We start from the raw sequence: 72,089 nt of genomic DNA, 5'->3' as shown, positions 1-72,089 counted from the left end.
CGCTTCATGACCAAGTTAGAAACCTCTAGTAACAGGTCATGACAAATTTTGTTGCATTTGATAATTTCACCATTGCCTATCTAGACACCAAAAGTAGGGATATATTGGACTGTCAACCCAAGTTTCGTGACAATTTCTTCTGCTACAAAATTATGTGTCGAATCACTATCTACCAACATCAACACTTTATGCCCGCAAAAAGTGCCTTGAAGTTTCAAAGTCGAAGTAGATTCTTTGCCCAAAATTGCATGAAAAGAGATGTCCCCCAAATCAGTAGGGGTTATGTCTTCATTCTGATTATCGTCAACACCTCGTACATGGTTTTCCTCTTGCATTAACTCCAATTGTGCAAACGTCCCAGGTTTGCAGCGATGAACAGGGGTAACCTCGTCTCCACAACGGTAGCATAGGCCTTTTTCTCGTCGAATTTATTGTTCAAAATTCAGTGGTCGAGTGTTTGGAAGAGATGACGATTGAAAAGACGTGTAACTAGTTGGCGGGATGATTGAAAATTAAAGGATTTTCGAGCCGTTGGAAAGGAAGTCCCAATTAATAAAGGTCTTGATAAAGAAGGCCAAGAAGGCACCTCACTGGACTGATTTAGTCCTTGTTTTCCTTCATATTCTAAGGCCAAACTTATCGCCTTATACACAAAATGAGATTTGTGAATCCTAACATCCACACGAAGGTCTTCTTTGAGTCCGCTAAGGAAAACTCCAAGCAAACAATGTTCTGGTCAAGTTTGCACACGGGCTGCCCATTTTGCAAATTCCTGCCTATACTCGAACACTGATCTAGTCTGTTGGGTACTACAAAAATGTTCATTTGGATTTTGAAACTCAGCAGGTCCGTAATTTTCCTGCATAACTTCCACCAACTCATCCTAGTAATAAATTGTTCTTTCACTGTTGATCCAAGCAAAAAGATCCAATGCATCTCCTTCCAAATATATTGAAGCCATATCAACCTTGCAATCATTAGGTGTTTGATAATTTTGAAAATACTTCTCTGCTTTCAAAATCCAACCATGAGTATCTCCTCCCTCGTACTTAGGAAATTCCATCTTTGTGTGCGAATGTCGATAAGTTTCTTGATGCCTCCAAGTGCTATCAACCTCACCCTCTTCCAAATAAACTTTAGATTTTCCATGATGATTTTGCATTCTTTGTGCTTTTAATGCAGCCACATCAGCAGCCAAAGCGTCAATGGCTCCCAACTTTTGTGCTATAGTAGTTAATTGCAGGCCAATCTAATAGGGAGTCGACATGATAGGTTCTCTATGGGAATTGTTGGTTCGTGTGTTAACCATAGTAGATCTTACCGCTCTGATACCAATGTTAGAAACCGAGGGTTTTAATGGATAAAAGCAACAAAAATACAAAGAGAGACACAAGTATCTCGTATCTCGTAAAACAGTAAAAAATACAAAGAGAGACAAGTATCTCGTATCTCTTAGAATAACATTTTCTGCATTTAAAATATATATTACCATATGTCTACTTATTTACTACATTTCCTATTATAAAATAGATAATTGATAACTATTTTATAACTATTTAGGATAAGGATAGATAACTTCTAGTAACCATAAGAAACTGCTCATTGGTCCATGGGTGAAACCTCCAATAATTTGAGAATATGCAAATCGGTATCTTCTCCTATCTTTCTTCGCTTCTTCCTCCTTGAATAAGTATAGAAGATGCGTGCCTTATCAGTACCCCTTCCTTGAAAGATGACTTGTCCTTAAGGCAAAAATCTGGAAACTTTGCAGCTAACAAAGATTGTTGGCCATATGACTGAAGACGTAAAATAGAAGCATCACCAACAGTAGAAGAGAGGTCTATGTGTTTATAATATGCCTTCATAAGGTTCAACATAGCATCTCTAGTCAACATATGTTCTTCAAGGTTTGATTGGAAAGATGTTGTTGTGAGTGTTTTCTGAGGAACGCCTTGCAATTTATAAGTTTTCTCATTCAATTGGAAGATTAGGAACAACTCATTCCAATTAGCTTGTATTGTGTTTAGGGATGCTAACTGTTGTATACCCAACACCATGTCTACACCATCAAACAAAAAATGGATGAAATCGTGCTTTATGACCAAGTTAGAAACCTCTAGTGACAGGTCATGACAAACTTTGTTGCATTTGATAATTTCACTATTGCCTATCTAGACACCAAAAGTAGGGATATATTGGACTGCCAACCCAAGTTTCGTGATGATTTCTTCTGCTACAAAATTATGTGTCGAATCACTATCTACCAACATCAACACTTTATGCCCGCAAAAAGTGCCTTGAAGTTTCAAAGTTGAAGTAGATTCTTTGCCCAAAATTGCATGAAAATAGATCTCCCCCAAATCAGTAGGGGTTATGTCTTCATTCTGATTATCGTCAACACCTCGTACATGGTTTTCCTCTTGCATTAACTCCAATTGTGCAAACGTCCCAGGTTTGCAGCGATGACCAGGGGTAAACTTGTCTCCACAACGGTAGCATAGGCCTTTTTCTCGCCGAATTTGTTGCTCAAAATTCAGTGGTCGAGTGTTTGGAAGAGATGACGGTTGAAAAGAACATGTAACTGGTTGGCGGGATGATTGAAAATTAAAGGATTCTCGAGCCGTTGGAAAGGAAATCCCAATTAATAAAGGTCTTGATAAAGAAGGCCAAGCAGGCACCTTACTGGACTGATTTAGTCCTTATTTTCCTTCATATTCTAAGGCCAAACTCATCGCCTTATACACAGATCGAGACTTGTGAATCCTAACATCCACACGAAGGTCTTCTTTGAGTCCGCTAAGGAAAATTCAAGCAAACAATGTTCTGGTCAAGTTTGCACACGGGCTGCCCATTTTGCAAATTCCTGCCTATACTCGAACACTGATCTAGTCTGTTGGGTACTACAAAAATGTTCATTTGGATTTTGAAACTCAGCAGGTCCGTAATTTTCCTGCATAACTTCCACCAACTCAACCCAGTAATAAATTGTTCTTTCACTGTTGATCCAAGCAAAAAGATCCAATGCATCTCCTTCCAAATACATTGAAGCCACATCAACCTTGCAATCATTAGGTGTTTGATAATTTTGAAAATACTTCTCTACTTTCAAAATCCAACCATGAGTATCTCCTCCCTCGTACTTAGGAAATTCCATCTTTGTGTGCGAATGTCGATAAGTTTCTTGATGCCTCCAAGTGCTATCAACCTCACCCTCTTCCAGATAAACTTTAGATTTTTCAAGATGATTTTGCATTCTTTGTGCTTTTAATGTAGCCACATCAACAACCAAAGCGTCAATGACTCCCCAATATTGGTGCTATAGTAGTTAATTGCTGGCCAATCTAATAGGGAGTCGACATGATAGGTTCTCTATGGGAATTGTTGGTTCGTGTGTTAACCATAGCAGATCTTACCGCTCTGATACCAATGATAGAAATCGAGGTTTTTATTGGATAAAAGCAACAAAAAATATAAAGAGAGACACAAGTATATCGTATCTCGTAGAACAGTAAAAAATACAAAGAGAGACAAGTATCTCGTATCTCTTAGAACAACCTTTTCTACATTTAAAAGATATATTACCATATGTCTACTTATTTACTAGATCTCCTATTAAATAATAGATAACGGATGACTACTTTATAAGTATTTAGGATAAGGATAGATAGCGTCTAGTAACCATAAGAAACTGTCAAATAACTCTTAATAATGGTAAGAAACTGCTCATTGCTCCATGGGTGAAACCTCCGGTAATTTCAGAAGATGCAAATCAGTATCTTCTGCTATATTTATTCGCTTCTTCCTCGTTGAATAAGTATGGAAGATACGTGCCTTATTAGAAACTTATGTATTAAATTTTCTCTTAACTTGTGTTTGAATTCATAATCTTAATATTGATATCTCATTTCTATTCATAATGCAATTCAAAAAAAAATGAAGAGTAGTCCCTAATGTTGTGGGCTGAGTTCTTGATGAAGAAGGATGATCACACCATCATAGAAATTCCCACTGATCACACCATCATAGAAATTCCCACTAGGACTACTTCTTCTTATATGGTGGCTTAGGAAAATAATAATCAGGACGAACAAGATCATGATCACCTGATCATGGCAAACATGAAATTGGGAACCCAAATGACGATACCTATTCCCTTGGTCTACCGTTTCTTAAGCTTTTTAATGGAAATAAGTATTTTGAAAGAAACATATGTGCTAAATTTTCTCTAAACTTGTGTTTGAAATCATAATCTTAATCTTGAATTCTCTTTTCTATTCATAATGCAGTTCGGAAAGAAATGAAAAGCAGTCCCTAGTGTTGTGGGTTGAGTTCTTGATGAAGAAGGACGATCACACCATCACATAAATTTCCACTCGGACTACTTCTTCTTCTATGTTGGCTAAGGAAAATAATAATCAGAACGAACAGGATCATGATCTACAACCTGATCATGTAAAACATGGTATTTGGTACCCAAATAACGATACATATTCCTTTGGTCTGCTGTTTCTTAAGCTTTTTAATGGAAAGAGGCATTTTGAAAGAAACATATGTGTTAAATTTTTTCTAAACTTGTGTTTGAAATCATAATCTTAATCTAGATATCTCCTTTCTATTCATAATGCAGTTTAGAACAAAATGAAGAGCATACCCTGGTGTTGGGGGCTGAGTTTTTGATGAAGAAGGATGATCACACCATCAAAGAAATTCCCACTCTGACTATTTATTCTTATATGTTGGCTGAGGAAAATAATAATCAGGACAAACAGGGTCACGATCTGCAACCTGATCATGGCAAACATGGAATTCGAAACCCACATGATGATACCTATTCCTTTGGTCAGTTGTTTCTTAAGCTTTTTAATGGAAAGAGGTATTTTGAAAGAAACATATGTGTTAAATTTTCTCTAAATTTGTGTTTGAAATCATAATTTTAATCTTGATGTCTCGTTTCTATTTATAATGCAATTCAGATAAAATGAAGAGCAGTCCCTAGTGTTGGGGGCTGAGTTCTTGATGAAGAAGGATGATCACACCATCACAAAAATTCCCACTCAAACTAATTTCTCTTATATGTTGGCAGAAAATAATCATCAAGACAAACAGGATTACGATCTGCAACCTAAGCATGTCAAGCATGGAATTGGGATCCCAAAGGGATCATAATGAAGAGGATAGAGGTGATGGCCATTAGGATTATGATAATGAAAAGGATAGGGGTGATGGCAATCAGGATGATTATAATGAAGAGGGCAGAGGTAATGGCCATCATGATGATAATAAGGAAGAGGACACCGGTGATGGCCATCATGATGATAATAAGGAAGAGGACACCGGTGATGGCCATCAGGATGATAATAATGAAGAGGACACCGGTGATGGCCATCATGATGATGATAATGAAGAGGACACCAGTGATGGCCATCAGGATGATTATAATGAAGAGGACACCGGTGATGGACATTATGATGATAATAATGAAGAGGACACCAGTGATGACAATCAAGATGATGATAATTAAGAGGACACCGATGATGGCCATGATGATGATGTTAATGAAGAGGATACCGGTGATGTCTATCAGGATGATTATAATGAAGAGGACACCGGAGATGGACATCAGGATGATGATAATGAAGAGGACACCGAAGATGGACATCAGGATGATGATAATGAAAAGGACACCGGTGATGGGATACTGAAGAGGACACCGATGATTGTGATCAGGATGATGATAATAAAGAGGACACCGGTGATGGCCATCATGATGAAGATACAGAAGAGGACACCAGTGATAGTGATCAGGATGATGTAGAAGATTATCAGGCAGAGAATGAGAGTTAAATTGTTTTCTATTTCTTAAGTTTTTTAATGGAAAGAGGCATATTGAAAGAAACATATATGTGAAATTGTTTGAAATCATAATCTTAATCTTGATGTCTCATTTCTATTCATAATGCAGTTCATAACAAAATGAAAAGCACTCCCTAGTGTTGTGGGTTGAGTTCTTGATGAAAAAAGATGATAACACCATCAAAGAAATTCTCACTCCAACTACTTCTTCTTATATGTTGGCTGAGGAAAATAATAATCAGGATGAATAGGATCACGATCTGCAACCTGATCATGGTAAACATGAAATTGGGAACCCAAATGACGATACTTATTCATTTGGTCTGCTATTTCTTAAGTTTTTTAATGGAAAGAGATATTTTGAAAGAAACATATGCATTAAATTTTCTCTAAACTTGTATTTGAAATCATAATCTTAATCTTGATGTCTCTTTTCTATTCATAATGCAGTTCTCAATAAGGAGCATTCGCTGCTCCAACTCACCAAGACGAACCATTGTTAAAATTCACTTCAACAAATTTGATTATCAAGGGCAAATTATTTTGTCACTTATTACTCACATTTCGTCACAAAAAATCTTGTGTGACGCAAAATAATTTCTCAACCAGTGATCCCTAAACGTGTCAGTAAATGTATATTAAGACGATTTAGTGATTTGTCGCTAAAAATGTTATATTAACTAGAAAAATAAAAAATCATCCCCACATCTGTGACGAATTTATTTGTCATTAAAGTAAATTTTTTTATCATTTATGATATGATTGTCACTAAATTGTTTATTAACACAGACAAAACTACGTAGTTACTAATTATTTAGTTCAATAGGTGGCGAAATCAGCTGTTTCTAAAGTATTTCATAGCTGAACTAATATAATTTCGTCACTAAATAAATATTTTTATATACAAAAAAATATTTCGTCCTTAAATGTACGAATTTAGTGACAAATTTTATTATTAAAAAAAGGTTAACAATTTTGTAGTTAAATCTATCATCTTGTTATTACTTATTGTCACTATAAGTTGTTTTGATTAGTGACAAAAATATTTGTCACTAGATATAGTCAACTTATGAACAAACTAAATTTATTGTGAGAAAAATATTTGTCTTGAAAAGTTTAATTTAGTCGTTTCAAAAAGTTAAATCCTTGGAAGATAATTTTGTCACTAATTACAAATATTGAATAAAAGAACTTGTCCAATAAGAAAGAAAATCTAATTGAAATATAATAAATATTACTGCTAAGTATTGGAAAGGCCTCATTACGACTTTCTCAATCTTGTCCCGTACAACTCATCACCAAACATTCAAAAAAATGGTACGATAACTAACATGGAAATAATGATGTTCTCTAAATTATTGTCCTCGTCACTTCCTTACTTCTATAACACAAATCTTCTCATAGATAATTCCCGGAAACTCGAGCAATTCCACAAAAGAGAATCTGATGACTATCCATTCAGCTATTTGTGAAGGCCTTTTAAACCAGCAAGACTTATCATTGTCACAAATAGTAGAAAATTAAAACAACTTTATAGGAGACATGACATTCCTAAATGGATCCAGTGGTGCCTTTTGCCCATAAAGTCAATAGATGTCATAAGTAAGTACCTTTGAAGAATTTGGTGCTCGAGGGAAATCTCCAACAAACACTTCTGATACTCCAACACTCTTGATTCCCCCCCCCCCCCCCAATAAGGCTGGCTACATGAGATAAAGTAGGAAGTTCATCCTTACATGAGCTGAAGTCATCACCATGATATGGCTTCTCTTGCATTGCAAATTTCCTGAGTAAGTTCAAACTAGTATCTTCCTCTTCTAAGTTATTTAAAGACAAGTTGTCATCAAAATCAGCTGGATCAACTTTCTGCCCTATTTTTGGTGAATGCTCTTGATATGTTCCATTTGAAATCAACATCTTCAGTTGAGAACCAATTTTAAGAAAGATGAAAATGGAACATTTACCAAACTATCAAATAGAGTTCCAGTAGTACATGAATAATCATTCAACACAGGAAATAATAGCAACACTCCACGCAGAAGTTGATCACATATGTAATTGTCAAAATGGTTTACCATCAACACTAAGACCGTTAAATCCCCACAGTTTTCACTAAAATCATGCAATCATTCACCAAGGTAACACCATAATTACTTATTTTTAGCAAAACACAAGTAACATTAAGTAGATCATTGTTATATGATGTCAAATACTGCATCAGTTTAAGATAACAGTTTGTAAACAAGTAGTTCAACTTCAGGATACTCATTCCTGGTCCAGACAAACAAGATTTACCAAATGACTATTAATAAAGTCACTAAGCTCCGCCGAATAGTCAATTCCTAAAAAAATGGAATAAGAGAAAGATATTGCTATAGAACAGTGATTAATGTCTTCAACCTTTAACTACAAAACATGATTCCTGATGAAGTAATCATTCACAAAAATGAGAGAGAGGCAACATGCTAACAAATGATAACTTGAGAAAAAAGGCATCTTGTAGCCATATGCAACACCCTGCATGCATTAGGCAACAAATAGGCCACAAATAGAAAATGACAAAACAAAGAAATTAGAATAGAAGAATAACGGAGTTATAGATGATGAGAAGAGACAAGAACAATGAGCATCATAACTCATAGGCTCACCACTCCACTCCTTTATTTAATTTCCCAACTACATAACAAGTATATTAAATTACTGTGTGATTTTTTTACCGAACTTTGTTACTCCCATCACAATTCAATACGAAGAAGTATGACAAAATGCAGACATGTAAGTTCTTAAGAGTTAAAGCTGCATGCAGACACAAGACACTCCTTTATTTAATTTCTCAACTACATAACAAGTATATTAAATTACTGTGTGATTTTTTTACCGAATTTTGTTACTCCCATCACAATTCAATACGAAGAAGTATGACAAAATGCAGACCTGCAAGTTCTTAAGAGTTAAAGCTGCATGCACACACAAGACTAAGAAGCACCAGAGCCAGACTAGCATTCTAGACTGGCATCAGAAGTAGCATGCCCTCTATGCACAAGGATGAACGAGTCCATAAATCATATTTCCTTTGAATATGATAAATCATATGCAATATGGAGGAAGCTATTAGAATGGCAAGGGTAAAATAGATCATCTCTAAGCTGTCAGCACGAATTGGAATGGGCACAAAAAAGACAGAAGCTCAAGGAAAGCACCAGACAGTATATATGGCCACTCTTGCAGGATGCATGTATCTCATACATGGTTCAGATTCACCAATTTTAAAATTGCACCTCATCAAAGAAACAATTAAATCTATGTAGTATTAACTAAAATTGCAGAGTACCAAAAATTCACATTCCATTCATTTCTGTACCTTTATGTGAAGCTTTATTATCTAATTTGGTTTCCAAGTTACCCACAAGTCATTTCCCTGTCCTCCGTAGAATATTTATCATTTTTCCCTCTTCCCACAAATCTTAATCTATTCAAAGCCAAGTTTCATTCCTCTTTTTCTCAGACTCCACTGTTTAGGCTAGGAAAATAGTATTTCCCTTTGCCTCAGAGTAGATGAGTCATTTATGAGAAGACCATGCAAGGTATAGTCAAGCTACTTCTTTTTTAACTTTACATTTTAAAGATTTTAAATTTTACTTTAATGTGCTATTATTAAGATGCATTATCTGTCAATTCCCAAATTACTATATCCTCAAGCTCTTGTGGTCATTGCACACTTTATATAAACCTACAGAAAATTGTATACATTCTCCTGTAGTGAGCAAGCACTGGAAAGGAGAAAGATATTCTCAATTATTAAGATTGATTCCAATTAATCAGAACCCTGAGGCAGCTCTAGCAACAAAAGATGAAAAGAATTAGTGATTACAGGAAATTTTGAGAATTATCCGAGAATAAAATTCAGTGCATGAGAAATAATGACAGAAAAATCAGAAAAGCAAGTAGTCATAACCAAGGTATTCACCAGAGCAGATGATCTTCTTGACTTAATGAGATGACAATATGTGAACTGCAAAAGTTTCTCTGAAGTGTTTGGAATTGTGTTGGTTGAAGGATTAAAGTGGACTGCTCAAATTGATTGTAGTAGTATCATTTAGAATGTTCTTGTTCGCCATACATTGTTTCTAACTAAGCATTGCAAACTTGGCTGCCTGATTTGAGTTTGGTGTTTGTTGATCATTGTTGTGTGTCATGAGTATTGTATATAGGCTAACTTTCCTTGCTCACATTTCATCTTAATTTTTGTATAGGGGAGGAGGACCTTTGTGTTTCCAATCTTTCATTACCAATTCAGCCTTTCTCTTACTGTAAAAGAAAAAACTCAATGAGCTTTTTTATATGCCATTCTGTAGTGTTTTGGATTTGTTGATGCAAATACAAATTTAACTGTGGAATAGACGGTGTGAATGAAATCTTTCGTTGAGTATATGAAAAGCTTTTAGTCTTTTTTCTTAAGGATTTGCAGCTTGCTTGATTAAACCAGTAGTACTACTGAAATTTAACTACTAGAAAAATTCCCTAATCAAGGATGATACATGGAATATTGTAGTATTACTGATTAATCGTGTCTTTTTTTGTTAAATTTTATCGTTGGTTTCTGTTTTTTTGTTACACTTCTGAGTAGCAGTCTTTCCTAATATATGTTTAATTTATTGTACTTGGTAAATTTAGAGGCTCTAACGCATAAGGGGTCTTCACTTCTTAATCATGCAGGAGCCTGAGCCCATAAACTGGGAATATTCCAGGAAAGGAATTGGTTCTCGCTTAGTAGAAATGAACAAAGAAGCCTTTGAAAATATGTGGAACGACAGGTTTCTTTTTGCATTCTCTTCGGTGAAAGCATCCAGCATTATAAGAGTTCAATCAAGATATTGACCATAAAATTTTTTAGCACATTCTAGTGAAGACAAGCACGGGATTTCTTGCTTCTAATCTTTGTTTCCTTTGTCCTTTTATGGAAAATAATCAAATCATTGTTGCTAAAAGAAAATGTTTTTAACTCATGTAGCATATTTTCCAAATGCTTATCCTAAAATTCTTGTTGAGTGCATGTTCATCACTAGTAACCAGTGTTATTAAAAGCGAAAAGCGAAAAAAAGCTCTAAGGTCCGTGGGGGCTTTAAGCGCAAAGTGCAAATAAAGCGTGGGCTTTAATAAAAAAAGGCGCAAAGGGAGAAAAAAATAAAATGTGTATGTTTAGTCCAAAACTAATAACTATAAACACGAATGACAAATATATGACCAAGGAAATTGATTTTTTTTAATGATAAAGTGAAATATCAATTGTTTAGTGTCACTTCTTCATAAGAGGCTCATTGACAAGGAAAAGTTTGTCTTAGAACTTTGATGACGGCACTGAAGCGCACATAAAGCGAGGCGAAGCGCTCAACACGTTTTGAGCCTCGCTTTAGGGCTTAAGCGCGCCTTTGATAACACTGCTAGTAACTGCTAAGGATGAAGAGTTTCTGGAATGAGCTGTTTGTACAACTTCTTTTGTCAGACAACATATCATTTTCGATTTTCTTTGCTGCTTTGGGTATACTTGTTTGATGTGGTGCATAATTCGGAGAACATTACTATCTAGTATTGGAGTAGTTATTGAATAAGATCTAGGGAAAAGGGTCAAAACTACCCCTCAACTTTAGTTTATTAGTTGACTATACCCCTACCGTTAAATCAAAGTTATTTATACCCTCACCGTTATTAATTTCACCATTTATACCCCTCAATTAACAGAAACCCCCAAATTGATTCAAATTAACCCGATTTAAAAAAAAAAACCCATTCCCCATTTTAAAACCCAATACCCCGACCCCTCTATCTTTTTAACCCGTTCAGTTGTGTGAGTAAGAATGCTCATTGTTGATTTTTTTTATTACTACTGTTCCGGTCAACACTAGTCTAATTCCTCATCCATAAATCAATCTCTCACAAGTCAACACTAAAACCATTTAACTCCCATTTCCACAATGCAAGCCCAAATATACTCCTCCCCTTAAATTTTCTAATAGTTAGACTACAAACAAAAACCCCAATTATCAAAATCAAACTCACCATCTAAAGAACAGAGAAGAAATTAAACTTCATTTTCTTATACTCTTCTAGTAAATCCTCATCTGAACAAGGGTCATCATCTTCAAATTCAGTACTTCTCCCTAAAATTCCAGATTTCATAGTAATCTTCTGTGACCTTTGATCTTGCTCTTTGATCTTTGCTCAGGTGGGTCCATTAGCCTTGATTTTGTTCTAGTAGCAGCTAAAAGATGCGATTTTCTCCTAAACGAAGAGCGGGTACTGAGCACAACCTCATCTTGTAAACCTGGTCCAGTACTCAAATTAGACCAGCGGCGAACTGTGATCTGTTATCGACAGGGTTCTCATTGAAAGAAACTCGAACTTCCCTCGGCGTAAGTACGCCGTGGTTGGGGCTTTCTTCCACCCTAGATAACGGAGATGACTGTGAAAATGGCGATTCCGTTACGAAATCACAATCTTTGTTGTTATCCCTCATGCGTTTCATTGCTACATCGTTAGAGAAATCGTAACTTGAATCTCTTTTTTGTGTGTGAATAAAAAAGTGAGCTTTTGGTAGACAAGAGAGAAAAAGTTGGCAACTTTGAAAATTGGAATGAAACAGAAAGGGAATGGAGCTTCTGTTCCATTAATGGAGGAATCATACCGGTGAATCGAGACCGTATAGTTCCCTGAGTAAAAGGAGAATGGGTTATACCGGTTAAAAGATAGAGGGGTCGGGGTATTGGGTTTAAAATGGGGAATGGGTTTTTTTTTTTAAAATTCGGGTTAATTTGAATTAATTTGGGGGTTTCCGTTAATTGAGGGGTATAAATGGTGAAATTAATAACGGCGAGGGTATAAATAACTTTGATTTAACGGTAGGGGTATAGTCAACTAATAAACTAAAGTTGAGGGGTATTTTTGACCCTTTTCCCTAAGATCTATGCATATTATTTTCTGCTTGCCTAACCCTGCCACGTGTCATGTTAATTTACTGGAGGTTCTAGAGTAAGGAGGACTTTCTTGATTTTTTAATTAAAAGTTTAAACCCTGGTGGCTGGTTAGCAAGTTAGGGAGAATGGGTGTTTGAGTTTCCACAGTCGAGAAGGTTTAGAGCAATGAAGGTTAAGTGAGGTGATTGAACTTGATGGATACAGTTCTGCCATAATTTATCTGAAAATAGAACTTTCCTGGAAACTAACTGATAATTACTAAATGAAAAAATAATTAGCCACACAAGTTTCCTCGTTACATAAGTTAAGCGACATACTCACTACACCAAGTATACTCTTGAGATCTACACATGGCCTACACTCCAGGTTTATTACTTTGGTTTGCTTGGATGTGAAAGATTTTACCTTAATATCTCTGTGTAGTTGTCAAGTCCACCAGATGCACTAAGTTTGGATAGCTTGACATAACTGTGAGACCTGGATTTTGTCCGTCAGCATGAGAGTAATAGACTTAGGGTAATAAGGAGGAATTTTGAGTGGATGATGCTTCAATATCTTTGTAGAATCAAAGCAAGGGACATTGAACACAACCTCAATTTCACATCTATGTTTGGGTTCCACCTTCGAATCTCTTTGGTGAACACTGGGACAGATGGAGTGAAGTTTCTACTTTTACCTTAAGCTCAAACTAGAACCTGAATCAACATGCCTGGCCTTTTATCACAATGTCCAAGAAATACGAAAGTTACATACTACAAAGAAGTGGCTAAAGATGTCCTGAGGGTTCATGTTTGGGAGTATTATTGGTATGAGGTTGGGGTAAACTCTCAACCTCATTCAAACTCTTAACAAAATTTGAATATCCTCAAATCATAAACAAATAAATGGGGAAAGTATATGGAGTCTGCATGAGACATTGATATAGAGGTGAGGGTGTGAGATGATAAACATCATAAGAGATTCACGTATGTCCAAGAAACTCATGAGAGTTCTCCCTTGTTTTATGTTTTTGACCATACACGAGAAAATAAAAATATAACTTGTTAAACTAATTGATATTCAGACTGCATACAAGCATATAGAATGTGATGAATTCACATCATAAGCAAGGCAAAAGGAAAGTACAGTTATGGTTCAATTTGTCTTACATGTCTAAATCATCTTAACTATATTAATACCATCACAAATTATTTCTAGCTTTCTAATGGAGAGTAGAGAGTTAAAAAAAATTAACTTGAAGGTTGAAGCTAATTAAAATTAAGCACACAGGACAAATTGACAGGAATTAAACTACTGAAAATAAAAAAGAACCTGAAAGCATAAATTACCTTTTTTGGGTTGCTCATGGAACTTGAGTTGAAGACCTTGACTGCAACAACCTCCCACCACAAATGAATGAAACTCACCAACACAAGAAAGAAAATGTACTTTTCCTGACAAATAGAAATTCTTCATAAACAAGCAAAGAGCTCACTTTAGTTTTAAAATTCGACAAACGAAACTTAAACAATTCTGAATGCCATTTAAATAATTGCAAAAGCAGAGGAATGGAGAAGTTTACCTTCAAGGGAGGTCTGAGACAAGAACCATCAAGGCTATGCCACAACTTTTGGATCATATGTACTCATAATCTAACTATCAAAGTGCTGGGTACTTTGCAGGATAGGAGTTTTAAGACTACTAGATAATATAGGTGTAATTGAAGATAGATTTGACACTATGATCATGTATATAAAGCTGGGTATTAACAGAGAAACATTTCACATACCAGACCGAATAAGTTTTAAGAATTGTTCCTTCGACTAGGAGGAAAATAAACTCAAGCAGATTTTGAGCATCAAAACCTTAGATTTCATAGAAAGATCTATGTAAGTTCAAACAACTCAATGCATAGTTAAGGAAACTAACAAGTTAGGCGTAGATCAACAATAAGAGATCCAGAGAAATCAGTTTGTTAGATAGGAAGAGAGTTTGAGGGGCTTTTTTCCGTGATCAATGATCTCTTTTGAGAGAGAGGGCTTTTTCCTATCAGTAGTTATTCTTCAGAGAGAAAGAGAGTTCTAGGGCTGTTTTTTCAGTGATCTCTAATGAGCAGAAGACACTAAATTATATAGTGAATAGTATGGTGATCAAAAAGGCAGGAGATATTCAACTTAGTCAATCAAGAAAAGATTTTCCTTAGCTGACATATTCAATATAAAAAATATTACTAAGAAATAAATATTTTCTTGAATGAAAGACGATTGTCCGAACTAGGAAAGAAAACAATCAGCCAAGATATACAAATTCAATAATTTGCTATCTTCCATAAATAAATTAGTACCAAGGGCTTGTCAATCAGTTAGAGAAAACAAAAGGAAAGAAGCATTTTCCTTAAATTGAACCAAGTAAAATCATACTATCTTTTGGCAAAAAATAGGTCACAATTCGAAATTCAAGAGGGCAAGAAAAGAGATTGCTCAAAGATACCATAAACATGGTCCGCGCAAAACTACTTTAGGACTCCAAGAATTGATTTTCAACCACACGATATGGTATTAAGCTTAATAATCAATCGACATCTTTTAGAATCATTGTCTAAGCCGGAAAAGATAACAAAATTAAGGTTTACCCGACTACGATCAATGGAGAATCGAGTGCAACTAATCAATCAGAAACTAGAGGAGATGAACATGCATTGCAAACATCTAAAGCATTAAAATGAAAACAAGTAGTCGGGTATGCATTTAGCGCAAACACACATACAAACAAAATTACATAATATGTTAGGACAGAAATCACCGCTTAGTCATTCTGAGTTTCTCCTTTCGAATTTTGCCTTCGCGAGAAGATTCGTGCTTGAACCTTCAAGCGATTCTGCCGGCTAGAGATATTGGTTAGGGAGCGATTAATCTTCGCCGGTTCACGATGGAGGGAAAGAGATGCCGAGAAGGAGAGAGTAGAAGAGAAGTGATGGGCGGCGGTGGAGCGATGGAGAGGAAGAGGCCGATGGTGGTGCCGGTTTCGGGTCCCTTTGGGAAGAGGAAGAGTGATCGATTCCCTGCCTGTTGTTTGGAAGGATACCTGCTAATTGGATTTGGTGTGGTGTAATTATATTTCTTATTCTGTTTGAAAAAATATGTAATTATTTGGTCAGTAGTTAATTAGTGTAATTGGTAGGAATAATTACACTCTACAATTTATAGGCAAAGACTGTGAATTGTTGATAATTACATAGTGTAATTATCACCTGATTATTTTTTAATTTTTTTTTCTATTTTTATTTTTTTGTTTTAATTTTTTTACTTCTATTATGTTAAGTTCTTTTTTTATTTTTATTATTCTAAAAATTTGTAAAAGTATATTTTTTATTTTATATTATTATATTTCATTTTCTTCTTATTCTCAACCTTATTTTACGTGATTTTATGTAATTTTCTCGTATTATCTATTTCTTTATGCCATACATATTTTCTCATTAACATAATTTTATTAGTATTCTAATTTTTAAATTAAAATAGAATTTATTGCTAAGTAAGGTTATAGACTTACGTTTTCTTTTTTAAGAAAAAATAAAAATAAATCATATTTATTGTTATGTTGAAATTTGTTATAAGAGTATTATGTTAAATTTTTGTTTTGAATTTATAACTTATGTTATATTTTCAGTTTCATTTGTTTTAGTAATATTGAATTTACATTGCACGTCATTTTTTAATTAGACTTGATAGATTATATTTTTGTCAAACATTTAATAATTTATGACATTTTATTTATATATTATTCTTTTATCAAATATGCATTTCACGATATTCGTAGAAACTTCATACTTTTAGTTGTTACGATCAATTCAATTGAAATATATAATTTGAAAAAATATAAATCAATTATTTTTTCATAATATTAGTTACAGAAAATATGTTTATTAATTAATATATTTTCAAAAAAATATATATATCTTAAATATTTAATTTAATGTCATTTATAAAGTTTCTTATTTGTCAAGTATAAATTTTAAATAATTAATTTTTATTTTTAAAATTTATTATAATTTTATAATTGCAATTGTGCATCCAAACAGAGCATGTGTAATTACACTGTGGAATCCAAACAGGACATGTGTAATTACACTGTGGCAACCAAACAGATCAGTGTAATTACTAGACAGTGTAATTACTAGGCTAGTAATTACTACCCTAGTAATTATACCAATTCCAATTACCAAGTGGCTTTCCAAACAGACCCTTTAGGATTTTAGGAGTGAAGGTAATTGAAATGGGAAAGAAAGATGAGACAATTAAATGAAAGGTGCAATTAAGTGTTGCTTTGGTTTTTTGTGACACTTTAATCAAGAAAGGGTCAAATCCATTTTAAAATGTAATTAAGTAAATTTGGGACCAAATTAATATTTTGAAAACTTTCTAATCTTTTATAAAATACAAAAAAACACTTCATTTTTCAACTTTTATAATTCTATCCAAACCATTTAAAAAAAAAGTAAAAGAAATAGAACTTTTTGTTCTTCTCCCAACGTTCTCTCTTCTCTTCTTCTTCTTCCTTAGAAAATCCAAAAATTCTACTATCAAAACAAATATTCTCCCCCATTATCTTATCTTCCTCCTCATCTCCGGCCGTGACTCTCTCCTCTTTCTGAACTGAAGATTGTGTTCGAGTTAAAATGGATAAGTCACTTTTTTGAAATATTTTACAATTTTCGAACAATACTAAAAAAATTTCTTGGGTTAATGAACAATAAATCGTTCTATAGATGTGAAAATTGAATAATGGTGTAATGGTAGCTATTATTTATTATTTTTGAAAGAAAATCAACAAACCCAAAAAACTCTAATTTTGAGGAAATATATATGTATTGTTAACATTCAGTGAAAATTCATTTTTTGTTGTTTTTGTTGTTGTTTTGTTACCATTTTGTTCATATGATTTTAGAGATATAGTCTTGTTCAGTTGTCAACATATATTTCATTTATTGAAACATGTGTCGTATGTTGCTACATTTTAGTGATATCTTGGTATATATTCCAACAGAGTTGACATATGTTGAAACATATCACATATGTGTTAGGGCAACAAAATGGTCATCTGTAGTAACAGAAGATTAATCTGTGGCACATGAAGATTCATTTGTGGCCACAAAAGATTCATTCGTGGCAATAGAAGGTACATATGTGGCAACAGAATATTCATCTGTGTCAACATAAGTATAAATTGCTACCCATTATTATTTATAATCAATTGTAAACTCTCAACCTTTTTTATTTACCTTGTAGATGAAATGATACAAAAAAGCTTCATCCATGACAATAGATCAATCTTTTATTGGTGTTGCTTCCTCTTCTAACATCAAATGCTCTTTTTGTCTATGCGAAGAATATGAGCAGCAACATGATTATTTTATTAATCGTGTTAAAGAACTGGCTGATATTTTTAAGGAAATGACTTATAATATTGTTATCCATACATCCAAGAGGATTTCACAGCCTTTGAAGTGTAAGATATTGAAAAAATCTATTTCTCAATCACTATCTATAATTAGTGAAAGAAAAAAATCAATGACTATTGCTCCAGTATCACACTCAAACCCAAAAGGCAAGGAGAAAGAGAAGGAGAAGGAGAAGGAGAAGGAGAAGGAGAAGGAGAAGAAGGAGGAGGAGGAGGAGAAGGAGAAGGAGAAGGAGCAAGAGAAGGAGGATGAGGAGAAGGAGAAGGAGCAAGAGAAGAAGAAGGAGGAAGTGAAAAAAAAAAGAGAAAAAGAAAGAGAAGAAAGTCGAAGTCGTCAGTTGTGATGTGAAGCAACAATATCCATTTGAAGGTTTTATAATTGACAGCAAGGGTCCAACTGAACTAATGTCATCCTTCTCGCAATGGATAAACGAGAGATTTTACAAGCATCATGCAAAAAAGTAAAGTCGTTCAACTATTATTAGTATTTCTTCTTGTTGTCCATTAAATATTTATTTGTAATAATTACACAATTGCAGAAGAGACAAGGACGATCACTACTTAGCCAATTGCTTGGATCTTGAGTTCAAACAACTTGATTTTGTATTTACATTTCCAAAGAAGAAGGATTAGTTCTATGTAATGTCTCAACCCAATAAGTGTTGGACTGATGAGGTAAATCCATGCCCACTTTTATCTTTTGATTAAGACATGAATACATACAAATAAATTGATATAGAAATACACTTGCTGATGTATCTGTGCAGTATGTGGATGTCATTTTATACTATTTGCGGAAGAAGTCGAAGCAACAGAGTCATTCTAAATATCGATATACCACTACTAATTGTTTTTTCAAAATATACATTGACAATGCCAGTGCTGTTCCTGAATATGAGAATAAAATCGTTGGCACTATCAAAGGGTTTGGTATACCTGTTGGACTGCCTTGGCACCTCACATATGAGGTTTATGTCCCTGTAAATTGTAATGGAGAGTTTCATTAGGTCTTGGTAGTTGTTGTATTGAAGGAACAACGCATAAAGGTGTATGATTAGATGTCCTCATCTAGGACTAACAGAAAATTGTGCACCGAGATTCAAAAGTTGTCTACAATGTTGCCAAAGTACCTTGAATCCAATGAATTTTATGAGAAAAAAGACCGAACCAATTGGTCAGTTCTTGAATCTTACCAGGGCAAGAAAAATCTCACCCATTCGAAGCCATACATGTTACTGATATTGCCCAACAAGCAAGCAATAGTCTGTAAGTAGTATCACATTATTTTTTTAGTCTTATCACTATCGAAATGTGATGTTAATATTAGGTTTATTATATTTTCTAATTGATGATATACCACGTAGTGATTGTGGAGTTTTTGTAATTGCATACGTTGAGTTTTTGAGTGATGGACTACAAATACCATCTGATGGAATTATTTATCAATCCCTTCGCTTGAGATATGCTTCACTCCTATGGAATTATGGAATTTTAAAGGCTTGGAGTGGCTATGTTAGTGACAATGAAGACACACAAAGTCCTAGACCTAAAAAAGTAAAGTTCGATGAAAATGTTGTGGTTACCACCATTTATTAGATTGATGGTTATGTATACCATTGTGAATTACCTTTTTGTGATAAGTTGTATAAAACGATTGGTGAAGTGTTCATTTTTGTTGATAATATTAATATTAATGATTATTATTATTATTATTATTATTATTATTATTTTGTTGAAACAAATGTCAATTATGATGGAAAGGAAGAAATATGGTGTATGTGGCAACATATGTAACCTCTGTTGTAAAAAACACCACAGAATTATCTGCATGTTCCCCAACAAAAAGGATACATGTGGCAACATATGTCATAGAAAGAAGATATGTGGCAACATATGTCACAGAAAGAAGATATGTGGTCACATATGTCACAGAAAGGAGATATGTGGCAACATTATATTGTCATCAATTGTTCATTTTTGCTAATAATATTAATATTAATGATTATTAATATTATTTTTATTTTGTTGGAACAAATGTCAATTATGATGGAAAGGAAGAATGTGGTGTCTGTGGAAACATATATAACCTCTGTTGTAAGAAACACCACAGAATTATCTGCATGTGCCCTAACAGAAAGGGCATATGTGGCAACATATGTCACAAAAAAAAATTTGAAAAGGTTTAAAACAATCGTCCCTTCATTTTTCCCTCTATCCTTTCCTCTATAAAAGGTCGTTTCATATTCCAAATTTAATTTATTTTTACTAATTTCCAGTTTCTTTTCTCTTCTTTCCTTCCTTTCTCTCGTTTTATTATTCCTTCACAGATCAAGGTTGTTGTTACGATATTTTCTATAACATCAGTGATAATCTGTTGCGATCTTCTTCTACAACAAGGCGTCGTTGCCCTCATCATTTCTAGTTTATCGTTGATATCTTCTCAGGCAAAATTTAATTAGGATTTTGAGAAATACTTACTGGTATTAAATCAGGACATTTTTAGTGGTTTTATCACTTATTTGTTTGTAGGATGGTTGGATAGTTATTCCTTTTAAAATATTATCTGATTTCAAAAAGCTTAATTTGTAGTTCGTTGGTTAGGGTTTAAGGAGGGTTTTGTGGTTTGTTGGTTGGTTCATGTGTGGTATTGAATCGCATTTGTTGTGTTTGGTTGTTGTTATTTTTGTTAAGAAATATTTGATTTTTGTGGTTGCAAATACAAATATAATGGCTCCTGTCAAAAGAAAAATTGTATTAACAAAAGAAACAACTTACACAAAGATCCAGAAGAGGCCTAGGACTAAAACTTGTAGGAAGAAGAATGAAAATTCGACTACCACTCTTTTAGAAGAACTTGCATCTAAAGCAGTTTCTTTTTCTCAAGTAGAAGCAGAATTTTCTCAAAAAGAATATGAAAAAAGAGAAAAAGAAAAAAATGAAGTAGATGATGATAGAGAAAGAGCAGAAGAAGTTGAGGAAGAAGATAGAAATAAAAAAGAAGTTGAGGGAAGATGAAGGAAAACAAAAAGAATTTGAGGAAGAAGAAGGAAAAAATAAAGAAGTAGTTGAGGAGGAAGAAGAAAAAATAAATGAAGTTGATGAAGACAAAGGAAAACAAAAAAAAGTTGAGGAAGAAGAACAAGAAAAAAATGAAGTTGAGGATGATGGGATCAAAACTATTAATGCACACACTTTTTTTGTGCATTTGCAGCCTAATGCTACTGGTGATAGCATTATGAGGTCAGCCATGGGAAAACCTTTCGACACCTTCAGGATCACCCTCAAGCAGAATGATTTGGAAGATTTTTTTAGGAATAGTTGTTTTGGTCATTTTCTTGATTTGCCAGAGAATAATAATGCACGTTTTCAAATCACCATGGTCTATGAACTTCTGAAAAGAAGGTTCATTTTTCAGAATCCTGAAAAGAAGGATGAGGTTTTGATTAATTATTGTGGCATGCCACTCTTCTTTGGCAGAAGAGAGTTTTCCATAGTTTCAGGGTTAAAATGCTATCCTCCTTCTGAGCCAGTCCCTGAATTCATAGTTAAAAAAGAACCACGGAGACGAAAGAAAGGAGGAAAAGAAGAAACAAGACAATCAACCGAGGAGCAGGACTTGGTGTCCCTTGTTGGCATAAGCTTCAAAAATCCTGATTTAATATATTTGTTGAATGTCGAGCATACATCAAGGAAGCACAATGAGTCATGTGCTTACTTTGGTTTGTACATAATGTACTTTTGGCCAAAGATCTCAACAACAACATATCCCTTAAATGGGTGAATTTATATTAGGATATTGAGGCTTTCAACAACTATCGTTGGGGTCATGAGAGCTTTGAATTAACTGTCAAATACTTGTTGAAACCTTTAGGACCAAAGACCAACAACTTATTTGGCTTTCCATGGGCTTTCATGGTAAACATAAATGTTCTTAATCTTTTTATATTATATTGAATAATTCAACATTTGATTTGTGACATGTTTTCCTTTTTTATAGGCTTGGGCATTTGAAGTCATTCCTCATTTGACCCATCAAGTAAATGCAGAAGAAGAGATCTCATCTCCAAGGATATTGAGATGGTTGAGATAAAAAACAAAAACTGCCAAATTTTTTCCAGATCTTTATAACCCTCCTCATGATGCAGTAAGTTATTATTATATTACACCCATATATGTTGCAACATATCACTAATCTGTAGCAACATGTGACACAAATGTTGCTACAGATGACTCATATGTTGCTACAGAGGATCCATCTGTCGCAACATATGACACGAATGTTGCTATAGATGACTCGTATATTGCTACAGATGATCCATCTGTTGCAACATGTGACACAAATATTGCTACAGATGCCCATATGTGTCAACATATCACCCATCTATAGCAACATATGACACATCTGACCCAAATATTCCTACGAATGACTCATTTTTATAATTTTAGGTTGTGCATCCATGACTTGTCCCAAAAGAAAAGGAATTGCAAATGTCATATCTAATTACTCTAGGGTTGGTTGAAACCTTATTTGATCCTATTGTGGATATAGTTAAAATGGAATTGGCTGGAGCAAGAACCATCAAAAGAGACAAAGTTGTTAATGAATTAGTTGTTTTTGATGGGGTTGATGGTCGTGGCATTGATGCTGGTGCTGGTGCTGGACAAGACCAAGGGGCTACCTCTTGTAGAAGATGCTCTGGCTTTCTCTGTGAGAAGTGCAAGAAACAAGATGAAGATTTTATCATGTATCTTCAAACATTGAGTCTGTCAATGAATTTAAAAACAAGAGGGGGGTCAAGGTCATTCCATCAAAGAATGTTTGGCATCCATATAACATGGTTCATGGTAAGCTCATCACATAAGGCATTGACACCAATGTCAAACAAAACTCCACACTTTAGCTAGTGTGCAATGTTCATCACAAGAAACTTAATTTGATAACTGGCTAGTCACAACGAGATGCAAAAAGTTCACATATTTCCTGTGCAACTTCATTTGGCTTCATTGTAGCCGAACATTCACTTTTGTTTGATTGAGATCACTATTCAAGTCATCGGTATTGATCATAACTAATACTCAAATTTGCACAAGAAAAACCACATTCAACGCACTTAAGAGGTGGCACAAATTTTTTCAGAAGGATAAAAAATCATCTCTATTCAAAATAAGGAGCCACAAGTTCAAACATCTATAAAACTAGTGTCAAAACACAAAGTGTACCACAAAACCCAATATATATAGAAAATGTAAACAAAACAAAAGGTAGGTATGTAAGTACCTCACTCCACCACAATCAAAAAGTAATTTGTCCTCAAATGCAAGACTATATCCAAAACGTAAATAAAATATGATAGAGAGGGAGGTAAAGGGAAATCCTTTCTACACAGTCACTCCATGTGTCTTGGCATCAGTGCCCGGTGCATCACTCTGATCTTCGGCCTCAGTGCCCAGAGTCACATCAACAGTGTCGGATCAACTAAGAGCTGCCATGGACGTCTCTGTCAGCGATGTCTAGATCACCGAATGTACAATCGTCTCCTCTAGATCTCGCAGGTCTCCATATATGCTCCCCTCCTGCACCTTTATCTGCTTCTCGTCGGTCTTTGCTTTCGACTCATCAGCTGCTATGCCACCCCTATGTAGGTCACCGGTGGTGTCTGGAGGAATCACAGAAGTCTCTGGGGAATCTACACCATCCGCTGCCTCTAATAGTGAAGTGTAGTCTGTAGACTTGAGATAGTCTACATCCTTTCTCAGATCTTCCATTTCGGCTTTCATAGCCGTAACCTTAGAAGACTTCCCCTGTCTATTCTCACAAACCGTGACTCTCGCAGTCAAATAATCAACAGAAGCCCAGAGGGGGTCAGTGCAGCTAAAATAGCAGCCTCAATCATCCATGGCACAACAACCTCCAATATAGTTTCCCTCACATCATCCGAATGGGCTAAGTGTCCCATCCTCAAGATCATAGCTTGAGTAATCTTGGCTGCCTGGGAAGATAAGGAAGTACCAGGACCCTAGGAGGAAGAAGTGGGAGCGGATTTACATGAAGGCCCGGAGGCCGGAGTAGGCAAAAATGCCTCTGTAGGTATCGAGTCAATTTTCACCTCCGGAGATGTATCTACCGGGGCTGCTCTCCTCTTGTCGGCGTTCTATCGTGTGTACTCGGCCTTTATACGCTGGATATTTGCGGAGGAAAAAAAGGGTAACCTCAAAGTCTGTAGTAGCATCTTGACGAACTCCAGTACGCTGGTATAACTCTGTGATCAGCACCGTGAATGGAAGGGAGGTATGCTTTTGTTTGGCCCTCATGGCCATCTCTTGCTGAATAATATACCCCATGTCAATGCTCTTCTTGGACATAATCGACCAAAGGAAGGCTGCCTTAGGATGGCGGAGAATGGACTCATTCTGGGATGGCATAATTGAGCTTCTGATGAATCAAAACCAATATCGTGTTGCTACACTCACGTCCCTCTTCTCGATTGATACTCCTGCATCAATCCACCTAGGGGTGGTGTTAGAGATGAGGGGAGCCAGCCAACCCTTCATGTCATCTAATGATACTGTAGTGGTAGCCAGATTGGGGTAGTCAAAGTCTGACATCCTGTCAAGTACCGCGTTGATGTAATCATGACTATAGTGCACTAATGTCCCCCGTACCATAATAGACCCCATCGGTCTGAACTCACTGGCCTTTTTCTTGCTTTTAGGAACCAGATCACCATATGCAGAGTAAAACTCCTGGACCCATGTAGGGATATATGGGCCTCGGGGTCTGCTAAACTGCTCAAACTGATGGTACTGGAGTTTCTCCCTTACCCTGGAGTGTCTGCCCTCTAGGCCCTCTGTAGATAGTAGCTTCACCTCAAGAATAGTTCGCAACCCATCAACTTTTAGTCTGTTGAGTAGCCTGGGAGTAAGAACTACCGGTGGTACTAGAGCTATAAGAGGTGTCAGAACTGGCACTGTATCTACTGGAGAAGGATTGGTAGATGCTGGGATTCTAGATGAGTCAGGACGAGATCTAGCACGGAGCTTTATCCTCCGGGATTGTAGTGGCTGGTCGTTCTCTAGCTCAGATAGTGCAGCCTGGGAGTCAATCGACTCTCTCACCTTGCCAGAGTTGTGCACCGAAACCTCAACAACTAGCTTCTTGCCTTTACCCTTGCCTTATGTTTGAGGCTATGTTCTTCCCTTTTTAGGAGGGTTGGTTCCCCCTTCGTTTATGACTACTCCATGTGCTCGTTTATGGGACGGCATGTCAAGGTTGGTCCTAGCCATATCTGCAAACACATTGTAGAAAGTTAGAAACAGGTCAGACAAAGATGCAGAAAAATAGTAGTAGATAGACTAACCGAACCAGTCGGCGAGTCGCCGAATCACTTTTGCGAGCCAGATCGAGCTCACCGAAAGGATTGGCTCAAAATTTCTCAGAAAAATTGGCATGTCGGTGATGGAAAGGGTCTTTCGGCTAGCAAGGATTAGCCCGCCAAAAGTTACAGTGCATTTTATGGGTTAGGGGCGCAGAAAGGGCGATGAAGAAGGACTTTCAGCGAGTCGCCAATTGCACTTGGCGAACTCAGGCTTCTCTCCAAAAGTTTCAGAACCTAACTCAAGATTAAGCATGAAATTAAAGGTGATATGGGGACATTTGGAGAATTGCCGTGTGGTTCGACGAGCTCGACCCAACTCGCCAAACGGCCCAACATAGCTACTTTCAACCCCAACTTCCAAATTCGACCCTATAGCCCCCAAAAACAAAAATCAAACCATGCACCCATTCAATTAAACCTAGAGCCATACTACCCATACCCTCGGGATACTAAGACTTCTCCCAATTTGTCCAAATTTGGCCATTTTATGACTTTTCCCTTAAGAATAACGTCAACCACTCCATCATTGGGTAAATTATGTCATTTGACCGAAATGCGGGTTACTTATACTTCACCCAACTAGACCCAACAACATGCAAGCACAATCCCAAAATTTTAATCAATTTTAAGGTACAAAATACTCAAGAATTCAACAGTATAGGCATTACGGGCAAGATATTCAAATTAAAATAGGCATACATGCATACAATTACGATCAGAGAGACCCAACACACATCACTAAGATAAAAATCATTGCATAAGAGTAACAATCTCTAAAAATAAATTTGGGGTTCGAAAAACCAAACTTAGAAGCCAAATAAATACTTTGAAATGCTAGGCGGCAAAGAAGTCCAACTCTGAACACAAACTTGATGACTAAAATGCGATAAAAACATAAAAATTTAGAATACTATAGTGTGGGTGTGATTTTGGTAAGTTGAATAGTGAAAGAGTTTTATCTTTTGAACCTTTGGCCTTAAAACCGTTCAGTTCTAGCCCATTCAGCGACATTAGTCTTGTTCCCTGACCCACTGGGCAACACGCCGAGTGGGCACTTACCTCGCCGTGTTTTACAGGACCTTCAGTTAAGGTGGTGGTCCAAAAGGCGGACAAGATCCAGATCACTGACTTGGTCGACGATTCCCCAATCTGCTCTTGGGCTTGTCGAGTTTTACAGACTGAAACCCTAGAATTCCTTGAGTCCAACGGCGGTCCATGTCAGGTTCGCCGACTTCTTCAATTAGTCACCAATTGGACTGTTAGCTCGCCAACCTGCACTTTTCAAACACATGCCACACTTCAACCTACAAAATCAACACACGATTATTTTCTAAAACAAAAACGAAGTCATAAAACCTTGGGTTGCCTCCCAAGAAGCGCCTTAGTTAACATCGTGGCACGACGCAAGTCCTCACTCAAACTTCATTCTTGGGGTTGACCTTAGTGTCACTAGGAAACCCCTCTTGTTGTCTTGGGTAGATATGAGGCAATACATGACCCATGAGGGTCTCAATTAGCTGGATAGATCTGGAGTGAGAGGCACTCATCTAATTTAGTATTTCGACATTTTCCCTTATCTCATCCAACACTCTATCATGCTCATTGACCTTTTGGAGAATGATTCAGAGCATTTCTTCGACGCATCTACCCTTATTGTCCTTGGGACTCATGTGGGGGTACGTATCTATCTTTCCTTTTGCACATTACCTCTAACTCGATGACTTTATTGGCCAAGACATCCAGCTGAGTCAACAATGTGGCCGATTCTTGGTCGTATTCTGTCTCCTTGTTGGTCTTAATCATGCCATCAATGAGTTGGGCTACTGTTTCATAGGGTTGTTGTATCAAACAACCCGAGAAGAGTTGATCAACTGTGCTTCTATTTTCGGGATCAAGACCTCTGTAGAAGCATCTTTTCTGGAATTCCATGAGTTGGGCAATGTTGCAAGAGAGCCTTAAGCGGTTGCCAGAACTCATAAATTGTCTCACCCTCCAGTTTCTTGAAGGTTAGGATGTCCTCCCTAAGACTCATCAATCTCAAAGGACGCTGATCCATTGGGTCACCATTGCTACCATATATGCTCAATTTCTCTGCTCAACAAGCAACACGAAAACCAAAATTGAAAGTAAGTATATTCAACTATAAGTAACAAGAACAAAATTCAACTTAACTAAAGAATCATAATCAACAGAACTCCCCGGCAGCGACGTCATTTTGATTGATAATGTTTCAAGGACACTTCATCAAATTCTAAGTATCAACAATCGCTAGTCAATATAATAACCAACCTAAATGAGTTGGGGTCGAATTCCACAGGGAGTGGTATGTGTTTAAGATTCAAGAGCAAAGTAAGAATATGTTCAAGTCATTCATAGGAATAGATATTTGTGAATAAAAACATAATTCAAATTAAGGATGACATGAATGTCAAATAACAAGAGGTTTTGGTTTCAACTATCAGCTACAACAACAACAAATAGCACGAATTAAAAAGTAATGAGACGGGTTCTTGGGATGTGATTGGATTATAGGCTAATATAGACAAATTGGTGATTGTAACTGTTAGTATATAGCTGTAAATCAGTGAATAAGCTAGACTTTAGTGGGAATAAACTTTCTCTAGAACAATTTACCCCGAATCAAGTTGGTTTCTCTCGAACACCAACAAGCATGCAAATAAGAACATCCTACCTTTTAGTCCATTCACTCTCTCGAGCTGAATGCGTGGAAAAATGTTAAGGATTCACTCTCTCGAGCTGAACCCATGACAACCCAATATCCACAGACTATCAATTTAGTAATCTTGGTTTTCAAACCTCTCTCGAGCAAGCAAAAAACACGAAGGTAGAGTTGCATTTGCAACTACAACCCTTTACATTAAACCATAATTGCTGATTGAAATCACTTTTAAACAACATTAAAACTAACAATTAGCAATACCCACAAGCTAAATCAACCCATAATCACATAATCACACCCCAAGAATTGGGGTTTTAACTAGACATCATAAAAAGATAGAAATCATTACCCAATTGTGTTTCCATCAACTGGGTAAGATTAATTTCGTCTTTACAAATGTCCAAGTTGAAGAATCTCCAAGAATTCCAATTTCTCAAAAATGGAAAACTTCAATTCGTCAAAGCTTAAGAAAAGTTTTAACTCAATACTCAATTCAAAATTCAAATTCAAAAAATTGAAACTAAGATTATGATAAAAGATCCTCATATTAATTTATGTAAATGTATTTATAGTCTCCAAAAATATGCTGCGAAGGACCATTCGGCGCAGTAAGTTAGGCTTGCCAATCAACTCGGTGATCTGTCCTTTGATCAAGTTCATCGCCTTTCTGCTTTGGCCTTCAGCATCCTCAAGTTCTGTAACTTTGGACAATCTAACACTGCATCGCAGAACCACTCGGTGACACGCCGACTACTCCTTTCTATCGCCAACTTGACTTTCTCGTTCAGGGTTTGCCACTCTGGAACTTTAGGCGAGGTAATGGCCATTCGACGACACGCAAAAGGGACTCGGCGATCACCAGGTCTTTATTTCTTTGCTTTTTTAGCTCGCTTCATTCTTTTTTGCAAGTTTGTGTCCATGCTTTGTTCCTTGATCCAAACACCTGGAAATCAAGGGTTTTACATCAGTTATTGGCACAAAACAAGCATTTGAGGACATAAAATCTATCCAAATAAATCCCTAAATGAGTCCAAATCATGAACTCACAAGTGTCTTCGGTAGTTGATGTTGATATATTGCCAAAAAAGGTAATTCTCCCTCATCAGGTCAGTGAGCCTACAAGTACCTTTGGTCCTTCTACTTCTGCTTCTCCTGGTCCTTTTACTATTGTACCCCCTCTCACTACTGTTGTTGCTGCTACTGCCTCCCAACCTTCTATCACCCAGGCCATGCTATACAAGATGTGCCATCTGGCTCAATCTGCTATTGTGCGTGCCTTCCAGGTTGAGGCAGTTGTGCCTGGGTTAATAGAGCGAGCGATTGCTACTGCTTTGGCCCCGATTAGGGATGAGATGAAAGAGTATCAGGAGTTGATTGATGGCCACATACTTGCACTAGATGCCATTGCTGTGAGGGTAGAGGCTTGTGAGCAGGGTCGGCGTGATTTTACTGCTGTGATGGCCTAGAAGGCCGATGTTGCTGTGTTGAGGATAAATATGGATGAGCTAAAGTCCATATATTTGTCGATGTTGTTCGGAACTGTTGAGATTCTTGAGATCCCGAGTGCAGATGTCCCTGCTAGTTCAAAGATTTCTCAAGTTACTACGATCAGAGATGTTGATAGAGAGGATACAACTAATGAGTCTGAGGTTAAGACTGATGAGGAAGAGTTGGGTGTCCATGATGTGTCTATGTACGATGATCTGGAGGACCTTGAGGGGTCCATGGTTCAGACTGCGATTGAGGCATCACTCAGAGATACTTTGATGGTAGGCTCCAGTGGAGCCATAGATGTTGTTGCACCGGGCACTGATGCCCAGATGACGGAGTCACAAAGATGCCAAATTCACCCCAAGCTTAGCCTAGTAGGAGGATTTTGGACTGCTTTTCTATTTTTATCATGTTTTATTTCTATACCTACCTCTTTTGGGTTGTTTTGTGGATAGTTGTTATTTTTGTTTTGTGAATGTTGGATCTTATCTTGTGTTTTTATATATATTGTTTTGATCCATTATATTTGTCTTTTGTTTGAATTGCAAATGGATTTTAATTGATTTTAAAAATTGCCACCCCTTGATGTGTTTGAATATGGCTGTTCTGTTGCAATTTCGAGTGTTAGTTTTGATCAATACCGATGACTTGAATAGTGATCTCAATTGAACGATATTAGCGTGTGGCTACGATGAGGCATTTTGAGTTGCATAGGTCATATGTGAACTCCTAGCATCTCGTTGTGACTAGCCAGTTTTTGAGTTGATCTCTTGTGATGATCATTGGATGTTAGCTGAAAATTGTAGAATCTTGTTTGATGATTGTGTGGAATGCCATGTGTGGTGAGGTTGTTTTGAAATATGTGCTTGATAATACCTAGAACCTTGCTCTGTTAGTCCAATTGATTGATGTAAGCAAGCAATTGAAATGATCTTAGGCACAATTTGTGAAGAGTGAACCTAAATTTCTACCATACCTCTTTGTGGCCACCTTGTGAGAGTGTGAACATAGCTTGGAACCCTTTGAGCCTATCCTTTTCTTTGGAAGAAACTTGAACAACTATTATCTCTTTGTCCCATCACCTATAACCTTCATGAAGTATTGGTTAGTTTGAATAGCCAACTTAGGCCAAAAGCCTAAGTTGGGGGTGGGTGAAAAAGAAAGAAAATCAAGAAATGTGAAAAATCTACCTTTGAAGGATAATGTTGAAAAAGATGGAACCCCTCAATAGAAAAAAAACTTATAAAAGAGAAAGAAAAAAAAAGGTTGAAACCGAAAAAGATTGAAAAAGAGAAGAGTTTATGAAATAAAGCTTGTGAAAGGAGCAAAAGAAATGGGGTGTCTAATGAGTCATGCTTAAATGAACAATAGGGTGGATTGTGAACAACATAAAGTGTGAAAGAGAAGAAGAAAAAGTGAATTGCAGGCCATACTTCAGGAGGGAACTAACCCCCATTACAAGCTTTGAAAGACCTTTGTGATCTTGAGTTAGCTGAAAATTATGTTGATTGGAAAATAAGGGCAAGTCTATGGGTAAAGTCATGCATGTGTTCATCTTTGGGAGCGTGAGAGTTGTATTTAATTCCAAAATTATAAATTGTTGATGAATCTTGTGTGGAAATGGAGTCATTCTTCATGTAAGGGCATTCAAATGCTTTTGTTGAGCTTGAACTTGCATTTGAAGCAAACATTTTGAGCTTGAGTTCTTTTTGATGATGGTTAGTCAAAGTTTGAAACTTAGAGTGCACAATTGAACATTGTATGTGTAGTTTGACCCTTTTGTGTGCATTCGTTTTGAGTTTTGAGAAGCACTATTTGTAGACATCCTTGTTGATTGATCTTGTGTTTTACTTGAGGACAAACACAAGTTTAAGTTGGAGGTGTTGATGAGTCTGGGATTTCGACTCAGTTAGGGTTTGTTATTCGTAGTATTAGTGTCATCAATTCATATTTTGTGCTCTAAACTGATGTTTTAATGTTAATTTGCAGACATAAAGGTAGAAGAGTAAGGCAAGGACAAAACCAGGGAAAAATGAGAGAAAAAGATGAAAAAGGCTTAAGATAGTAAAAGCTGAGAATCACCAAAGTCATTCAGTGGCTCGCCGAGTGGCATTTCAGCTGTCCTAAAGTTCCAGACTGCCAACCCTGGGTAGAAGCCAAATTGGCGATGGAAATGGACAGTCGGTGGACCACTAAATTGATCGGCGACTTTGATCCTGATCGCTTAAAATCACAGCACTCTGAGGTTAAAGATACAAAGTGAGACAACGAGGAAATGCGTCGCTTGGCGCATCGCCAACTTGGTCGGCAATGCACAACTAAATACGCCGATTGACCCCGAAGAACAAAATTTGAGATCGTATAAACTGAATTTCAAACCGGTGAAATGAAGAACAATCAGATCTTGAGTAAATTTTCCCATTGTTGAACTTTGAAATTTGGTTTTGAACATTACTTTCCTTAGTTTTAGGAGTTTTCTAGTAGATTTTGAGTTGGTTTTTTGATATTGAGCATGTTGGATCATTGTAAAGACTTGGATTACAATACCCAGATTATGGAGAACGTAAGTGGTATTGATTTCTTCCTTTTTATGATTTGTGGCTAAAGCCCACATTCTTGGTGTGTGATCATGTGATTATTTGCTCTAATTAGCTTATGGGTGTTGTTGTTTACTGATTTAAACGCTCATTCGAAGTGGGTTTGATTGATAGTTGTGTATTAACCCATGAATTGTAGTTGCAAATGCAGTTCTAATTTAGTGTTCTATGTTACTTGAGAAAGAGGTTTTAGAATTAAAGTTATCGATTGATTATTGTAGTGATTGGGTTGTTGGGGGTTCAGCTCGAGAGAGTGAATCTCAATTTTATCGTACCTATCTAGCTCGAGAGAGAGTAGATAAATTAAGGTATTAGGCTGCTTATTGATATGAGTAATGCTATCAAAGACACTTAATCCAACTCTAAGAGTCAACGATCGTTAGCTAGTATATAACCCAACCAATTGGGTTGGGATCGTTCCCACAGGGAGTGGTACATGTTTGAGAATCAAGAGCAAAGTACAAATATGTTCAAGTCAATCATAGGTAAAGACATTTACGAATAAAAGCATACTTCAAATTTAGGGTGACACAAGTGTCAAGTAACAAAAAAGGGTTTTCGTTATACCTAACAACTACAACAACAACAAACAACACAAATTAACAAGTAATGAGACGGGTTCTTGGGATGTGATTGTATTATAGGCTAATATAGATATGTGGGTGATTGTAACTATTAGTAATTAGCTGTAAATCGGTGAATAAGCTAGACTTTAGTGGGGATAAACTTTCTCTCGAACAATTTACCCCGAATCAAATTGGTTTATCTCGAACACAAACAAGCAGAAATTAAGAACAACCTACACTTTAGTCCATTCACTCTCTCGAACTTAATTTGTGGAAAAGGGTTTAGGATTCACTCTCTCGAGATGACCCATGACAACCCAATACCCACAAACCATCAAATTAGTAATCTTGGTTTTAAAACCACTCTCTCGAGAAAGCCAAAAACACGAAGGTAGAGTAGCATTTGCAACTACAACCCTTTAAATTGAACCACAATTACTGATTGAAATCACTTTTAAACAACAATTATACTAATAATTAACAATACCAACAAGCTAAATCAACCTATAATCACATAATCACACCCTAAGAATTGGGGTTTTAGTTAGACATCATAAAATGATAGAAATCGTTACCAAATTGTGTTTCCATCAACTGGGTAAGATTAATTTCGTCTTTACAAAGGTCAAAGTTGAAGAATCTCAAAGACCCACTTCCAATTTCTCAAAAATGGAAAACTTCAATTCTTCAAAGATAAGGAAAAGTTTAGTCTCAATACCCAGAGTTCTAACTCAAAAATTCTATATTATGAAACTGATTATGAAAAAATCTTTTAAAACTAAGAATTAAAAAATGTATTTATAGTCGCCAAAAATATGCTACGAAGGACCATTCGGTGCAGTAAGTTGGGATTGTCGATCAACTCGGTGATACGCCCTTTGGTCAGTTCTATTGCCTTTTCGATTTGGCCTTTAGCAACTTCAAGTTTTGTAACTTTGGTTGATCCAATCACTGCATCGCGGAACCGTTCGGCGACACGCCTACTGCTCCTTTTTCTTGCCGACTTGATTTTCTCCTTCAGGGCTTGGCACACTGGAACTTTAGGCGAGGTAATTGCTACTCGGCGATTCGCCCAATGGATTAGCCGATCAACAGGCCTTCATTTCTTCGCTCTTTCAGTTGCCTTGTTCGTTTTTGCTCGTTAGTGTCCATGCTTTGTTCCTCAACCCGAATATCTGGAAATCAAGGATTTTACATCAGAAATTGGCACAAAATTAGCATTTGAGGATACTAAATCTATTTAAATAAAGCCCTAAATAAGTCCAAAATGTGGACTCATCAACACCCCCAACTTAAACTTTTGCTTGTCCTCAAGTAAAAACTCAAGTTCAACAGTTCAAAAAGGATGTCTCAAACAGTGCTATACAAGACTCAATCATGAATGCACACAAAAAGACTCAACTTACTCATGCAAGGATCAATTGTGCACTCAAAGATTCAAGTTGTTACTCACCATTATCAAAGATTATCAAGTTCACAATACTAGCTTTAAATGCAAGTTAAAGCTCAACAAAGGTACTCAAATGCCCTCACACAAAGAGTGATTCCATATTCATACACAATGGTTCAACAATTTATAGATTAGGAATCACAATCGACACTCACACTCACAAAGATGAACACATTCATGACTTCACCCATAGGTTTGCCCGTATTTTCCAATCAACACTCACTATAAGAAAAACTCTTATTTAAGACCAACATTTAGGGATGAGCTACTAATCCCGTCTCTAAAGATATATGTATTGGGACGAGATTATATTTCAATCCTTATTTGCATATTCTATTGTGAAGATACTTAATCCGGTCCATAAATAACATATTAACTGGTCCCAAATTCTAATAAAAAAACTTAGGGCATGACTTTTAGCAAAAATTTAATACTACAGTAGTAAAAAAAACTTTTGTTTTTTTCACCAAAATTTAGGCGCCAGTTTTTTAGCCAAAAAGGAAAAACCCTCCTCTGTTTTCTAAAACCTGATTGTAAAACTTAAAAAGCAAAATAAAACACTTCGTCTGCTGGTCACAACTTCCCTATAGCTAGTCGATTTCTTCATCAACAATCGATCGTTGTTCTTCGCTCAACTACGATGTCCGACAACCAATCTTAACATAAAGTTTTTTCCATCGCAACTTTGTCTTCTTTGTTGTATAGTTCCTGCAATCAACTGCTCGGTGAAATAGATCGTATAGGTTTGCTTCTTCTTCTAACCAAGTTTCTATTATTTTGAATTGCACAAAATGTACATGGAGTTTTTATTGTTTTATTTAAGTTATTCTGCTTCTTGTTCTTCCTATTTTCTAACATTATGTAGGTTAAAAGTTTCTTACTCTGATCTGTTTTCTTATGTACAATCAGTGAAACATTATTGGGTTGAGTTTCTAATAGCAGTGACTCGATTTTGTTAACTGTTGTATGTGCCTGAAGATTCATATTTTGTATAGAGTGCATATTCTATTTGAAAAGTCTAATTATTTCGCTAAGAACATATACTAATTTTCTGTGTTACATGTAACTTTTATTTACATGTAATTTTCTCATTGTCTCTTCTATTTTATATTGTGTTTCTATTAGATTTCTTAAGTATCTGCTGATTACACTTTGTTGTAATTTGCTTTCTTGTTCAAGTTTGATTGTTGTTTTATGGCGAGTATAAGGATTCATGTGGTTTAGCCTAGTTCTATGTATCATTAGTTTAGATTTGTGTTTTTGTCAAGAACTTTCGTCAATCATGTTTCAATTTTTTTTTCTTATTTCATTCAGCTAGTTTAATTAAATGCATAGCTGCTTGTTCACTTTTCTGTTCAAGTTGATTCAGCTTCGTCCTTATTGCTCTAGAATAGCCTGAAAATTTCCTAGTTCAACCTTTTCTTGCAATTTTGATCCTAACTCAGACGTCTACTTGTGAAACTATTGTTCGAATCTCTCTTTAGTACTTGTCTAAGTTCTGTTTCTTTGCTGCCCGTTATAGCCTAGTATCTCGTGATTGGTTTTTAACATGACTTTGTGGTTCATATGCACTTTTTACGTGGTTAATGAAATAATTCATGGTTCTATTTTTTTTTATAAAATCTAATTTTTTTAGCTGATTCAAGGTTCTGTATAAGCTTGCAATTTGACAACATCCTGATTTGCCAAGTTTAGTTCTCCGTGGCTGCACATGTGAGCTTATTGTTGTTATTTCGAAGGTTATATACTACATTTGACGGATTGAGTTGTATGTTTCAAGTTGCAGCACTCTTGATTACATTTTTCTCTACTTTAAGTTAGTTTATCTCTCTTCTCTTGGGGAAACACTAATTTTAGGTTCAAATAGTTGTTTGGATAAGTTGATAATGTTGTCATGAATATTTCAATGAATCTAAGTGTGTGAATGTTGTCTGACGTGACTCTAATTTCTGGCATGTTGTTGTTACTAAATTGCGTCATGAGCTACTGTAAATAGAAATTTGGTCATGATTCATGTTACATGTTGCTATTTTGCGAGAGAAATAAGAACTAGACATGTTACATGTAACTTTTAAAGTAAAATATACTTACATAATTGTAATGTTTATGTTAAGAAGGGGAGGCGAGACTCGCAAACAATTGTATTGTATCTATAAGGTCCATACATTTTCCATATAACTTATGAAGGAAGAGAACTATGGGCGTGTGATATTTGCCGCTTCGTCAAATTTAAAGAGGAAGCATCATAACTACATAAGAGGTACTTTCGTGTTCCAGAAAGTTTTGCATATGAATTTCGTGGGGTTAGACTCCATGTGTGGTTCTAGTGATTATGTGTTCCAAAAAGTATAGAAAACTTTGTAGCTTGTAGCAATGAATATAGGATAACATTCTCTTTTCTGATTGCTCCTTTAGGTTGAAACATATAGTTCTGATAGGAAATTGTGATTTGTAATTTTCTTAGTTCTTTCTTTAGTATTGTTTTAAGATTCAAGTAAATCAACTATATAGTAAAAATCTTTTTCTGCTTTCTGTATTTTATCTTTGAGGAGGAGGTGTGGAATGTCAACCATTTCCAACGAAAAATGACTGAACCTATTGATTTTTAATCTAAAAAAAATGACTGATTTTTACTTTGTGAGTGATTTTTAGCTAGTGACAGAACCTATTGTTTACTCGTAATCTCGAACAAATGACTAAACTTGTGATGCAGAAACAACTTAAGAAGTTGTTGATGTCTCTAGTCCTTCTCTAGTTATTCCTCAATCGTAAGTCGGTGCCCTTCTCTATAGCATCCAACATGTAATTTCTCCCTAATCCATATTTTCTTGCTTCTTTGAAGTAAGAAAGATTCTGCTTGTATTGATAACTTCTCGACTCTCTTAATTCCTTCCTCTCTGTTAGATTTTCAATGTTTGCAAAAAAACACTACATCTTTTATCTCTCTTTGATGAACTAAGTATGTCTATTCTATGTAAAATCTCCATCTTAATTTGTGTGTGTATCTCAGCTGTTTGTATATGTACTCCTTTGACAAAAAATCAGTTTGGGCTCTGCAAGTATGGTAGATCATTCCCCCCCAACTCGCAGCTATCACTTGGTTCTGAAACTTCTTCCGTTTCTTCCTTTTAATTTTCAGAATTACTTCACTTTTAATCTCGAACAAATGACTATTTTTTCCAGGTTCTATAGAGAAGGAAAGAGGACAAGGACTTAAAAAGTCTACCATCTTCACTAGTCAAGGAATGCAAACGATTTATAAGAACTTCGCGGTTGAGAAATGCACCCAAGAAGTTGAAGCAAGTAAGAGTTTTTCAAACATGTATTTTTTACAAATCTGTTATGTTTTTAATTTTTCTGATAAACTCTTATATTACATTTAGTGCGTCCAAGTGCTATAGGAAAGGGTCTAAAGCAAAAATCTGGATCTTTGAGCTCATTATTTTTTTCTTCTTTCAGTTTAGAAGCCAAATATCTCAAGTAAGAAATTGCCATCTCGAAAACATCTCTAGCTAAGAATCCACTTTTTTTTTTTAAAAAATAAATGTAAATATTACCATTAACAGCACAAAAACAATACACTTAAAGAGAACCTAATCTCATGACCATCTTCTAGGAAGAGTGTCATAAGAGTTAAGCCTCCAACAAGTCACTAATTACACAAAGAACTTTTGTATCAAACTACCACATCTATGAGACTTTTTTGACTGTCTCACTACGTCTAATCTTATTACAAAATCCTGTTTAATCTGTGTAATTACTTTGTCTGTATTCATACTGACCCCTCAAAACACCTTCTTGTTTAATGTTATTATCCTTTAAGTGCATGAGTTGATCTTACTTTATGCAAGGATTGTTTCTTGTCACCTTCTAAAGTCTATGATTCTTGATGTACTATAGTCCTCTAGATAGCTTGAGGTGTAGTCTATAGTTCAATCATTCTAGCGATATGTGTCTTCTTTAGACTAATGAAATTTGTATTTTTATATCTTATTTTATGCCGGGATCTGTTTTATATTTTCTGTACAGCTGCATAACGACACAAACTTTTTAAAAAAAAATTATGCATTGCTGCAACATTACTGCCAGCTTCTCTGTTTTAGTGTTTTCTGCACTGCTGCAACAACTGTATCATCTGCATAAAGAATGTGAGCTATTTTCACTTAGTGTTTCCTTCTTTGTCCTGCATAAAAAATGTGATTGCACCTCATGTGGATACATCATTTTATGAGGATTGTAGTTTTCTTTTCTTCCAATATATCAAATACCTTGACATTCTGTTCCTTTATTGTCATTCTTTTGAAGTCTCAACTTCTTAGCTATTCTGATGTTTCGTATGTTATATTAATTTGTAAGATTCCAGCATTTGTCAATTACATCAATAAATTTTTCAACTTCCAACAACATTTTATAAAATATAGAATAATTCTTTTTCTCCATTCACCACACGCTAAAATCAGAAGGGACAAGTCTGAAACAGTCTTTGGTACCCGTGCTTAGTTTCTAACCCATACATTTGTGCTTTTATAGACAGGACAACCCCTAGAGCTGGCTCTTGAATATGTAATTATAATGGTTAGAAAATGGGGGAAAAGGTATAAAAGTCAACTTGGAATTGAAACAAATACAAAGTGATTTAATTGGACGACAACTTGCGTTTTCTAAATCAATGCAATCACATTGTTTTCTTGCGTTTTCTAAATCAATGCAATCACATTGTTTTCTGCCATCTTCCTCTGTTTTATTGTTTTATTATGAGGCCTTACGAACTTCTTCATCGACTTCAGTTATACATGCATCATATATATTTGTATCAACACTCACTAAGTGCTTCAGCAGACCACTATTCAATTGGCAGTTCAAGAAACTTAACACATACAAGAATGATACTCAACACATCCTAGTAGAAAGAAAAATTGACCTCCCACAACTTGAGCAGCATAGGATTGTCCTTTAATGTGTAAGGCCCGACTTGTAGGATCTGATACCTATCCTTTGTAGATTGGAATTTGAATATGAAATATTGTTTTGGGTGCAACATTAAGAACATAATTACAGAACTTTCGTAATTATGTTAGGCTATGTTTTTAATTTTCTACGTAGCTGCATACCGACAAACTTTGTTTTAAAACTTTCTGCATATACTGCTGTCAACTTCTCTGCTTTACCATTTTCTGCCCTGTTGTTGTTCATCCAAAACGTGCCCATTTTCTATTTTATCATTATTGCAAAGTTGTTTTACTAAATGTTATGTAGCTATTGTTTGTCAAAGTAAATATTGGATTCTTGATTAATGTATCGGGAATTTTTTATAATAGTTTTTTCTTATTTCTTGCAGTTTTTTTTAGATGTTTTGGGATATCACTTGACAAAGATTTAGCATTACATTTTCTGCCCAACTTTTGTTCATCCTTCACTGAACATACAAGTTTTGAAGATACACTAAGTCATTAATATTAGTTTTCTATGAATGTTATGCAAAACCTTGAATGTTATCTATGCTTTTTGTTAATTAAACAAATATTGAAACTAACACCATGGGATGTTAACAGATTTATGGTAATCAATTGCAGTCTTTATTTCTATCGTCCTGCCTCCTCTCTCTATATCATCCTTCTTTTTTGTATCCATATTTTTAGTGGTAATTAATTTGATATTTGTTGATGAGTTTCTTTTGATATCAATGTTTGTATGACTAGTGGTGGTCAATTAGAGAACAATATTATTGATTGTCTTTAAAGGTCAATCTATGACCAAAATTGTTGCTTGTCTATAATGAATAATCAAGGACTAGAAATGATGTTCTTCTTTAAAGCTATTTTAGGACCAGGTTATTGTTCGTCTTTAAAACTTCTCTAGGACCAGTTTTTTATGGTCGCTAGAGCTATACTAGGAGAAGATTGTTAATGTTCTCTAATGCTATTCGAGGACGAGGTCACACTCGTCTCTAATGATTTATTGGGACCAGGTTGCGGAAGGTCGCAAATGAGGTTTAACGACCTTAATACATATATATAAATGGCCTATTTGAGACTAGATATCTAGTCTCTAAAAGGATTTCACGACCATAAATTTTTCTCGTCTCAAAAACCATTCAGGGACTAGTTTTTTCAACTCGTCCGTATTGACCAATAGCGACGGCAATTTCTAGGATGGGTGACGACCAGATTTTTCTGGTCTCAATTGCGCATTTGGGACCAGATTTGCACTTTCAGGGACTAGATTTCCCTTCCTTAGAGACTCTTTTTCTTGTAGTGACTTGTTTCAGCTCACTCAAGATCAAAAAGGTCTTTTCAAGGCTTATAACGAGGCTGAGTGTAAAGGTATGATCATTTAGGCTCAGTGACTTCTATCCTCATGAAATGTGGTGTGAACAACACTTTCTTTCCTTCTCTTCATCATTCTTATTTATGCTCATAGGTCACCCCATTATTCACTTTCCATGGACTACCGGACACCCCATTTTCTTTTGCACTTTCACAACATTATTTAATAACGTTTTAGTTGTTTTTCTTTTTCATTCTTTTCTTCTTTTTTCTCTTTTTTTTGTATGGAGGTGTTCCATCTATCTCAAAACCATGGGTCAAAGGGGACTTCTTTGCACTTCTTGATTTACCTTTTCTTTTCACCACACCCCCAACTTAGGCTTTTGGCCTAAGTTGGCTATTCACATAAATCACAAGTCATGAGGATTAAGGGTAATGGATCAAGAAAGGTCTCAAGTTTCTTCCAAGAAAAGGGTAAGGCTCAAAAGGTGTTCAAGCGAAGTTTACACACTCACAAGGTAGGCCTAAAAAAGAGGTATAATGTCAAATGGTTTCACACTCTTCAAAGCTGCCCTAAGATCATTTCAAGAGATTGCGTCACTTAGTCAACCGCACCAACAGGGCAAATTCTAGGTGTCATCATACATGGTTCACAGTAAGCTCATCACACAAGGCATTAACACTAATGTCAAACAAGACTCTACACTTTTGCTAGTGTGCAATGTTCATCGTAAGAAACTCATTCGATAACCGAATAGTCACAACGAGATGCAAAAAGTTCACATATTGCCTATGCAACTTCATTTGGCCTCATCATAGCCGCACATTCATTTTTGTTCGATTATGATCACTATTCAGGTCATCCTTACTGGTCAAGACCGATACTCAAATTTGCAAGAGAACAACCACATTCAAATACAAATAAGAGGTGGCATAGCACAAAAATTTTCGGAAGGGTAAAAATTCATTTAAAATTAAAGCAAGGAGCCACAAGCTCAATCATCCACAAAAACAGTGCTAAACACAATATAAAGCTCAAAAAAACAATATATACAGAAAAATAGTCACACAAGGTAGGCCTCACCCCACCACAAAACAAAAGCTATTTGTCCTCAAATGCAAACAATAAAATATCCAAAAGTCAAATATAGATAAGACAGAGAGGGAGGTAAGTAGGGATCATGTCTAAATAGTCACTCCATTTATCTGGGCATCAGTGCCCGGTGTAGTACTCTAAACCTAGGTCTCAGCACCCGGAGTCCTCTCAGAAGTAGTGGGTCCACTAGGAGCTGCCATGGACGTCTCTATCCGAGATGGCTGGATCACTGACTGTACAATCGTCTCCTCAAGATTTGGAAAATCTCTTTATATGCTCTCCTCCCTCATCTTGATCTGCTCCTCACCAGTCTCTGCCTCCGACTCATCAGTTGTTGTGCCATCCCTATGTACATCTCCGGTTGTAGCCGGAGGAATTTCTGAAGTCTCAGAAGCATCCACATCATCCACAACATCCAGAAGTGAAGTGAAGTCAATATACTTTAGATAATCTACATCCTTCCTCAGATCTGCTACTTCGACTTTCAAAATCGTAACCTCAGAGGTCTCCCCCTGTTTGTTCTCACAAGCCTCAACTCTTGCAGTGAAAGTGTCAATGGAAGTTCGGAAGGGGGTAAGTGCGGTTAAAATTGCAGCCTCAATCATCCATGGCACAACAACCTCCAATCTAGTAGTTCTCACATCAGTCGAATGGGCCAGGTGCCCCATCTTCAGGATCATTGCCTGGGTAATCTTTGCTAGGTGGGAGGAGGTAGAGGCACTCGGGCCCTGGTGAACTGCTCAAACCGGTGAAAGGGGAGGGTTTCCCTTACCCCAGAGTATTTTCCCTCAGGTCATTCTGTAGATAACAACTTCTCCTCGAGGATAGTTCGCAATCCATCACCTTTCAACCTTTTGAGAAGCCTGGGAGAAGGTACTACTAGTTGCACTGAAGCCACAGAAGGTGCCAGAGCTGGCACTGAACCTGCTGGGGTGGAAGCTGAAGGGACTCTAGCTGAGTTAGGGGGAGATCTAGCACAAATCTCAGCCTGCCAGGACTGTAAGGGCTGGTTATCCTTTGTCTCAGAGAATGCTGTATGGGAACCTTCACTATCCGAGTTGTGCTCCGGAGCCTTATATACAACCCTTTTTCTGTTACAACCCGAGCCTATGCCCCGAAAGCAACACGGTGTACTCGACCCCAAAGGGATCTTATACAAGACTCATAGTTCATTTCATTGTATCGATAATAGAATCGTACGAAATTAAAACTTTTTATTAAAAAGCCGTATGATTCAAAACATAATAAACATTTAAAACATTTCAGCAGAAGTCTACTTGTCTCACATGGCCATCTTACTACAAACGTAGAAACCAAGATAAGTAGGGTCACAACCCTTTTACACTTGAAAAATCTAGAAAGGTTCTAACACAAAGAAGTAGAAAAAAACATAAAGCTTCTAAAATGTGTCCCCGAATGATGAGGACATACCATTGTAACTTGGGAGTCTCAATCCAAGTCTTCACTAGAACTAGCAAGTCACCTGCCGAAACCTACACTTGTAGACAATGAGGAAAATATGGAGTTAGTACACACAAATGTACTAAGAATATGACCATGCGAAAAACATGCTAAAACAGACATTTTGGTTTGGAAACCATACATGATACCAATTTCAAGATATTTCATGAACATAAGGATAAGAGGCATCAAATACAAGTATTACCAACATCCAAGACATTATCATCACATTTCCACCAATGGTGAGCTTACCATTCTCCTCATGCTCCTTCTATGTCAAGACACAATACAAGAACATATACATCAAGAAAGGCGTCTCAATCATCCTAGGGTCCCTATATATAATAGCCCTAAGACACACTTAAGTAAGATATGAAGTGGCATCCCATACTACCTCTTCACACCACACCTAACTGTTCCACTACGCCACCATAGATAAGACTCCTTACATTTCAACATATCATGCTAAACAACTCATATTACTAACTCAAGTGAAACATGCTTCATATCTTTTAGTCTACTACGACATGCATCATATCATGGAAAACATGTGTCATTTCAAATAGACATGTGAGACATACATCAATTCATGTAGACATAAAGGCAACTTGCTTCATTTGTTCATTTAGAACACATTCTTTCATTAGGAAATAAAGATTCTCACTATAGCCCTCTTTAAGCCTACTCGTGCAAATGCATGGATAGCATCCCATACTACTACCCACGCGTTGTAGAACTTTTCAAGAAACCATAATGGGTACCTCACCTAATGGGAATAAGCATTTAACCGACGTAGACTATGAGAGCTAAATCATAGAATCCAGTGTCATGTAACCCCACACCGTAAAAAGGTGATCAACTTGCCTGGGGTCGATTGGTGATTAGACTAATGGATCCACTAGCTATCCTATGTGGGCACATAGTTAAGGGTTAAAGTGTTTGCTACATGACACCCCGCCTCAACTAACATATGGGCATCCATAACAAGGGATTGCTATTACATACCCCGCCTCAACTATCGTGATAGTATCCATCCCACCCAATGACCTTTCGGTGCTTAGCCTTGATTCCCATAGAGTAGTTCATGTCATTAGTTCATTAAGGAAGAGAGATTGTTACTAGATAACCCCACCTCAACTAACGCATGGGTATTTATCTCATTCCAACTTGCATAAGTCCTTTGGGGATAGAGATTGTTAATAGATAACCCCCCTTCAACTAACGTATAGGCATCCATCTCCAAGGATTGCTACTAGATACCCCACCTCAACTATCGTATGGGCATCCATCCTCTCCCAACATGAGAATAGCTCATAGATTCAAACATGAGAATAACCTTTCATATAAGAATCCCTTAACATGTTTTAGTGAAGAGTTAAGAATAACCTTTCAAATCAACACATCATAACATTCATGATCATATAACTTCATACATGCTTTCAAGAAAAGGAAACATAAGTCTACCAACTCAAGATACATTAAAAGGGAAGAAAACCTTCCACATGCAAACATCTTCATTCGTAAGTGCATAATTGAGAATGTCCTTTCAATACTAGCACACTTGCATTCTAGGCATAGACCACACACTTATTCTTCATATCATGTTCATACTTACACTTTTCATATCACATTCATGCATCTATTCTTCACAATTAGGTTAATAAGAAGACTTCTATCAATTTAATTACCATTATGTACATAGGGAGTAACCACATCCACCATAAATGGATCACATATCAATAGATCACACTTCTATATAAACATAAGCTAAATCATGAATTTGTCTTACAAGGCCATAATAAGGTTATATAGTTGCTAGGAAAAGAATGTAATAGTGTAGGGTTAATTTTGGGAAAGAGCTAAGGACCCTTAAAGTTTTGACTTAAAAGTTTGGTCCCTTTCCGTCTTAGTTCAACCTTGGAATACTAGTGCTCGCCAAGTGCATTAGGCGATTCTCCAAGTGCACTCTTGTCCGCCCTTTGTTCTAGTAGCTCACTAAATTGGGCTGGTCATAGAGCAATTGGAGGGGAGAAGGGCGACATGCCGACCAGCTTGGCGAGCTTCCATTTAGCCCGCCCTTTGGTCCAGTAGCTAGGCCAAAGAGGCAGTCCACTTGGTGACCGTAGGCCATAAGGGTGACTCTCCCAATCCCTTGGGCAATCAACAACCTGTCGCTAAACATCCCCTCTAGGAACTAGTCCTCTATCACTCAATCATGCTAGCTTGGGCCCTTGCTTGCACCCTAGGCTTCCACCATGTTCCATTTATGTTCTAAAACACTCCACACATCCACCTAAAGTCATGCTAACCCAAACGTCAAGGCTCTAGTTCATCCTATTATTTTTCAAGTTGTTACATTTTCCTTTTCCCTTGCCTCCCTTTAGAAGCTCTTGCCTTCCCTTTTTGGGAGTGTTTGCTCCCCTTTCATTTTTCACAATACCCTGTGCTTTTTTGCGGGGTGGCATGTCGATGTTTCTCCTTTCCATATCTGCAAAACATCCAAAAAAGTTAGAAGTAATACGAGTAATATCATAGAAGAAAAGAGTTGCAGAAAGACTCGCCAAATCAGTCGGCAAGTCACTGAATCAATTTGGCGAAAAAGTTCTCAGACAAATGGCATGTCGATGATGGGAAAGGCCTTTTGGAAAATCACCGACATCATTCGGCGAGCATGACTTAGCCCGCCGAAAGTTACAGTGCATTTAAGGATCACGGGTGCAGACAAAGGGCGATCAAGAAAGACATTCGACGAGTCGCCGAGTGTACTAGGCGAACTCAGGCTTCTCACCGAAAGTTATAGAACCTTTTTCAAGATAAAGAATGAAATTAAAGGTGATCAGGGGAACTTCAGCGAACCACAGAGTGGTTCGGCGAGCTCGACCCAGATCGCCAAACGACCCAACGTGCCTAATTTCAACCCAACTTCTCAAATTCAACTACGCAGCCCCCGAAAACAAAATCAAAACATGCGCTATTATAATTAATATAAGACCCATTACACCCATGCCCCCGAGATACTCAGACTTCTCTCGAATTGGCCAAATTTTGCCATTTGATGACTTTTGCCCTTAAGAATGACGTCAACCGCTCCATCATTGGGTAAAATAAATCATCTGGCAGAAATGCAGGTTACTTAGACTTCATTCGACTAGAAATAACAACATGTAAGCACAACCCCAACAACTCAGGAATTCAACAATACTAGCATAATTAGTTGAAATTAATAAAGGCACACACATACACAATTATTATCAGGGAGGCCCAACACACATCACTAAGATTAAAATCACTTGCAAATGAGTACAAATTGCTAAAAATGAATTCGTGGTTCGGAAAACCAACCTTAGATGCCGAATAATCTAGAGTTGAAAAGCTAGGTGACAAAGATTCCAACTCCGAGCACACAATCAATGACTCAAATATACTAAAAATGCTAAAATATAGACTACTAAAGTGTGGGTGTGAGTTTGGGAACTTCAAAAGTGAGGGGAAGTGAAAGAGTTTGAAAGTTTAAACCATTAGCCTTTAAAACCCGTCCAATTCATGTTTGTCAAATCATTGAGACTATCTCTTCTATTTGTCCATCCTCGTACACCTTGGGATTTATACACTCGTGAGGGGGAATGAATCAGTCTTTCTTTTTGTCCGGTGCTTCTAATTCAATGATATTTTTGGCCACTAGATCCAGCTGAGTCAATAATGTGGCCAAAATCTGGTCCTTCTCAGTATCTTTGTTGGTCTTGTCCATGAGATCAAGGCGCTAGGTTGCTATTGTGTAGGGTAGTCGCGTGAGACCCCTCGGAGACATTTGGTCAACCACTCCTTTATTTCCGAACCAAGATCTCTATAGAAGCAGTCCAGTAGCATGTTATTTGAGATTCCATGAGTTGGGCACTGTAACAATAGTGATTTAAATCTCTGCCACAACTCATGGACTGACTCACCCTCCATTTGCTTGAAAGTTAGGACATTATCTGTAGGGATCATCATTCTTAAAGGAGGGTGGTCCATTCGGTCACTGTTGTTATTAGATTTGCTCCAATTCTGTGCTCAAAATAGTAGCACACAAACCAAAACTAAAAATAAGTAGATTAAGCTACAACTAACAAGAACAAATTCAACTTAACTAAAAATTCTCATCCAACACCACTCCCCGGCAGCGGCGCCATTTTGATATGAGTAACGCTATCAAGGACACTTAATTCAGTTCTAGGTGTCAACGATCATTAGTAAGTGTATAACCCAACCAATTGGGTTGGGATCGTTCCCACAGGGATGGTACATGTTTGAGAATCAAGAGCAAAGTACAAATATGTTCAAGTCAATCATAGGTAAAGACATTTACGAATAAAAGCATATTTCAAATTTAGGGTGACACAAGTGTCAAGTAACAAAAGGGGGTTTTGGTTATAACTAATAGCTACAACAACAATAAAAAACAAAAAATTAATAAGTAATGAGACAGTTTTTTGGATGTGATTGGATTATAGGCTAATATAGATATGTGGGTGAATGTAACTATTAGTAAATATCTGTAAATCAGTGAATAAGATAGACTTTAGTGGGGATAAACTTTCTCTCGAACAATTTACCTCGAATCAAGTTGGTTTCTCTCGAACACCAACAAGCAGAAATTAAGAACAACCTACTCTTAGTCTATTCACTCTCTCAAGCTGAATGTGTGGAAAATGATTTAGGATTTACTCTCTCGAGCTGAACCCATGACAACCTAATACACACAAACCATCAAATCAGTAATCTTGGTTTTAAAATCTCTCTCTCGAGCAAGCCAAAAACACGAAGGTTGTGTTGCATTTGCAACTACAACCCTTGAAATTAAACCACAATTACTGATTGAAATCACTTTTAAAGAGCAATTACACTAACAATTAACAATACCCACAAGCTAAATCAACCCATAATCACATAATCACACCCAAGAATTGGTGTTTTAGCTAGACAACATAAAAAGATAGAAATCATTACCAAATTATTTTTCCATCAACTAGGTAAGATTAATTTCATCTTTACAAAGGTCCAAGTTGAAGAATCTCAAAGACCCACTTCCAATTTCTCAAAAATGGAAAACTTCAATTCTTTAAAGCTAAGGAAAAGTTTAGTCTTAATACCCAGAGTTCGAACTCAAAAATTCTATATTATGAAAACTGATTATGAAAAACTCTTTTAAAACTAAGAATTAAAAAATGTATTCACAGTCGCCAAAAATATGGTGCGAAGGACCATTCGGCGAGTAAGTCAGGATCTTTGATCAACTCGGCGATCCGACCTTTGGTCAGTTCTGTCGCCTTTTTGCTATGGCCTTCAGTATCTTCAAGTTCTGTAACTTTGGGCGATCCAATCACTGCATCGCGGAACCGTTCGGTGACACGCCGACTGTTTCTTTTGCTCGCCAACTTGATTCTCCTTAAGGGCTTGGCACATTGGAACTTTAGGCGAGCTAATTGCCACTCAGCGATTCGGCCAATGGATTAGGCAATCAACATGCTTTCTTTTCTTTGCTCTTTCAGCTGCCTTGTTCCTTTTTACTCGTTAGTGTCCATGCTTTTTCCTCAACCCAAATATCTGGAAATCAAGGATTTAACATCAGTTATTGGTACAAAATAAGCATTTGAGGACACTAAATCTATTCAAATAAAACCCTAAATGAGTCCAAAATGTGGATTCATCACTTATATTATTATGCTTATTGAGGTTCGAGAAAATGATGAGTTTGAGATTTGGACTCATTTAGGGATTTGTTTATATAGATTTAGTGTCCTCAAATGCTTAATTAGCACCAATAACTGATGTTAAATCCTTGATTTTCATGAATATGGATTGAGGAACAAAGCAAGGACACTAAATGGCAAAAAGGAACAAAACATGCGGAATACATGAAGACGGGCGAGCCTGAGGATCGCCAAGAGTACTTTGCGTGCCACCGAGTGCCTCATCAGATGACCTAAAGTTCCAGTGTGCTAAGCCTTGAGGGAAGAAACAAAGTCAGTGACAAAAAGGAACAGTCGGCGGATCGCCGGGTGGTTTCGCGATGCCAAGATAGATCGCCCAAAGTTACAGACCTTGGGGATGCTGAATGCCAAGGCGAAGGGGTGATGGAAGAGACCACAGGGTGGCTCACTGAGTGGTTCGGCGAGCCCGACTTACTTCACCGAATGGGTTTTCGTAGCATATTTTTGGTGACTATAAATAGGAATTTGAACATTTAGTTTAGTATCTTTTAATCTAAAAATATAATCTAGAGACTTCTGAGACAGTCTTCTAGAGAGTTTTTCTTAGCCTTGAAGAATTGAAGAAATTCACTTTTGAGAATCTGGAAGTAGGTCTTTGAGATTTATCAAATTTGACCATTGTAAAGATGAAATCACTCTTACCTAGTTGATGGATAATCAATTCGGTAACTATTTTTATCTTTTTCTAATGTCTAGCTAAAATCCCAAATTCTTGGGGTGTGATTATGTGATTATTGGCTGATTTAGCTTACGGGTATTGCTAATTGTTAGTTTAAATACTATTTAAAAGTGAGTTTAATCATTAATTGTTGTTTAACTTAAGAATTGTAGTTGCAAATGCAGTTCTATATTTGTGTTCTTGGCTTGCTCGAGAGAGGTTTTAAAACAAAGATTTTTGATAGATGATTTTTAGGTATTGGGTTTATTTGGGTTCAGATCAAGAGAGTGAATCCTTAATCCAATCCCACACATTCAACTCGAAAGAGTGAATTGATTAAGGTGTGGGCTGCTCTTAATTTGCATGCCTATTGATGTTCGAGAGAAATCACTTGATTACCACCCTTATAGTCCAGCCTACTGACTAATATGTAGCTATTTACTAATAGTTGCAAGTACCAATATGCCTATATTAGCCTATAATCGATCACATCCCAAGAATCCATCTCATTATTGTTAATTCCTAGTGTTTGTGACTGTTTTTAGCTAATAATCAAAACCAAAACCCCTCATTTAACAGTTGTGTCACCTCTTGATTTGAATGATGTCTTTATTCGATAATTTTTATTCCTATGACTGATTCGACTGTATTTATACTTCCCAATTGAATATAAAACACGTACTGCTCCCTGTGATATTCGACCCTAACTCATTTAGTTGGGTTTTATACTAATTTACAATCATTAAACACCTAGAATTTGACGAGTTGTGCTTGAAACGTTAAAATCAAAATGGTGCCGCTGCCGGGGAGTGGTGTTGTTTGAAATTCTTTTGGTGAAGTTGAATTGTGTTCTTGTTGGTTATAGTTGAATCTACTTAATTTTGGTTTTGGTGTTGTGTTGCTAGTGTAAAACAAAGGAAATAAGTGTCAACAGAAGCAATGGTGGCCAAGTGGGCCACCAATATGACATCGGGAATCTCAATGATGCCAATGACTCAAATCTAATAGGTGGAGTTGGTGCCATTTGTTTACCTCCGGTTGAGGGAAACACGGTGTTTGACATTACAAGCACCATATTGCAGCTCTTACAATTGAAAGGTTTGATTGGTGGGATGGCTCATGAGGATCCCCTTGAGTATATAAAAACTTTCTTGATGTTTGTGGAACGTTCTCCTTTAAGAACATATCTCAATAATTGGTCCGGCTGAGGTTGTTCCCATTTTCTCTAATGAGAGAAGCATGTAAATGGTTGACTGAGTTTCTAAGAGATTCTATCACTTTGTGGGACGAGCTTATTATTGCATTTCAAGTGCGATTCTTTCCCCCTTTGAAAATGATGACTCTTCGGGACAACATCCAAAACTTCAAGTGTTTAGAGTGTGACCCAATCCATGAGACATGGCTAAGATTCAAGAAGTTGGTGCTGCAATGCCTAACTAATGTATTACCCGATAAGGTCTTGCTGCAGTACTTTTACAAAAGCCTTGATTCGGGGAACAAGGGAGTGGATGATCAACTTTCTCCGGGAGGTTTAATGCAACAACCTTATGTGATAGCAGCCCAACTCCTTAATGGCATAACCAAGACTAACCATGCATGGTACACCTGTGAAGATCAAGTCTCTCTTCTTACTTACAAATTGACAAAAGAACAGATAGAAAATGATCAAGAGAGAGACCAAAATATGGCAAAGATGATGACCCAACTTGACATTTTAGCCAAAAATGTCATGGGTGCTAGTGCTAGGAGTGTCAATGTGGTGGGTGTTGGTTGTGTAAACCCCAATGATGCCAAGTTTGAAGCGTTGCACAATGAGGAAGTAAACTTCCTACCCAACCAAAGAGGAGGTTATCGTGCTAACTACCCTAGACCAGGTGGAAACAAAGGTTCGAACAGAGATGAGGGCTAGAGAGACCGTGATAGGGAGTGGCGTGATTGTAACGCCACCAGGAAGGAAAAAGAAGTGGAGAATGATAGGTATGTTCCTCCCCACGTGCGTCAAAAGTCCAAAGAATATGTGGGTGGCTGGACTGAGGATATGCTATCACGTATTCTCAAAAAGGTTGAAAGGTCCGATAAAGTTTTGAAGGAAATGAAGGAAGACGTATCGACTCTCAACCAGTCAGTGACCTCCCATTTCGTGTCTATGAAGTAGTTGGAGACCCATATGGGTCAGATTTCTTCGCATCTTAACCTAAGACAGTAAGGGGGGTTGCCTAGTGATACTATGGCTAACCCCAAGAATGAAGTTTGAATGGGTACTTGCATCGTGCCACGACGTTAACTAAGGCGCTTCTTGGGAGGAAACCTAAGTTTTTAATGATTTATGTTTGTTTTTGAATAACGGGTGTTGATTGTGCAGGTGGAAAAGCGAAATGTGTTTGAAAAATGCAGGTTGGTGAACCAAGAGTCCAGTCGGTTACTCGACGAAGAGGTCGGTGAGTCCGACTTGGACCACCGTTGGACTCAATAAAATATTAGGTTGGAGTCTATAAAACTCGGTGGACCTATGAACAAGTCGACAACTAATTGAACAGGTCAGCGAGCCCAACTTTGTCCGCCGTTTGGACCCCCAGATTAACCGAAAGTCCTGTAAAAGTTGGAGAGGTAAGTAACCACTCGGCGTGTCACCGAGTGGTCCGGTGAGGACGACAAATATCGGTGAATGTCCGCAAACTGAAAGGCTTCAAAAGGCTAAAAGTTCAAAATTTCAAACTCTTTCATAGTCCCTCGTTTTAGCATCATACAATCACACCCGCACTCTAGATTTTCCATATTTTCCTAGTTTTATAGTTATTTGCTCTTCATCTCATGCTCGAAGTTGGAATATATTGCCGCCTAGCTTTACAAACTGGTATTTCAGCTTAAAGGTTGGTTTTACAAACCTCAAACTCTTAAATAACTGTTGAATTTGACTGCATTTATTTAAAATGTGTTGATGTGTGCTTGGACTATTCTGAAATTGTAATTGTGTGCTAGTTTGCCTATCATAGTTTCGTAGTTGTGCTAAATTGCCTATATTGTTGATTTCTTGAGTTTCGTGCTCTAAAAGTGATCATAAATTTGTGGGTTGCGTTAAATTGTTATTGGCTCTAGTTGGGTGAAGTCTAAGTTACCCCAATTGTGCTAAATTACGTAGTTTTTCCCAATGATGGAGCGTTTGACGTCATTCTTAAGGGTAAGGTCGTCAAATGGCCAATTTTGGCCAAATTGGGGAAAGTCTGAGTACCTTGGTGGCATGGGTCTAGTGGGTCTAGGCTTAATTGCATGAGTGTTTTGTTTGATTTTGTTTTCGGGGGCTGCAGGCTTGATTTTCTGAAACGGGGTTGAAATTTGGCATGTTGGACAGTTTGGCGAGCTGGGTCGAGCTTGCCGAACCGTTCCGCGGTTTGCTAACGTCCCCTAGATCGCCCTTATTTTCGTGTTTTGGTTAGATTTTTTTCTGTACCTTTTGGTGAGAAGCCTGAGCTCGCCGAACTTCCCCCTTGATCACCTTTTCTACGCCTCTAACCCCGAAACACACTGTAACTTTTGGCGGCCCAGTGTGAGCTTGCCGAGTGATGTCGGCAATTCACCGAAAGGCCCTGCCTAATGCTGACCTATCTTTTTTCTGGGAAATTTTTGAGCCAGTGCTTTCGTTGAGGCCAATCTGGCTCACCAAAGTGACTCGGCGAGTCTTTGTGCAACTTAAAATTCTGCAATTTTTCTTGAATTGTTTTGAACTCTTTTTGGTGTGTATTGCAAATATAGCTAGGACAACTTGGACGATAGTGGTATGACGCCTCGCAAAAGAGCACAGGGCATTGTCATTAATTAGGGAGTATCTGCTCCTTCTAAAAAAGGAAAGAAAGCACCTCCAAAGGGAGGCAAGGGGAAGGGCAAGTGCCTGTAGCAGAAAGACCGGAGCACAACTCCGGCAGTGATGGGGAATTTGTTCACTCTCAGGCTTCATTCTCAAAGCCTGAGGATGACCATCGACTATAGACCAGGCGGGCTGAAAGTCGTGCTTGAGTTCGTCAGTATCTGTCTAGGAACCCAGAGGCTACCCCACCTGTTGATGATACATTGCCAGCTCTGGTACAGACGATGGTTCCAGCACCACCAGTTCAGGGTCCTCTTCCCCGGCTACTCAACATACTAAAGGCCAAAGGATTGAGGACCATTCTCGAGGAAAATAGTTTGTCCACGGATGGTGTAGTGGACAGGTATCCCAATGTGTGGGACATTCTCCGGTTCCACATGTTTGAGCAGTTTACCAGGAACCCATGGCCCCTATATTCTTACATGGGTTTGGGAATTTTACACAGCGTACGGTGACCTTGTACCTAAGGGAAAGAAGAAGACCAGTGCCTTCAGGCCGGTCAAGTCCGTCATGGTCCAGGGGAAAGTAGTGAGATGCAATGTAGAGTATATCAACACTGTACTAGATAGAGGGTCAGGTTTTGCCTACCTGAGTTTGACTACCACTGCAACACCACTGGATGACCTAAAAGGATGGCTTGCTCCTTTCATTTCTAACACCACCCCAAAGTTGATTTAAGTAGGAGTTCCCATTGAGAAGAAAGACTTGAACATCGTTGCTCGGTATTGGTTCGAGTTCATAAGCAACTTCATTATGACCTCATAAAATGAGTCCATCCTCCGTCCTCTAAAGGCGACCTGTCTCGGATCAATCATAACCCGGAGGAGCATCGACTTGGGAATCATTATTAAGCAGGAGATGGACATGAGTACTAAACACCGTCAGACGTCCCTTCTTTTCCTAGTATTGATTATGGTGCTACGTTAGTGTGCTAGAGTTCCTCGTGATAAGAAGAGGGACATAGAGGTCACTCCCACATCTTCCACTGATATCTAGCGTAGAGAGGCTGAGTACACACGGGATGAGGCCGATAGTAGGAGAGCAGCTTTGGTGGATGCATCTCTGGAGGTCGATGTTGAGTCCATACCTACAGAGGAATCTTTGCCTACTCCGGCCCCCGGGCCTTTAGGTACACCCGCTTCCACTTTTTCCCAGCCTCATGGTTCCTCTACTACTTCCCAGCCTACTAGGATTACTCAGGCCATGCTCTTTAAGATAGGGCACCTAGCCCATTCTGCCGATGTGCGAGCTACCCGGTTAGAGGCCGAGGTGCCTTGGATGATTGAGCGAGCTATCTTAGTTGCGTTGACACCCCTCTGGACGTCGATTGATGATCTCACAATGAGAGTAGAGATATGTGAGAGAGAATATGGGGTTACTTTAGAGGTGACAACTTTGAAAGCTAAGGTTTCAGATTTGAGTAAGGATGTGGACTATCTGAAGTCCATAGACTTCACTTCTCTATTTGAGGCAGCTGAGGCCTAGGATGTTCTAGACAGTTTTGATATGCCTCCGGCAACCACCAGAGATGTGTCGATGGATGATGTAGCTGCTGATGATTCAGAGGCAGAGATAGATGATGATCAACTTGATGCTTAGGAGGTGACCATCTATGAGGACCTGCCGGATTTAGAGGAGACAATTGTACAGTCAGTCATTTAGACATCGCTGACAGAGATGTCCATGGCACGCTCTAGTGGAGCAAGTGTTGCTATTACACCAGACACGGATGCCTAAGATCAGAGTGTGACCCCGGGCATTGTGCCCTGATAGATGGACCGACTGTGTAGACATGATCTTTCTTTACCTCCCTTTCTGTCGTTTTTATTGACTTTTAATTATTTTTGTTGCATTTGAGGACAATTGCTTTTTGTTTGTAGTGGGGTGAGGTATTTCCATACCTACCTCTCGTGACTATATTTGGTATATATGTATTGGGTTTTTTTGTTTCAAATTGTGTGTTGATTCTATCTTGTGGATGTTTGAGCTTGTGGCTCCTTGTTTTTAATGGAAATGGTTTTTGATCAATTTTGAAATTTTTTGTCATCTTTTGTGTGTTTGATTATGGTTGTTCTTATGGAAATTTGAGTATCGGTTATGATCAATACCGATGACTTGAATAGTTCTCTTAAACAAACAAAAATGAATGTGTGACTATGAAGAGGCTAAATGAAATTGCATAGACAATATGTGGTGTTTTTGCATCTCATTGTGACTAGCCAATTATCTAATGAGTCTCTTATGATGAGCATTGTACACTAGCGAAAGTGTGGAGTATCATTTGATATTGGTGCCAATGCCTTGTGTGATTAGCTTACCTTGAACATTTTGTGTGGTGACACCTAGAATTTGCTACGTTGGTCCGGTTGAATAAGTGATGCAAGCTCTTGAAATGACCTTAGGCAACATTTTTGAGGAGTGAAACAATTTGACAATATACCACTTTTTGTGGCCAACCTTGTGAGATTGTGTGAACCTTGCTTGGATCCCATTTGAGCCTTACCCTTTTATTGGAAGAAACTTGATGCAATTGTGACCCCTCTTTATCCATTCACCCATAATCCTCATGAAGTGTGGTTTGTTTGAATAGCCAACTTAGGCCAAAAGCCTAAGTTGGGGGTGTGGTGAAAAGAGAAGGTAAATCATGAATGTGAAAATTCCCCCGTCTAGCAATATTCTTGAAAATGATGGAACCCCTCTATATAAAAAAATAGAAAGAAAAGAAGAAAGCAAAAAAAAGACTGATAAAGTTGTGAAAGTTGCAAAAGAAATGGGGTGTTAGGTAGTCCATTGGAAGTTGAATATTAAGGTGAATTTTGATCATGAGTAAAAATGCTTAAGAAAAGGAAGAAAAGTGATGTTCATACTACATTTCATAAGGATAGCAACCACCGAGCCTAAATAATCATACCTTTAAACTCAGCCCCGTTACAAGCCTTGAAAAGACCTTTTTGATCCTGAATGAGCTGAAACGAATGTTGATTGGAAAATAAGGGCAAACCTATTGGTAAAGTCATGCATGTGTTCGTCTTTGTGAGTGTGAGAGTTGTATGTGATTCTGAAACTATAAATTGATGAAGAATAGTGTGTGAATATGTATTCATCTTTGTTGTGATGGCATTTGAGCACCTTTGTTGAGCTTGAACTTGACCATCTTTGATAGTGGTGAGTCACAATTTGAATCTTTAAGTGCCTAATTGATCATTGCATGACTAAGTGGAGTCTTGTTGTGTGCATTCATAATTGAGTCTTCTGTAGCACTGTTTGAGGGATCCTTTTTGAACTGCTTAACTTGAGTTTTACTTGAGGACAAACAAAAGTTTAATTAGGGGGTGTTGATTAGCCCGACATTTGGACTCATTTAGGGATTTGTTTATATATATTTAATGTCCTCAAATGCTTAATTTGTGCCAATAACTAATGTTAAATCCTTGATTTTCAAGAATATGGATTGAAGAACAAAGCAAGGACACTAACATGCAAAAAGGAACAAAACAGGCTGAAGAAATGCAGATGGGCGAGCCTGAGGATCGCCAAGAGCACTCAGCGTGTCGCTGAGTGGCTTATCACGCTGCCTAAAGTACCAGTGTGCCAAGCCCTGAGGGAAGAAACCAAGTCGGCGACGAAAAGGAGCAATCGGCGGATCGCCGAGTGATTTTGTGATGCCAAAATGGATCGCCTAAAGTTGCAGACCTTGAGGATGTTGAATACCAATGCGAAGGGGCGATGTAAGAGACCAAAGGGCGGCTCACCATGTGGTTCGGCAAGCCTGACTTACTTCGCCGAATGGGCTTTTGTATCACATTTTTTGGCGACGTTAAATAGGATTTTGAACATTTAGTATATTTGAATATAAAAAAATGATATTGAGATTTCTGAGACAATTTTCTTGAGAGTTTTCCTTAGTTTTGAAGAATTGAAGAAATTCACTTTTGAGAATTTGGAAGTGGATCTTTGAGATTCATCAAATTGGACCATTGTAAAGACGAAATCACTTTTACCCAGTTGATGGATATTCAATTCGACAATTGTTTTAATCTTTTTATAATGTCTAGCTAAAACCCCAAATTCTTGGGGTGTGATTATGTAATTATGGGCTGATATATCTTATGGGTATTGCTTATTGTTTGTTTAAATGCTATTTAAAAGTGAGTTCAATTATTAATTGTGGTTTAACTTAAGAATTGTAGTGGCAAATGCAGTTCTATGTTTGTGTTTTTGGCTTGCTCTAGGGAGAGGTTTTAGAACTAAGGTTTTTGATTGATGATTTGTGGGTATTGGGTTGATCTGGTTCAGCTCGAGAGAGTGAATCCTAAACCCAATCCCACACATTCAGCTCGAAAGAGTGAATGGATTAAGTTGTGGGCTGCTCTTAATTTGCATGCTTGTTGATGTTTGAGAGAAATCATTTGATTCAGGGTAATTGTTCGAGAGAAAATTACCTCCCTTATAGTCCATTCTACTCACTAATATCTAGCTATTTACTAATAGTTGCAAGTATATGTCTATATTAGCCAATTATGGATCACATCCCCAAGAATACATCTCATTATTGTTAATTCCTAGAGTTTGTGACTGCTTTTAGCTAATAATCAAAACCAAAACCCCCCATTTGACATTCGTGTCACCCCTTGATTTGAATGATGTCTTTATTAGATAATTTTTATTCCTATGACTGATTTTACTGCATTTATACTTCCCAATTGAATTTAAAACACGTACCGCTCCCTGTAGGATTCGTCCCCAACTCATTTAGTTGGGTTTTATACTTATTTACTATCGTTGAACACCTAGAATTGGTGAGGTGTGCTTGAAACGTTAAAATCATAGAACTCGCTTCAATCATAATAGTTGTTCGAGAGAAAGCTATTACATCTATAGACTAGCCTACCCACTAAGATTCAACAATTGTTAATAAATTATAATTACCCATAGAGCAAAATTAGCCTTTAATCAATCACATCCCCAAGTATCCTTTATCTATCTGACTACTCGCCTGGTTTTCTTAGTTGTTAATTGACAAAGTTTAACCCACCATTTGAATACTTATATGATTTCAATAATTTCTATTCCTACAATAGCTTAGAACACATTTATTACTTCATAATTAAATTCTAGCTTGTTTCACTCCCTGCCTGTGGGATCAACCCCAACTCTTTGTTAGGTTTATACTAGATTGTGATCGTCTACACCTAGAATTGGATGACGTGTAGTGGAGCGTTATCACTCACTAAAGTTCGGGAACCTCGGAATCAACCACTAGCCTCGAAACTAAGAAACCTGACTGTCGAACCCTACATTTGGGCAAATGTAGGAAAAATGTGTTAGCACCAAACATTGTACCATGTCTGATAGCTATGCATAAAACATTTAAATCATGGTAAAAGAGGATATTTCATGACATGTAGTTTACCAAGCTAAAATATGATATAAAAGGGTTAGAAAAACATAAGTCATAAAACATGGTCAATGCAAGCTAACATCCTTTAAAGCCTTTGAACACATATGCAATACTTCTTAAAGTTACCTTAGTTCATTATTAATGTGGGAAGTAGCCTTAACCGACATAGAGACCATGTGGCTATAACATGATCCCCCGGTGTCTCCCACACCAGAAAGGGTTGCCCTACTTGCCAAGGTAAGGACATAACTTCTAGCTTATGTGGATTCACTAGCTAATTCCTATCTAGACAATCATTTCATGGGGGTACGTAGGTAAGGAATAAGGAGAACGCTTCTAGAAACACAACCTCTACTAACAGGAGAGATTCCATCTCAATATCCTCTTGGTGCTAAGCATAAATCCCACAAAATAGTTATTTATTACTAGTTCTTATTATCAATGGAAGGCACGACATCTTGCCAATCCGAGCTAAGTCATCATCCATGGAAAGGTGTCATACAATAACCAATCCAAGATAGGTTTCATTAGGATAGCTCCTAATATTTGATTCAAATAGGTGAGAAGATTTTTCAACCTTATAACTATTTATTATGTGAGAAACCTTTCAATAACACATCAACAACATCATCAATGATACTTTACTCACAAAGCATACTTAAAACATTTGCATAAATTTCGTAAGAACACACATAATTCCATAATTTACCTTTTAAGGTTCAAAACCCACTTTCAATCATCAACATTTAGAAAACATGGGTTAGATATGGATTTCATCATAAATTCATGTAACTCTATCAATAGATGCTTAATTTCATAAAACTCTTCCTTTATGACATAAATTCCACATCATATGATCATAACTTGAAAACATGGGGATTATATCGGTTCATAGGGTAATCATCATAAAAACATAGTATTTCATCAATTCATGAATAAGAGATCATAATCCAATCTTCTAAATCAATAATGAAGAGAACCCATGACAATTGAAGAAAACCCTAACTCAATTGGGGATTGCTAACTTTGAAGATAAAGGTATTTGGGACTCCATGAATGGAAGAAATCCATGGATAAAAACTATCATACCTTACTATCAAAGCCCACAATTACTTGAGTAATGGAGACTTGACTTTGAACCTAGCTTGAACCCTTTTTTCTTCTCCAAGTTCTAGAGGGAGAAATATTTTTGAGAGGAAGAACTTGATTTCCTTTGGTGATTTTGAGAGAATGATTTTTATTGGGAAATTTTGGAGTTAAAATACTTATATAGGGGTCTTAGTGAAGGGTAACCGACATAATATAGAGATAAAATAATTAAGAAAAGACCCAATTGCCCCTCAACTTAACTTGTAGAACACCACCTACAGACCCTAGTCAACGGACCGTGGACTGACCTACGGCCCATCCTGGTGGTCCGTCGTTCAGATCAGAGAGGGGTCTTTTGGGGGTCAGGGCGTCCATGGTTCCAACTACTTGAACCCCTTTTTGGGTGCCTATCCACGGACCGTAGGTGTGGTCCGTGGTTCTATCCACGAGTCGTGGGTAGCCGTCGTGGCTGGCACTTGTATATTCTAGAAAACTACTATGTTGCCCTTTTTGAATCCGGGGTGTTACAATTGTTAATGAGTTTCCAGAAGTATTCAGTGATGATTTACCCGGTATTTCTCCCGAAAGGGAAATAGACTTCGGTATTGACCTTCTCCCCGATACGCAACCTATTTTTATTCCTCCTTATCATATGTCTCAGGAAAAACATTAGGAATTAAAGGAGAAATTAAAAGATTTGTTGGATAAGGGTTTCATCTGATTGAGTATATCTCCATGAGGTGCTCCAATTTTATATGTTAGAAAGAAAGATGTTTGATGATTGCGTAATCAAGACACAACTTCCGATGCAAGTGTCTACGATCGTACAAAAGTTTAGTAACGCAACCAAGGGTTGGGATCATTCCCAAGGGAGTGGTTTTGAGAATTAATAGAAAAATAAAAGTTAGTTCTAACTAGTCATAGCTAAAAACATTAACGATTAAAAATATTGTAAATTAAAGAGGGACACAAGAGTGTCAATTAACAATGGGGGGTTTTGTCACAAGTAAGTGAAAACAACAAAATAAACAAGGGTTTCTAAGTAATGAGAGGGGAGCCTTGGGATGTGACGGTAATACTGGTTAAGCTAGATTATTGGGTACGTGCTTTTGATAGAAGATTCATAGAATAATTGTGACTAGGCTAATCTATAAGGGGAATGAGCTCTCTCTCGAGCAATTTTGCCCGTTTCCAATGCATTCCTCTCGGACACCCAATTGCCGCATGAAGACCAGCCTACGCCTTAACCCACTCACTCTCTCGAGCTGAGTGTGTGGGAATGAGACTAGGATTCACTCTCTCGAGTTGAACCTTATGTCGACCCACTCCCACCGGCCATCAATTTAGTAGTTTAGTTTTACGACCTCTTTCTCGAAAAAGCCAAAAACACATAAATAAACTTGTATTTGAACTACAAATTCATTAAATTCATCCACAACTACTAAACGAAATCACAATTAAACTACGATTAGACTATCAGCAAGCAAAACCCAACAATTATCTTAACCCATATTCGCTAAATCACACCCCAAGAATTGGGGTTTTTAGCCACACATGTATAAGAGATAGAAATTTATACCAAATTGGGCTCGCATTCAACTTGGTATGAATATTTAAGTCTTGATACATGCCAAAATTGAAGAATCCAAGAGACCCAAATCCAAATTTTGAAGATGAAACCCTTTGGATCTTCAAGTCTTCAAAATCCTCTCAAACTTAGAGCAAAAATATCAAAAAGTACTATTATATATGAAAATTATAATAATTGTTCGACACTTAAAACTACAACTCTAACTAGTATTTATAGTTTTCATAGATTTGTGCTGCAGCAGATCATTTAGCGTTGTTAGTCGGGCTGGCCGATCAACTCGGCGATTCGCCCTTTGGTGTGGTTCATCGCTGTCTTGCACCATCCTTCAGCATCGTCATGTTCTGGGTCATTGGACGACATGGTATTGCTTCGCGGAACTTCTCGGCGATGTGCCGACTGCTCCCTTTTTCCACTGACTTGATCCTTTCCTGCAGGGCTCAGCACACTAGAACAAAAGTCGAAGTAAGACCCTTCGGCGACTCGCCAAGTGGACTCGGCGATCCTTAGGCCTTCATTTTTTCGTTCTTTTCAGCCTTTTTGTTCCTTTTTGCGACATAGTATCCATGCTTTCCTTCAAACTTCAAATACCTGAAAGTTAAGTGTTTTCATCAGATATTGAGATAAAATAAGCATTTGAGGACACAAATTCTATTAAAATATAGCCCTAAATGAGTCCAATTTGTGGACTCATCAACATCCCCAACTTAAACTTTTGCTTGTCCTCAAGTAAAACTCAAGTTTAGCAGTTCAACAAAGATGTCTCAAACAGTGCTACATAGGACTCAATTATGAATGTACAAAACAAGACTCAATTTACTTATGCAAGGATCAATTGTGTACTCAAAGATTCAAGTTGTGACATACCATTACCAAAGATTCGCAAGCTCGCAATACTTGCTTCAAATACAAGTTCAACCTCTACAAAAGCCTTCGAATGCCCTCACACAAATGATGATTCCATTTTCACAAGCAAAGGTATAATCAATTCAAAGTTCAGGAATCAGATACAACGCTCACACTCACAAAGATGAACACAATGCTTACTTTCACCCATATGTTTGCCCGTATTTTCCAATCAATATTTGTTTCGACTTTCTCAAGATCACAGAGGTCTTAACAAGGCTTGTAACGGGGTTGAGTGCAAAGCTATGGTCTTTAGGCTCAGTGACTTTTATCCTCATGAAATGTGGTGCTCTCAACACTTCCTTTCCTTTTTCCTTTATCGTTTTCATTAATGCATCATAGGTCATCCTATTATTCACTTCCCATGGATTGTTTTGATCCCCATTTCCTTGGTACTTTATTCCACAACTTTCTTTTTCATTCTTTTTCTTTTTCTTTCTCTATTTTTTTTATATGGAGGGGTTCCATTTTTCTCAACACCATGGGTTAAAGGAGACTTTCCTTGCACTTCTTGACTTGCCCTTATCTTTCACCACTCCCCCAACTTAGGATTTTAGCCTAAGTTGTCTATGCAACCAACAATAACTTCATGAGGATTATGGGTGATGGATAAAGAGAGGTCATTGTTTTCATCAAGTTTCTTCCAAAGAAAGGTAAGGCTCAAGGGGTGTTCAAAAATGGTTCACACACTCACAAGGTACGCCACAAAAGAGGTATAAGTCAAATTGGTTCACACTTTTCGAAGTTGCCTAAGATCATATCAAGAGAAAGTTTTACTTAGTCAATCGGACCAACAGGGCAAATTCCATGTGTTTTCATGCATGGTTTCAGGTAAGCCTATCACACAAGACATCGATACTTAAGTCAAACAAGACTACACACTTTTGCTAGTGTGCAACGGTCATCACAAGAGAATCGATTTGATAAATGGCTAATCAAAACGACATGCAAAGAGTTTACATATTGTCTATGCAACTTCATTTGGCCTCATTGTAGTCGTACATTCATGTTCGTTCAATTGTAAGCACTATTCAAGATATCGATATTGATCAAAACCGAGACTCAAATTTACCAAGGACCAGCCACATTCTAGTGCATACAAGAGCTGGAGAAAATTTGCATAAAAATTTCGAAAGGGTCAAAAGTCAAAATCATTTTTCAATTAAAACAAAAAGAGCCACAAGCTCAAATATCCACAAAAAAGCAGTATTAACTCAATTTTAAACAAAACAACCCAAGTATATACATAAACAGAAACAAAATAAGCACACAAAAGGTGTGGGCCTCACCCCACCACAAACAAAAACATTTGTCATCAAATGCAAATAACAAAATATCTAGAATTTAAATTAAAGGAACATAGAGAGGGGGGGTAGAGAGGGGATTCTGTCTAACCAGTAGCTCCATCAGCTAGGGTAACAGTGCCCGGAGTGTTGGCATTCTGACTCTGGTTTTCATTAACTGCATTTTCCTCAGTTGCTGCAGCGATATTAGCCTTAGCTATATTATGTAAATCGTGAGCTGCTTTGAAGGCATGTATCGTGTTAATGAACCCTCAAGCCCACACAGGGACATTAGGGTCAATAGGAATCCTCATACTGGAACTGGCTTTCTTGTTCTCGCTCCTTGCTTTAGGGTGCTCTGTCGTCCTAGCATCTCTTATGGAGTTTTGTGCCCTTATATGTTGGGGTGGCATATTTCCTCCTGCAACTTTTGGTCTGGCCATGTCTGTAAAGCCTTGAGATAAAGTTAGAAAAGCAGGCAGACTCAGTAGTCCATTCAGTGAATCGCCAAAAACTTTCGGCGAACAAAGGGATGCCCACTGAAAGTTACAGCGCAAAAGGGGTCAGGGGTGTAGACAAAAGGTGAATATGAAGACTTTCGTCGAGTCGCCAGGTGTTTTTGGCGACGTCATGCTACTCGCCAAAAGATACAGAAACCTCAAAACATGAAGCATGATATCAAAGGTGAGGTAGGGCAACTAGGTGAACCGCTGAGTGGTTCGACGAGCTCATCTCAGCTCGCCAAAATGACTCGTCGTGCCTATTATCAACCCAACTTCTTGAAATCAGCCCCGCAACCGTCGAAAGCAAAATCAAAATATGCAATAGCCAAATTAGGCTTAGACCCAGCGACACTTATGCTTAACCCACGATTTTCATCCACTATAGGACACAATTTTCAGGAATTAACTACTTAGCTGTATGGTCAATATTATCGAATCAAAGCAAGTACACAAAATTTTTAATCCTACCGGAGAGGACCAACACACATCATCAAAACAATGTCATTGAATTTGAGCACAAATTTTGATAAAAGGATTGTAAGGCTTGGAAACCAACCTTTGATTGCTGATTAAGATGCTACTGAGATGCTAGGTGGCAACGCAATCCAGATCCAAGCACAATATAATAACCAAAACACAATACAGATGCAGCGATATTGAGAAACTAGGTGCGCGGTTGCAAAGTTTGAAAATGAGGTAGAGCATAGGAAATTGAAACTTTTGAACATTTGGCTTGAAAAACCGTCCAGTTCTTGCCCACTCGACGACATTAGTCAAGCTCGCCTAGTCACTCGGCGAAACGCCGACTGGTTAATTTATTCGCCGAAATTTACAGGACCTCTGGTTTATGGGGGTCCAAACGGCGGTTTCCATCGTGATTGCCGACATGGTCGGCGATTTGCCAATATTTTCCAAAGCTCATCGAGTTTTACAGACTCTAATGTTGAAGATTTCTTAAGTTGAATGGAGGATAAGGCCATATTCACCTACCCGTTTGGTGACTCGCCGACTGGATCTATTGCTCGCCATCCTTCACTTTTTCTAACACTTCTCATAATTTAGCCTGTACAAACAACACAACATTATTTTCCCAAGAAATAAAAAGCAATTAAAGGGGTTTTAGGTTGCCTCCCAAACAACGCCTTAGTTAACGTCATGGCACGACGCAAGTCTACCTTCAAACCTCACTCTTTGGGTTAGCCATAGTATCACTAGGCAAACCCCTTGTTGTCTCAGATTGAGGTGATACGAGATACAACCTATTTGGGTCTCCAATTGCTTGATTGAAATAAAATGGGAGGTGACAGTCTGCCTAAGGGTAGAAAAATCTTCTTTCATGCCTTTTAGCATTTTGTCTAACCGTTCAACTTTGTTGAGGATAAGCGAGAGCATGTCCTCCGACCTACCACCTTCCGAATCCTTGGGCTTCTGGCGCTCATAAGGAGGCATATATCTATCCTTCTCCCCTTCTTTCCAGTTTGGATTTTGGTCCCTCCATTCACGATCTTTATCCTTCCAGCCTTCGTCTCTAGCCCAACATGGTTACCACCCTACCTTGGGTAGTTTGACCGATAGTGATAGCATCCAAGGAAGCTCTACTCCATTGAAGGACAATGATGAAGCTTTAGAAACTCCAAGGAGGCCCATAACAAGATCTCAAACCAATGAGTTCAATGATAAGCTCAATGGGCTTTAATCGCTGATCCAAAGGTGTCTTATTGGGGAAGAAGAGCTCAAGCCCAAGGGAGAGGAATTGTCCAAATGCTACAATTATTTGGTGGCCCAAATTCAAGCCCAAGATGAGGAATTTTAAGGTCCAATTTCGTGCAAATAAGGTCAAGAAGAGTCCAAGAATCAGCCACAACAAGATTTGCTTTCTGCCCAAGTTTTGAGAGAAGACTAATCAAACTTTCCAAGATTGTCAAGATTCTTTTCCTAGTTGGGATTTACCTTATTTATTTATTTATTTATATATAGGTTATTAATATTTTCCTTAGTCTATTTATGGTCTCCTAAGTACCATTTAATGCTTTCCTAGAAGTACTAAATTTGTTCCTAGTTAGGTTACTTTATTTCCTTTCTAGAGTAGGATTCCTTGTAATTGTCTTTCTAGGGTTTGACTGACCTTTTAGCTTCTTATAAGGGGTCTTGGACGTTTTTCCCCCTTCTCCTATATATAGGAGTCCTTTTCATTCATTAAAGACAATTTAGATTGATATTAATAATATTTGAGAGACTTCTTTGAACCTTTGTGACTTGTTCTTTGAGAATTTATCTTTAAACCTTTACTAGTTTCATAGTTTAAGGTATAAAGTAACTTCTTCTTGTGATATCTTTGGTTTCTTTTTGGTATTCTTTAGAAGGTGATTAGTTTCTACGTACTAATTATTGTCTTTAGTTACTCATAAAGCGGTCAAGATCCGAATCTATCGTTTTGATTCATTTTCTCAAGTAAAGGCGTTAGATTTCTTCCATAAATCTATACGTTGTTACTTGGATCTTTTCAAGGCCTTAGAACATCTAATCCTTGGAAATTCGTGGATCTTTCCTTCGAATTTCCCATATCTTTAGTTAGTTTTTTTGTTTCATTTCTTTGTGCTTCCGCATTCTAATATTCAATTCTATATTTGTGATCTCCCTTAACCATGCTGTTATCAGATAGCCCCACCTTGATTTGCTAGAAAATTTACCTCCTTGTTATATAGGGCTTCAAATTTCATCTCTTCAGGATTTGCACACCCGACCCCCACAGCGTTGACACTACGAGCACCAGCCCCCATGACATTTTTGGATAGAATGTCAAGTTGTGTCATGATTTTGGCCATGTTTTCGTCTCTCTTATTGTCTTTTTAAATCTTCTACTTAGATAGCTTGAATGTGAGAGGGGATACTTGGTCCCCATGATTTTACCACACTCTGTTGATGGTTGTCATAACATCTAAAAGTTGGGCTGCTACTGCATATGGCTGCTGCATTAAGCCTCTAGGCGACAGTTAGTTAGGGACACCTTTGTTTACCGGATCGAAGCTCCGGTAAAAGTATTAAAGTAGCACGTTGTCCGGCAAACCGTGGGTTGGGCAATGCAGCACCAACTTTTTGAACTTAGCCAAGTTTTATGGATTGGCTCACCCTTCAAACGCTTAAAGCTTTGGATACTATCCCGAAGAGTCATCATCTTCGAAGGAGGGAAAAATTGCACATTAAATGCGGTTACCAATTCCTCCCAAAAAGTGATGGATTCGCGAGGCAACTTTGTTAGCCACTTGCATGACTCTCCTATCAATGAGAAAGAGAATTTTTAACTGAACTGACTCCTGAGAGATGTATTTGAAAGAAAATGGTCTGCAGATATCCATGATGTTTCGAAGATGGTCGTGAGGATCCTCATGAGCCAATCCGATAAAAAGTCCCTTTAGTTTCAAGAGGTTCAACATAGTACTCGTTATGTGGAATATTGCATTTCCTTCGGCTGGAGGTAAACGGATGGCCCCAATACCTCCCCTGAGATGGGGGTCATTAATGTTGGGCTCTTGGACATCGTTGAGATTTCCAATGTTGTCTTGGTGGCCCACTCGACTGTGGTTATTACCATTAACACTCATTCCTTCTGTTTTCAACACAAACAATAGAAACAAAACTAAAAGTTAAGTAAGTGAACTACGACAAAGAAGAACAAAAATTCTACTAATCTAAGAATTCCCAAATAACACCACTCCCCGGTAGCAGGGCCATTTTTATGTTTGCGTAATCAAGACACAACTTCTGATGCAAGTGTCTACGATCTTACAATAGTTTAGTAACCCAGCCAATGGTTGGGATTGTTCCCAAGAGAGTGGTTTTGAGAATTAATAGAAAAATAAAATTTAGTTCTAACTAGTCATAGTTAAAGACATTAATGATTAAAAACATTGTAAATTAAAGGGGGACACAAAAGTGTCAATTAACAATGCGGTTTTTTTTTGTCACAAATAAGAAAAAATAGCAAAATAAACAAGGATTTCTAAGTAATGAGAGGGGACCCTTGGGATATGACGGGAATACGGGTTAAGCTAGATTATTGGGTACGTGCTTTCGATAGAAGATTCATATAATAATTGTGACTAGGCAAAATTTTAAGGGGAATAAGCTCTCTCGCGAGCAACTTACCCCGTTTCAAATGCATTCCTGTCAGACACCCACTTGCCGCATGAAGACCAATCTATGCCATAACCCACTAACTCTCTCGAGCTGAGTGTGTGGGAATGAGACAAATTCACTTTCTAGAGCTAAACCTCATGTCGACCCATCCCAGCAGCCATCAATTTAGTAGTTTTAGTTTTATGACCTCTCTCTCGCAAGCCGAAAACACATAAATAAACTTGTATTTGCAACTACAAATTTATTAAATTCATCCACAACCACTAAATGAAATCACAATTAAACTATGATTAAACTATCTACAAGCAAGACCCAACAATTATCTGAACCCATATTCGCTAAATCACACCCCAAGAAATGGGGTTTTTAGCCACACTTGTATAAGAGATAAAAATTTATACCAAATTGAGCTCGCATTTTACTGGGTATGAAGATTTAAGTCTTGATATAGGCTAAAATTGAAGAATCCAAGATACCCAAATGCAAATCTTGAAGATGAAACCCTTTGGATCTTCAAGTCTTCAAAACCCTCTCAAACTTAGAGCAAAAATATCAAAAAGTACTATTTTATATAGAAATTATAGTAATTGTTCGACACTTAAAACTATAACTCTACTAGTATTTATTGTTTTCACAGATTTGTGCTACAATGGATTATTTGGCATCGTTAGTCGGACTCGCCGATCAACTCGGCGATTCACCCTGTGGTGTAGTTCATCGCCGTCTTGCACCAGCTTTCAGCATCGTCGTGTTTTGGGTAATTGGGCGACCTGGTATTGCTTCCCAGAACTTCTCGGCGATGCCCCGACTGCTCCCTTTTTCCGCCGACTTGATTCTTTCCTTCAAGCCTCAGCACACTGGAACAAAAGGTGATTTAAGACCCTTCGATGACTCACAAAGTGGACTCGGTGATCTTCAGGCCTTCATTTCTTCATTCTTTTCAGCCCTTTTGTTCATTTTTGCGACATAGTGTCCATGCTTTCCTTTAAACTTCAAATACCTAAAGCTTAAGGGTTTTCATCAGATATTGAGATAAAATAAGTATTTGAGGACACAATTTCTATTAAAATATAGCCCTAAATGAGTCCAATTTGTGGACTCATCAATGGTTCTCTTTGTATGTATATTGTCTATCGTCACTTGAAAAAGATGACCATTAAGAATAAGTATCCTTTTCCAAGGATATATGATTTATTTGACCAACTTAAAGGAGCAAGTTATTTCTCTAAGATTGACCTTCAGTCGGGTTATCACCGATTGAGGTTTAAAGAAGATGACATTTCAAAAATGTCTTTTCGAACTCGGTATGGTCATTGTGATATTTTTTTAATGTCATTTGGGTTGACTAATGCTTCGACGGCATTTATGGATTTGATGAATAAAGTGTTTAGACAATACATTGACATGTTTGTGATTGTGTTAATTGATGATATATTTATATATTCGAGAAGCAAGGATGAACATATTGATCATTTGAGGATCGTATTGCAAATTCTCAAGGACCAACAACTCTTTGTAATGTTTTATCAAATGTGAGTTTTTGCTATGGTCTATAAATTTTCTTGGTCATATTGTTTTAAGTAAGGGTATTAATGAGGTAGATCCTAAGAAGTTAGATGTGGTCATGAGTTTTCCTAGACCTCTATCCCCTTCAGATATCAAAATTTTCTTGTGTTTAGCCAGTTATTATAGAATATTTGTTGAAGGGTTCTCTTCGGTTGCCTCTCCTTTGATGTCTTTGACTCAAAAGAAGTCTAAGTTCATATGGTCTGAAGCATGTGAGAAGATTTTTAAGTAATTGAAGAATAGATTGACTTCCACTTTAGTGTTCACCTTACCGGAAGGGACTAATGGTTTTGTTGTTTATTGTGATGCCTCGAGAATTGGGCTAGGATGTCTGCTTATGCAAAATGGGAAAGTTATATCCTATGCCTCAAGGTAACATAAGATTCATGAGAAGAATTATCCTACCCATGACCTTGAACTAGCGCCGATTGGTTTTGCCTTGAAGATTTGGAGGCATTATTTGTATGGTATGCAAGTAGATGTGTTTACCGACCACAAGAGTTTGTAATATGTGTTTAATCAGAAGGATCGAAATCTTTACAAAGAAGGTAGCTTGAGTTATTGAAATATTATGATATGAGTTTTCTTCTATCACTCTGGTAAAGCAATGTGGCGGCGGATGCTCTTACTTGGTTATCTATGGGTAATATTTCTCATATTCAAGAAGATAAGAAGGAGTTTGTTCGAAATGTTCATAGATTTGCCCGATTGGGTGTTCAGTTAGTGGTCACTACCAAAGGTTGTGTTATGGTCCACAATGGTTCAGAATCATTTTTTTGTGGTGGATATAAAATCCAAGAAAGGTGTTGATTCAATTTATGCTTGAATTGAATGAAACGATGCTTAAGAAATTTGTTGAGGCTTTCTCCCAAAGAGAAGATGGTGTACTTAGATATCAAGGTCGTTTGTGTTTTCCTAATGTCGGTGACTTGAGGGAACAAGTCTTGTCAGAAGCCCATAGTTCTCGATATTCCATTCACCCAGGGGCCACTAAGATGTATCGTGATTTGCGGGATGTTTATTGGTGGATTGGGATGGAGAAGGATATTACGGGATTTGTGGCTAAATGTCCTAATTTTCAACAAGTGAATGTTGAGCATTAGAAATCGGGAAGTTTATTCAAAGACATTAGAATTCCTACTTGGAAGTGGGAAGATTTGAACATGGAATTCATTGTTGGTTTCCCTCGCACCCGACGTCACCATGACTCGATTTGGGTTATAGTAGATTGGATGAAGAAATTTGCCCATTTAATTCCAGTGAAGGTTTCCTATTTGGCGGAGGATTATGCTAAGATGTGGTTGAGAGAAATTGTAAAGTTACATGGAGCGTCTTTGTCCATTATTTCCAATTGTGGTACCTAATTAACTTCTTAGTTTTGGAGATCTTCCCAAAATTGTTTTGGTACTCGTTTTAAGCTTAGTATGACCTTTCATCCCTAGACTGATTAGCAAGTGGAGTGTACTATCCAAACTTTGGAAGACATGTTGAGAGCTTGTGTGATTGATTTTAAGGGTAATTGGGATGAACATTTTCCATTGATTGAGTTTGCTTATAACAATAGTTATCACTCAAGTATTGGGATGGTTTCATTTGAGGCATTGTATGGTAGGATGTGTAGATCTCCTATAAGATGGTTTGAGGTGGCCCTAACAGGTTTCGAGTTGGTACATGAGGCTATAGAGAAGGTTCGACTTATTAGACAAAGGTTCAAATCGGCTCAAAGTCAACAAAAGTATATGTCGATGTAAGAAGAAGAGATCTTGAGTTTGATGTTCATGATTGGGTTTACTTGAAAATTTCGCCAATTAAGAGTGTGATGAGGTTTGGTAAGAAAGGGAAGCTTAGTCCCCAATATGTAGGCCCCTATCAGATTTGGAGGTAAATTGGTAAGGTGGCTTATGAACTTGAATTGCCTAACGAATTAACATCGGTGCATCCAAATTTCCATGTCTCTATGTTGAATAAATATGTTGGTGATCCGATATCTATAGTTCCTTTATAAGGTTTGGGAGTTACGAAAACCTTTTTTATGAGGAAGTCTCGTTTGAGATTTTAGACTGGCAACTCAAGAAGTTGAGAAATAAAGAAGTTGCTTCT

The 72,089-nt window shown here is 37.3% G+C and overlaps 1 protein-coding gene across 1 annotated transcript; it reads right to left on the bottom strand.

Moving 5' to 3' along the window:
* Positions 1–42,054: 42,054 nt before the first annotated feature.
* Positions 42,055–42,453, bottom strand: LOC125835168 (uncharacterized). Its single transcript, XM_049514293.1, has one exon. It carries the CDS (start codon positions 42,451–42,453, stop codon positions 42,055–42,057), a length of 399 nt encoding a protein of 132 aa, XP_049370250.1.
* Positions 42,454–72,089: the final 29,636 nt, after the last annotated feature.

This window comes from Solanum verrucosum, unplaced genomic scaffold, assembly GCF_900185275.1.
Source record: "Solanum verrucosum unplaced genomic scaffold, falcon-dt-bn FXZP01000123.1, whole genome shotgun sequence".
Lineage (NCBI taxonomy): Eukaryota > Viridiplantae > Streptophyta > Magnoliopsida > Solanales > Solanaceae > Solanum > Solanum verrucosum.
This window is presented reverse-complemented; position numbering and strand designations above follow the sequence as displayed.

What these genes read in the sequence shown, in the direction of transcription:
- LOC125835168 (XM_049514293.1), bottom strand. Translation starts at nt 42,453, where the DNA reads ATGGGGCACCTGGCCCATTCGACTGATGTGAGAACTACTAGATTGGAG.